This window comes from Ascaphus truei, chromosome 2 (genome assembly GCF_040206685.1).
Source record: "Ascaphus truei isolate aAscTru1 chromosome 2, aAscTru1.hap1, whole genome shotgun sequence".
NCBI classification, from domain to species: domain Eukaryota; kingdom Metazoa; phylum Chordata; class Amphibia; order Anura; family Ascaphidae; genus Ascaphus; species Ascaphus truei.
In genome coordinates, this window is record NC_134484.1 from 367,782,058 (window position 1) to 367,854,146 (window position 72,089).

A 72,089-nucleotide genomic window follows, 5' to 3' on the forward strand; every position below is an offset into this window, starting at 1 on the left:
AAGGACGTTGAATCCTTTTGAAACAGTGTTGGTTATGCTGGGTGCAGGTGAGCACAATATATCGTATATTTATTGAACATTATTGGATATCAATGCTGAATCTAAGCCAGGGTTTGTATTAGCTTGGGAAAATGAGCTGGGTAGGGGATATTCTGCACTCGAATGGACACAAATATGGAGCAATGCTGGATCTTCCTCGATGTCAACGAATATTTTAGAAAACACATATAAGAAAATGTATAGGTGGTATTATACACCACAAAAACTGAACGAATGCTACCCAGGAATTTCAAATAAGTGCTGGAGAGGATGTGAGGAGGTGGGAACAATGCTACATATTTGGTGGAAGTGGAAGAAAATAAAGTGTTTTTGGGATATGAAAGTGGAGCAGATTTTCAAGATTACCAAGATTAGAATCTCAAAAGACCCGAGTATTATATTGATAAACAGAGAAGGTGTCAAAAGAAATCCCTATTAATACAAATTCTAAATGCAGCAAGATGTGCTATCGCTGCCAATTGGGAAAAAAAACTGGATGCACCCGCTATGGGCTAATGGGAGTCGAGAATATGGGAGGTTTTGAGGATGTAACAACTATCATACATAACCACTGACACAAGGTTGAAATTTTAACTTCTCTGGCGGCCATGGTCAGAGTTCACTGGTAATAGAATATTGTGAAAAAAATCTGAAAGAGGAAACATCTGCCAAATTAGGAATAATAGGGACCATTTGGATTACTAAATATGGGTTTGACTTGTTCTTAGATTTTATTTTAATTTAAATGTTTTGTTTTGGGGGTGTATTTATTATATTGTCAGTATGCTATTGTGTATTATGTATTATAATGTATAACTCACTCTGTATGCTATATTATATTATGCAATATTGTCTACTTTTATGTTATGATTGATTATGGGAAAGCGATGCAGATTTCTATAATATTGTTCCTGATGTTGTTTTGAGATAAGGTCAATTTTAGGTATAAATATTGCTGAGTATGGAGAGCAGAGTGAAAAAAATTATAGTTTTTTTTATTTTCGAGTTGTACGGTATTGTATTGTACTGTATTGTATATGTTAATTAATATAAAAGAGTGGATTATAAATAAAGATTTGTTTTTTAAATGTATCGATCAGCTATTTTTCGGGTGAATGCAAGGACATCATAACGCAATGGAACTTTGGGGATACACGTTGCGGATAACGATATGTAAAATACCTATAACATTACTGATGTGTTTTAAGCACCGGAGATGGTTTTAAGGGGACATAAATACAGGGTTTTATTCATCACAACTTTCAAGACATAAAATATTTTTTACCAGAAAAACAGGGTTACAGGGAAACAAAAACAACTTTGCTCCAATAGGTAACTATTACCAGACAGCATAGTACCTATCTACAGGTTGGTGGGCTGAGCCTCTTACCAACAACAAATATATTAAACTTGGTAATATGCAAGACTTTAACTTCAAAGCCCAGCTTTCTGATGGGTAGGTGAGAACATGGGAAGGTGAGAGGGTGAGAGGGTGAGAGGGTGAGAGAGTAAGTGGGTGAGAGGGTAAGTGGGTGAGAACCTCCCTGGATCAGAGATTGCCTCAGACTGCTGTCAAGCAAGCATTTAAAGGCCTAGTGAGGCAGATGAGAGGATCAATTAAGGCGCCCTGCTTTACAATGAACCTCGTCAGTACTGTATTAGGTTATGCAAGAAGGTTGCCCCGTCTCACTACGTAACAGGAGATCCACCCTGCTTCAATTACACTAGAAATGTAATGCCCCTTTGTGGATCTACCCCTTAGATTGTAAGCTCTTCGGGGCAGGAACTCCTTTTCCTAGCTCTTATTCCTATTATCTTTCCTGTTTATTGTAATTTTTATTACTGCTGTGAAACGCTATGTACATCGATTGTGCTATACAAATAATAATATACATACATAGCAAGCTAGGTGTGACAATGTAATATAAGATCAATTGAAGACTATCTACAGACATAAACATTTCAATGATTCCCTGGGACTAGAACAATGTGAGGCTATCTTACTATATTTTCAGTGATCTAACCGGATATGGACAGTTACTTACTATAGCTACTGATGTAGCCAGACTTAGGCTGCGCTCATGGTGACAGCATCGCTACGTGCACGCGCTTGCATGCGCGCACACTTCCGGTACTCTTACTTGATTCCTATTGTAGTTCCTCAATTGCCCGCTACCCCTAGTGGCACTGTACTGCGTCGACGCTGCTACATTTTGGCTCAACAAGTAAATTTGTGATTTCGGGCAGCAGTCACGTGACGTCAACATCACGTGAGATGGTTCAGCCAATGAGGGTGAACCAGCTCTGTGACGCATCCGTGACGCGTTTGCCACACCACCAATTGCCTCCCTAATATCCTGCAGCCAAGTGCACACATCGCTGGGGCTGCAGGAGTGCGTGCCGTCGTGCGCCCGTTAGCACACGCCTGTGCCGCCACCATGAGCGACTCCTTACTGTCATCAGTGCCACGAATTTCCCTGTGCTGATGTGGCAGCACTGCAGCTGCAGATTTCCAGCCGCGAGGAAAGTAAGCTGCCCTGAAGGATTAACGCTGCTGGGATCTATGCTTCTGAATGGGACCCAACAGCATTAATCCTTTTGGGCCATCTGTACGGAGAAAACACAGATACCCACATTTCAGATGAGCTGTGCAGCCATGTCCGGTCCCTGTCTGCATTTGGTCATCTACAATATCCATGGGACAGTGCCCCCTTGCCCTGTCCAGACCCCTTGATGATGTAGATGATCAAATATACCCCTATAGACTCCCCTTCATGATGTAGAGACTCATATAAGGGCATCTACATCATACAGGGGGGGAGGGAAATACAGCATGCATCTCTTACCTTCAGCAAGCGGGAGAAACGGATCCAGACGTCATGCAGAGTGGCTGCAGACAGGGACAGAACACACGTCTGTGCAGCTCATCTGAAAGGTGAGTATTGTTTTTCAGTCCCTGCAGGATGGCCCATCAAGCAAAGGATTAACACTGCAGGGTCCCATTCTAAAGCATGGAACCTTGCAGCGTTGATCCTTCTGGGCCGCAAGACTTACTGTTCTTGTGGCCACAGCGGGGCAGCAGATGGGCTGCGTTCAAGCCACTGGTCTCTGCATTTTTCTGCATTACCACAAGAACATTAAGTCTGGTGACATCTGTACATGGCAACGCGACGTTGTGTCGTCAGAAGATGCCAGACACCAGGTAAAGGGGATGTGAGCAGGGGGGGAGAGCAGGCAGGAGGCACAGACTAAAAAGTTTGCGCACCCCTAATCTACTGTATATTGTGGTATTTGCTGGGTGTGCTTACTGCGAATTCTTTGAACCTGGCAGTTGACTGGGATCTGTATCCACGGTAATCCCTGGAAACAGTACAGGTAGAAGTGGGATTTACTCCTTGTGTGAGTCAGGTATTACCATGAGTGGATGGACGTATAACCTCTGTACCTTGTGTGGGTTCGCTCATAGCCTGGTTTGTGGCAGTGAGTTTAGACTAGGGTTGTTACTGTATGTGCACTATTATTAGTTAACTTTGCTGTGTGCTCTATGGAAGCTCTAGAAATTTCTAGGTTAAGTGGGGATCCCATTTCCCCCAGGGACCACCAGGATAATCGAGGTTGGACTAGAATCCTTACAGTGTGTGCACAGGGATTTTGTAGCTGGTTCTGTGAGTTCTGGGAGCCCCAGGATCAACTGTGTTTTTGGAGGTCCCCTTGTCCCCAGAACCCACCAAGATACCAAAGTCATGATTGGGTAGGCAGTATGCCAGATATAAGAATGTTGCTCTTGGGGTGGGCCCCCTAGTGGATCTGGGTGGTGATGCAACCATTTTAGCTAAATTAGGCTAGGGATAGTAGCGTGTGTTTTTGGACACTTTTTTGCCCTCACAGTCATTCTGGATAGACTCAGCATAGACTCAGACTCAGTATAACGATGGCCTGCTGTTTTGGGAACCAGCGGACTTGTGCTCCAGCATGACCAAACCTTTTCTTGATGGCCATCCGTTACAGTATGTATGTAGTCTGTTGAGCTCTGTATGCTATCAGCGTATTCTGGTCTCTGCTCCTGCCTGTGATTGGCTTCTTGGGAAATTCCTTAGATTGGTTTAGCTATTGACAAGCTCTTTCCAGTCTTCTAGTACCTGTTTCTCTTGCTGGTAAAGTTGGGTTCTCTTTTGTTTGCGCTTTAGTTTCCACATTGTTATTGCCTCTTCTTTTAAGTCACTTGGGTTCACCTTGCATCCATCTGTTATGCCTCTGCTTGCGATTCACACCAGGCAGAATTTATCACGGTTGGCAAAGTTGAAAATAGTTCTGAGATGCAGCTTGGGAGAATCAAAAAACATAAGACTACTGTACAATAGATTCCTAGGTAAAGCTGTGTGCTGGCTCAGAAACAAGCCTGGCTTTATTTCCTAAGGCTGCTGAGGCTGTAGGATGGGAAACATTTATCTTTTTGAGAGGGCTAAATGCATCACATTGTTCTTGTGTGAGATACAAAATATTGTTTTACTGTATATCATGTACTCTTTACAAAAAAATAATTAAGAGCAAGAAAGCTAGTGTTTGGTGATTGTAACTTATTTTCCAAATATGTAGATATACAGTAAATAGATTTATTAGATTTATATATTTATTTTTTATATAGCTCCAACAATGTAGGCAGCTCTTTTAAAAATAAACAACCAAATACAGTGGATAAAAATACATATAAGAGTGCAACAAACAGAATAAAACACACACTAGGAAAGGGAATCCATGCACCACAGAACTTCTAGTCTAAGTGGTGGGGGTTACTTAGCGGGGGGGGAAGCTGCAAAGTGTCAATTGGGACAAGTGTTCGAAATAATTATTGGAAGGATAAAAAGATGTTGATATAATAGTATGGAAAGATAAATATACAGTATTGGTAGGTAGTAGCTACTTTAACCTCAAAGAAAGGTCTAATGTAACAGGCATCGATTGGTATATTAAACATTATTTATAGTACTGTTATCTACTGTAGAAGAAAAACTCTCAGCATTAAGCATGTAAATAATATTAACCACTAAATAATGAAAAGACTACTGTACCATTAACTTCTACAAAAACATCTAAGGCCATTTTTACTAATCGGTTCTATCCCATATGACACCTTCCAGCAACGGAAGACACCTTATGACGATTTCACTTCAATGGCCAGAAGGTGTCCTCCTATACCAAAGACAAAAGACAAAAAGGCCTAGGGCTACATATAACGACATATTATATAGTTAAATACTTATCTGTTTATCTTCTCATAAGCAAGGGTCATTTACAGTAGTTCAATTCTTTGGCCAAAGAATTTTAATCCTACAACGACGTTACAGTATGGCCCATCTGTAGGTCCTAACACTGCTGCACCTGCAATAAGCTCCTATACCAGATGGTGTCTTATGGCATACAGCACCACTTAGTAAAGAATGGATGGGCCACTAATTGAAATTCTCAAAATCAAATATATTAATATACTTAACAAATTAGCCATGGTTAAAACAACGTTTGCTTACTGGTTGATGTAAGGGGACTGCTAGCTGTCTGTTAGCAAGATAGAAAAATGCGGCTTTAGTCAATTTCATCTCAAATAAACTCAAGGAATCTTGGCAGCAGAGCAGTGCAATTTTAACAGTGGGTGAATTTAAGCAGAAAATGATAGTATCATTAACAGAGAAATTGGTGACTGGTGTTTTAGACTGTCATACATCAGAAGTATGTAATCTACTACTCACAAAAACAAATCCCACTTGTAGAGTAGACATATGTTACATAGTAGACAGCTGTATTTCTTGAAAATATAATAGTTATACAGTATGCTTCTTAGATTCAATAGAGATCTGACTTGTAAGATAGAGGCATTACAAAAAATGCTTTAGGATAGCATAGCACACAGAGAGCAATGCTGTTCCTAAAATGAACCTACTTTTCTATAAAAGAAAATCATCAATTTTAGAATAAACTTTGAGTTTACTTACAAGTGGTGCTAGGTTGGTGTCCTCTGTGCCAATGCCGCAGGCAGTTAGGGCACTGAAGGATTAACACTGTGGGGGTCCCATTCAGAAACATGGAAACCCCCCTGCAGCTCGATCGCAGCAGACGCTGTCCCTTGCGCCGCAAACTTTTGAATGTATATCCGAGGTGCCGAGGACAGTAAGTCTTGCTACATCTTTATGTGACAATGCAATACTGTATATTTAGAAACTTCTGATAGGTCTAATAGCAGGATGTACAGATGTTCGCAATGTAAACATCCTACTACTGCAATGCAGACAAAAATATCATGAACTTTAGCGTGAAAAGTGTTCTTCTTGCACATTCAGTATCTTTACTTGTGATACATTTAGCTTACTGTAATACTGTCCTTAACAAAATAAAAAAAGTCATATTCTTCTACAGAGCTGAGTAATTTTGCACAATAAGAAAAATGTTGGCGCCAAATACATCAGTGTGCTGAATGTATGCTGTCCTCTTTGGGAATGACTGATCGGGGGAAATTATGACTGGTTCCCTACAGGTGACTAAATGATTGTTTACCTGGAAATAAGCAATTTATTAAATCCATCTGAGCTGGAATGAACATCTATGGGTAAAGTACTGTGTATGTGACTTGGGATCCACACACAGAGTATCAGTGACCTGTGGTAAAGTCATATTGCCGAAGTAGGACAATACCATTTGCATTGACTCGTTACTTTAGTAATATGGCTTTTACCACAGTCACTAATACTCTGTGTGTGGATCCCCAGTCACATGCACACTACTGTACTTCACCTGTAGATGTTTGTTCCAATGTTACATGTATAGGCATATCATTCACTCCTTACTTACAGTATTTAATTTTTCTCCTATATATTTTTTTCCTCGAGTGCTATTTAGCATTAAATAACTTCTTATTTAAAGGGTGGATACTTTTCCTTCTCATTACCCATCACAATATGAGTTTTACTAGGTTTGCTCATAGGGTCCTACTTTGCATTTCTATGATCAGTGTCTCACTTCCTTTAGCTTTCACTGTCATTGTTATAAAGACAACACCCAGCCATATCTCTCTTTCCCAATTGTGGATGCAGTTATTCCTGACACATTTTCTGTTAGGCAGCAAAAGATACAGACTTGAATGATGTCTCACCATGTTATATTCTGTTTATGAAGCAAAAGCCTCCTGCTATTGTTTTCTTGTATTAAACTCATATCTATCTGTTTCCACCATGCTTCACAATATCTATGGAATTGAGTACCATTATTGGTTTGCTCAACATAATTACTCAATATTGTCTTTTTTATCAATGTTTGAAAATGTATCTTTATTTTACTATTGTTCTTTATATATTATCTTTAAATGGTTTTCTCTTCTTTCTCAGTAGTGTCTGATACTGTTTATTTTGTGCATAACCTTGTACAATTTCAGACTGCATTATATGATTACAACAAAAGACATAGAAGCGCAAAGCTACATCCAATATGACAAAAATACACAGTGAAATACCTATATATTCTCTTGAAAAATGGTCATTTAGTTAAACCCCTTGCCCCAACCATTGTAAGCCTTCAAGCCACATCAAAGCATGACCACATTTGCAGGTCCTAACACTACCTGATTAAAATTTACCTCTATAATTAGAGGAAGAATGATCACATTGGATCTGTCCAACCCCAGCAACATGAAAAAGACCTTCTTACTTAGAAGGTGGGAGGGGTGAGCTTAAACCCTGGGGGGGGTGGGGGGCGGGAGGAGGGGACGGGCATTAAAACCCAAACAGCTGAGACCAACTATAATGCTTTTGCCAAAGGATTTAACCAAATTACCCTTTTTCAAGAGACTATATAGGTATTTCACTGTGTATTTTTTGTCATATTGGATGTAGCTTTGGGCTTCTCTGTTGTATACTGTATGTAACCCTGTTTCCCCCTCCTCCTCCCAATCTCACATAGGGTCTATCTTGGGGAAACTTGCTCTGGTTACTGCTTTGAGTGTGGTGCAAACCTGCTGGTAACAGGGGGCCCTGGGTCTCCCGCATGGTGTTATAGGGGAATGACAGGACAGCCTTCTGGGGTCTTGCCCGAATCGTACTCACAGGTGCAGCGCCTCCATCTCTTGCAGACCCCAGAGATGGGGGGAGAAGTCTCTGCAGGAGAATTTCTTTACCTTCTTCCCAATAGACTTCACTCTCAGGCCAGAAGTATAATAAAACACAGATTCTCTTTATTCAGTCTTCCTCTCTGAATCACAGCAGTGCACAGCTTTAGCTTGTAGGGATTCTACCCCCAGGATATCCCTGGACCTCACTTCCCCTGGTGGGATAAGAGGAACAGTCTCTCACGCTCCCCTAAGGGAGGGCACACAGTGTACAGAGCCCTGCACACGGCACTCGGGTAGACCAGCCTCTCTCACGGTAGAGGCAACACTCGTAAATACAGGAAGTGCAGTGGTATGCACCTTCACCCTGGCTGTGCTCAAAGCTGTGACCATGCAGCAAGCTTAAGCCTATATGGAACCATGTTAAAAATGGTTTTTGAGGCAAAAAGTGGCACTGTGTGCTCATTTGCATGTCATTTCCCAGAATCCCTTGCTGCAGTGGAAGTGCTGTATGCTGGGTGATAATGGTGAAAGGTGGGGTTGCAGACCTGCCTAAGACATGCAGATGAGCATACAGTTGAATTTGCAAATATATATATATATATATATATATATATATATATATATATATATATATATATATATATATATATATATATTTTACTATGTGGTGTGTTTTTTGGGGGGGTTGGGGTTGTTGAGCTTGCTGGGATCCTGTGTGCATTATATGATGCCTGAAATATTCACATTTTGGGTGAAAAAAATAAATATTGCACTTCTTACTGGGATTTGTAGTCCCTTACTTACTAAAAGTAAAAATACCAAATACATTACCAAATTAGCTAGAAATAAAAATTATTCAAACACATTATAGATAAATGAGATATGATAATAATATTAATGTAGTCTATAAAAGAACGTTCTAGGTGGTGAAAGTGGTACTAAGTGGGGCTATTTCATAAAACCATCCGAGGCTGGGAGGCAACTTACTGAAAATTTGTTTGAATTAGTCATGAAGTGTAAAGATGGGTCTTAATGACTTCCTCAAGGCAGTAAATAATACATTAAAAAATGGACCGAATAAATAACACCACAGAATAACTGATCAGCTGATTAACAGGTCTTGTAAATATGTTCAATAATTGCATAGATTACATGTGACAATATGATAAGGATACATCTTTCGGGTTACGCTTTTCTACAGTAAGCCCACTAAAGTATTTAATTTAGAAAAGATCTTATAATTCTATAGACACAGGCTGTATGATGCACACAATGCTACAATCCTGACCAATTATTATTTATAAGCAGTGGGCTGGAACACTCTTTTGGGGGTTTGAGGTGGGTGGTCTACTTTTTGCTGTGGAATTCACATTGTGTATATACATTTATATGTCAATATGAATTTGAATATATGGTCATTTTGAGACATGCTTTTCTTTTACTTATAGAAAGATTGTGACTGATGCTAGTCTTGATGCTAGTGACAACTCGAAGTGACTCCGCAATGTGTGAAGTTAAACACAGCAACATTAACAATCTGATCCATTATTCTCATTTCTCACATAATGTAAATAAATATATACATAAAAAGAACTCATTTAAATATAAACCAAATAATAACTATATTCGGAAATGAATAATCACACAGATTGTATTTACCTTTACCAAATGTGTCATGGTTTACAGTATTTAGCAATAAAATTAACTACTGAAGCTTTGTCAGATTTAAAAAAAATAAAAATACTATATGGCCGCTGGGTCATCAATAGAAAGCGCCTCAGCAGTATTTCCCAAAGACATCACATCTTATTTAGTAAACCACCAGAGTGAGGCAGATCACAGGGTCCATACTATTCCCATTGACAAGTATTATTGTCTGGGAGATTTACACTCATATATTTTAAGGGATAGATTTTTCTCACTCCAATAACTTAACCGTATTCCTATTAAAGATGAGAAATATGTTAATTGGATATGCTAATGCATCCTATTTGCATATTCTTTAGGTATCTCAGGTGTGCAAATTTCTTGTGCACGGGTGCCTCTCCATGTGTTGTCTAAAGGTTTTGTTTGACAGCACATGGAGACATCCCCATATTTCAGGCACAGTGTGAATGGTAGCTAGCTGCTGGCGGAATAGCATACATTTGCTTGAATTTTTTTTTTTTTAGATGCAAATATTCTTCCGTAAATTGAATATCAACCAAAACCCTGAGAATAATTTGATGGTGAATGGTGACACATTCACCCATCTTAATTCTTAATGACCATTTGTTAACAGATTAACAATATTAGAACAGAATTAATTTCCCTTACTTTTGAAAGCGTTTGAATTACTACTGGATGTTACTGCCATAGTGAATTGAACAAAATGGTCAGTTTGACTGCTGTAATTGAATTCCTTTTTTATTGTGCCTTATTCTTAAATGCTGTGCTGAATGAAGATCTGAAAGACTGCATAACCCACTCCAGTTTTGCATTCTTTGCATATAATTGCGAATTGGAGTCAAACCAGGCATATAAATACGTATGGAAAAATGCAGGTAATAACATTGGTATATTTTACTTGAAAACTGCAAGCAAAATGTTAGTAATTTCCCCTGACTATTTTGCTATTAGCACTAGTTTAACAATAATATATTACCATTACCATGTGTTAGATTAATACCTATTGTTGTGTAAATGTGGCCGTTACACTACTATCTGCTAACCTATCTTCTAGATGTTTTATTGCTAGTGCTTTTATTAGAGAGAGTGTAATAATAATGTATACAACGCGTGGCACTAAACAGTTGAAGACAGAGTTTAATTGCCATGAAAGTCTGTGCAACTATCCATCTATAATACATTACCTTGACAGAAGCTTTTTCACATGGGATAAAGCACCTTCTGAAAACATATAATATGTAACGTATCAGATAAATACACTAGGGATAAAAAAAATGTAACATCTGGGAACATGTATAGACTGTATAAAACATTCCTGACTATCAATTTCAGCTTTTTTCACTCACAAATTAGCATCTTGCTTTCTTGAGGTGTTAAGAAATAATATCTATCTATGTCTACACTTATAGCAAAGATATACTACATAATGGGAGGCAATGTATATAATCATGCCATTATATTATTGAAATAACTGTAATTTTAAAAGCACAATTAGCACAGTGACAACAAGCATTGTGTAATGATAGTGGCCTGATTTCTTCCCTCCCTCGCCCATCACATTTCACTTCTTGGCATGCTTTGCAAATTAGAGTATAAATATTAGGTTGAGAAATGAACCGATCAAAATAAGTGAATGGCTTTGCTAGAATAATTTTGCCATTGAAGAGGAACTGCTGTTGTTTATTGGTTTCACTGACAGGAGCTGTTAAACATTGCAGGTTGGAGAGGGAGAAGGATGGGCTGATGCGTGGGAAGCGTTTGTTTTAAGCATCCCTGCTGTAGGTATAAGAGTAATAGATCCCAGACGTTGCTTCATAAAATGTGAAACCAGAGCTGACATTTTTCTTTGAAGGTTCTTCTCATTTGTGAGCTGCAGGCTGACTGTGAGCTTTGTGCTCATTAAATTGTTTAAAAGCATTTTGAAGTGATCCCCGCAGATGATTCTGAAATAATTTTATCAATGTATGAACTTTGGCTGCTGTGTTTGGCTTGTTAAGGTAAGCTGTTTATAAAAGAAATGTTTAGTAAAACGACATGATTAACTTTCCACTGAGGAAAGGAGTTTCGCAACAAAGCAGATATTCATACTCAAAGGGAATAAAAAAACAGTAATGACATACAGTACAATCTGAAGGTTGGTGAATTCTCAGCTGGAGAAACCAACTGTATGTTTACACAGTATGGGCAGGCCTCTCAAGTGCCTTTTCTGACATAATAATAAAAATGATCATTTATCTGTGCTTGTTGTCCTTAAATAAGGTGCTAACATGATATCAAGTTGTGATCACCCCATGAAGGTTATCAAGAGAGTTGTAGAGCTCATGTTTAGACTGCAACTAAGATGAAGGGATATTTCTATAACATGATATACAATGAATTATTTCATTGAGGCATTCCTAGTAGAGAGAAAGAAAGTGAGAAATAATTCAAGATGAGTTTATAGCATCCATTTTCCTGTATTGGGGGTTCTTTAATAGTGCACGTAATTAAATATCAAATAATCCAAATTAGAGATGTGTGAATGTTTTCTCATTTGCTTCACAGATTTTGTGCGTTTTTCTAAGTCCATGCTGCTTGCGAATTTTTACAAATGCAACATTTTCACCTGATTCCCTCAACAAATTTGACTTCTTTTGGGCTTCTGTGTTGGAATTTGCAATGACTTTTAATGCTTGCTGATTATTTTTTGGGAAACTTAAAGTTTTTGCTAAATTAGTTGAAGAAAAAAACCCTGAGCAAATTTTATCTGGTTTGCAAACTTGTGTACAGTACAAGTGGAGCACATCTCTAATCAAAATATTAACCCTTCCTTTGGTGGAGTTGCTTCCCTGGCATATTTTATATGCGTCCTTAATGTAGTAACTTAATAGCAAACAATGCTATTTACTTGTGTACACCTATAGTATACTGTATGCATATAATTGATATGCTACAGATGTACAGTAGCAACCGGTATTACACCTAATGGCGCATGCCAGAGCGTACAATTGTTCTATATCCCCAGCCCTCGTTTGTATGCTGCAAACATTTTTAAACAGTATCTGCAATCGCTGGTTCATTGTGTGCGTGTCCCTGCAACACTCAGCAGCGGCCATAACACCTGCTATATTTGTATATACTTATTCTTGGTATGCACTTGCGCAAAAAATTAATACTTGCACCACATCACTTGTTTTTTTTTAATTTTCTTTTTGTGACAACTTGCAAATACTGATATAGTTGAGGTCGCAAATAGCGTTGACCTGCACTACTGCTGAAATTGATTGATACTGTAGTTCAGCAGTGTGCACACTGGGGGCGCTAGATTTTCTGGGGGGGACACGGCAGTTATAGAGGAGCCACGCTCTCCCCCCAGGCATTTAAATTAAATGCAGGGGGGCCGCACGAGGCCTCTATAGCACACTTCCCTTCCCTTCCAGCGATGCGTCGTCATGGTAACCCGCGGGGTCACATGGGGTTACCATGGCAATGTGATGTCACATGACCCACACATCATTTGACGCCAGGGCCTAGTAGGGTGGGGGGAGGAAGGGTGCAAAGCGCCGAGGAGAGCAGGCAGGGGTGCGCACAGGGAAAAGTTTGCGTGCCCCTGCTGTAATTGATAGAATACTATTGATTTTGTGATTCAAAGCCATTTTGGATAAAAACTGGAGCAACAAGACATTGTTGCATGTGCATCTTTGCCTCAATGTATCAAGATGCCTCTCTTCCAATAATGTTGCATGTGCATCGCATTCTGATTTTTAACGTGTCAATTGAAGTAGTTAGGGGTAGCAATTTTGTTTATGGTATATAGCAAATTCTTTGCCTTTGTGTGCCTTTTTTGATTAAGTAGGCGGAGTGGTAATTCTGTATATAAAAGATTATTTAGAAGAAGCTAATAGTTTCTTGTGATATAGAGAATCATCTAGACCTTTGAGATGAGATCCAATATAAAAATTCTGACAAAAATTAATATTTCTGTTGGAGAAAGCATTTGAAAATAAGATTTTGAATAAAAAAAAGAATTACAGAATCTGCTAATTAAATATTCCAAAGTCCCTTCTTTCTACTACCTCCTGAAAATACTTAAAAATGAACTTAACCCTCCCGGAAGACCAATTGTCTCAGGAATTAACTCTTTAACTGCTAATCTTTCGCAGTATGTAGATACGTTTCTCCAATAATATAGTATGTTTAGATTTAAAATCTCATCTTAAAAATACAAGACATGTACTAAACACCCTAGAGTATATTAAATGGGAAGATACCTATTTATGAGTTAGCTGTGATGTATATACCTATTATGGTACATGAGGATGGGATACAAGCAGTTGGTTATTTTCTTCAACAAAAAACGCTATTCCCTTTTTACAACAACAATTTATCCTTTATAGTATAAGATTCATCTTAGAACATCATTATTTTAATTTCAACAATAAATTTTATTTGCAAATTATGGGAACTGCTATGGCACTTGTTTTGCCCCTGGTTTTGCAAATCTACTAATGAGATATTGGGAACAATATAACATTTGAAATAATAACCCTTTTCTGGATAAACTCATCTATTTTAGGCGCTTTATAGATGACATACTGAGTATCTAGCTGGGGAACGAGGAAAGTCTGTAGTTTTTCAAGGATATGTGGGTATCAATAATCTAAATTTCAAATTTATTTTCAATTCAGATCGTAGATTAATACATTTCTATAATTGGAAAGTGATGATAATAGTGAAATAGTGATAATAGTGAAATTATAAATAAGACATTCTTCAAGCCAGTTACTGTTAATACATATCTGGCTACTGACAGTAATCATTTAAAAAAATGAAAATCAAATATTCTTATGGGCCATTTCCAACTATTGTCAGTATATAAACGGAAAAGATTTTTCACTGTGGGATTCAGGGAAAAAATTATTTATCCCTGAAACTTGTCAGGAATCGGCGTTCTCCTCGCTCCCACAGAGCACTCCCTCGCCGCAAGGAGCCCCTGGACACACAAAACAATCCTGCCTTACCGGCCTCCACAGCTCCTCGCCCCTGCCGCCGTCGTGGGATCACTCCCCTCGGCGATTCCTCTGCTCAGCTCCGGGCGTGCCCACGCCCTCCTGCACGCACACCTGCACCATCCACTGGCTCGGTTCACACGCGTACACGAGTTACGGAGCACGCTCAGTCTGCACACTCTTATTCCCATCCCCCGGACCTCAGGCTCCGCCCCTGCACACTGCACGGGCATACTCAGGTTACTAACAAGACTCACCTGGCCTGTTATGCCTGCACCAATCTGCAGTGTCTCCCTGTAGCACTTCCTGTCCCGCCTCCGTTCTTAATTGGACCTTCCTGCTTTATCTAGCTCCTCTCTGCTCTCAGTCTTTGCTCGACATAGTCTCTGTATGGAAGTACTTCTGGATTCTCTCAGTGTTTTCACAGGTTCTGACGCAGCTCGTACGACTACCCCCTCTGGCTCTCAATCTCGGCTTTCCTTGGACAACGCTCACTCTGGTAACCCCTTGAACACGGCTTGGACTACGACCTATCTCCACTCTCCACTCCCTGACTTCGGCAAGGCATCATTCACTCTATCTCTACAACTGGTACCGGCAAGTATTGTCTACCTTACCACACATGGCCTGGCAACGCTTCATACCACACTCCGGACACGCTCCCTTTGCTGCGGGTGCGTGTATTACCACTTCCCCCTTCAGCTCAGGGGACGGGTCTGGTCTGCGGGCAGCACCGGCGTAATATTATGTCGAGCCCACAAGACGCAGACCAGACCAAACTTCAACAGTTTCTCTCCAATCTGCTTCAGGAAAACCAGGCCATGGCGGATCAAATTGTGGCACTTACACGCCAGGTTGCAGTACTCTCAGACAGGGTACCGACCGCGACCCCGCCAGATGTAAGCCCCCACTCCGCAAGCGCAGTTAGCAGCTCAGATGTAAGGATTCCTCTCCCCAAGCCTTATGCAGGTGAACCGCAAGATTGTAGGGGTTTCCTAAACCAGTGTGAGGTGCAGTTTGAAATGGCCCCCCATCTCTACAATACTGATCGCAAGAAGGTAGCCTACATTTATAACCTCCTCACTGGCAGCGCCCTGGCTTGGGCTTCCCCGGTTTGGGAGCGACGTTCTGACCTTACCCAAGATTACCCGGCATTTAAAGCCGAGTTTCAACAAGTATTCGATTCTCCCGCTCGTCGGGAGATGGCATCTGTTTCTCTCCTCCAGATCACTCAGGGACGGCGAATGGTGACGCAGTATGCTGTGGAATTCCGGACTCTAGCAGCCGAGACTAACTGGAGACAAGAGGCTCTCAACTCTGTGTTCTGGCAAGGCCTGGCAGATCCCATCAAGGATGAACTCTCTCGCCAATCCAGGCCGGATCAATTGGAGGTCCTCATTGATTTGGCTGTCCGAGTGGATCAACGTATCCAGGTACGCCGCTCAGAACGTCAGCGCACTCGCGTCCATAACTTTCAAGTTCCGTTCTCCAGTACTCCCAGCAACACTCCTGCTCCCCCAAGTGCTACCATACCTCTTCGTCCTGCACTGGAGTTGTCAGAGCCAATGCAATTGGGGGTACAACGCATCCGCACACCGATACGGCAGTTCCGCCACGCCGGGGGATTGTGTTTCTACTGCGGATCCATGGAACATCTGGTTCGGGAGTGCCCACTGTGTCCGGGAAACAGGAACACCCAGTGAGTACAGAGGGGCTCTCTCTGGGTGTAATGTCTCCAGGTCCCCTTTCTAAAGGTGAACTCCCTAAGAAACTTACATTTCCAGTCTCCCTTTCAGGCGATAAGTTCAAGACTTCTACCGCCGCTTTCATTGACTCAGGACCTGGAGGAAACTTCGTGGATCTTGAATTTGCCAGGTTAAACCGCATACCACTCGTGAGAAAGAAGGTTCTCATCGCACTCGTCTGTATCGATGGACGTCCTCTTACCCCGGCCCACATCTCCTTAGAGACGGCTCCCTTGCTTCTGTCCTCACATCTGCACAAGGAGATCTTAGTTCTCGATGCCATTCATGCTCCTGGGATACCCATCACCCTTGGTCTTCCTTGGCTACAGCTTAACAATCCTCTCATTGACTGGACTTCCTCTGCTCCCATTTCTTGGAGGCCGAGGTCAGGCGAGACTCATCAACTGCTGGCCAATACCTCTGTTCCGAAGTTATTCTACCTTCCGTTTACCATCAATTCCGGGACGTTTTCAATAAGGTACAGTCAGACCTCTTGCCGCCACACAGGACCTACGATTGTCTGATCGATCTAGTTCCAGGTTACTCCCTACCCAAGTGCAAGACCTACCCCTTGTCGTTACCAGAATCTCACGCTATGGATGAATATATCCAGGAGAATCTCAAGAAAGGCTTTATTCGTCACTCCAATTCCCCAGCAGGGGCTGGGTTTTTCTTCGTCAAGAAAAAGGACGGGTCGTTGAGGCCTTGCATCGACTACAGGGGTTTAAACCACATCACTATTAAAAATCCTTACCCCCTTCCCCTTATTACCGAACTGTTCAATAAATTACAGGGGGCCAAGATTTTTTCCAAGTTGGATCTACGTGGTGCCTATAACCTGGGGTGCATCAGGAAGGGGGATGAATGGAAGACGGCCTCCAACACGCATAGTGGACACTACGAATATCTGGTAATGCCTTTCGGCTTATGTAATGCTCCCGCTGTCTTCCAGGATTTCATCAACGACGTCTTTCGTAAGGTACTCAATATTTTTGTTATTGTATACTTGGATGATATCCTGATTTTTTCCAAAGATCTCCAGGACCATATACGCCACACCTCCTACGTCCTTTCCCATCTCCGTGAACACCATTTGTACGCCAAACTGGAGAAGTGCACCTTTCATCAGACCTCTACTCCGTTCCTGGGGTATATCATTTCCGATGAGGGGTTTATGATGGACTCCGGTAAACTTCAAGCAGTCACTGAATGGCCAAGACCAAACTGTCTCAAGGCCATACAACGTTTTTTAGGGTTCGCTAATTACTATCGTAAGTTTATACGGAGTTTTTCCACCATTGTGGCACCCCTCACTGCGCTCACCAAAAAAGGAGCTGATCCTTCTGCTAGGTCATCCGAGGTCATCTCCGCCTTCGAGACACTCAAGGAAGCCTTTATATCTGCACCTATTCTCTGTCATCCCAACATCGAACTTCCCTTCGTCCTGGAGGTCGATGCTTCTGATTGCGGCGCTGGTGCCGTTCTTTCCCAGAGACCCACGCCCCAAGATAAGTTACATCCCTGTGCATATTTTTCCAAGAAATTCTCGTCTGCCGTGAGGAACTATGACGTGGGTAACAGGGAACTTCTGGCCGTGAAGATGGCTCTTCAAGAGTGGAGACACCTGCTAGAGGGGTCGAAAGAGCCGTTTACTATTCTCACGGACTACAAGAACCTTCTTTACATAGAGAACGCTCGACGCCTTGGTCCACGACAGGCTCGTTGGGCTCTTTTTTTTTCTCGATTCGATTTTCACCTTTCCTATATCCCCGGGACCAAGAACGTAAAGGCAGACGCACTCTCCCGAATACATTCTTCTGAAGAGAGGCCAGAGGAATCTTTGGAAAACAAAGACGAGCTAGTGAAGGGGATCAACAAGTATTGAAGGAGTGTCTAATTGTGGAAACATGCAATAATAACATAAAACATATAAATACTGTGTTACCAGTGGTTATTGAAAGAAACAGGATGGGAATCGGGATGTAGTTTTTAGAAATCATTGCCTTGTATTTCACTCAAAACAATTTGTGTTTTCACATAACTTTTTTTACTCTTTCAGATACAAGTTTCAGTAACAGCTGAAAAGTATCTAGCTCTATGGAGTTTGAACGTCTTCATCAGATTTCTTTGTTTGTTAACAAAAGGCCATTGCATTGATGCGATAATCAAACAGCATTCTCTGCCACAAATGATGACGACAACAATCTCACTACATGCCTTGTAGATTGGAAAAAAAAGTCGGATGTGGGTACAGTATTGTAGGTGAGAGTGTTGTCTTAACTGGGGGGAGTTGCAGGGGATTCAGGTACCGTGAGTGCAGCAGTGTTGCCATAACTCAGGTCAGTCTTCAGTTTGCTTAATCCCTAAATGGTGTATTAATTTATTTTTCTTTTCACGAGTTTTGCTTTGGCCACATCTTTGCTTGCAAAAATATTTTTTTTTTGTTATTTTTCATTCTGGCAACAACAATGTACATATTTTTAGTTTTGTTTTGGAAGGGAGAAAATCTGGCCCTAGCATAATTGGCATCTTTGCTCCTACTCTACATTGTTATTATGTTGTAATATTTTTATATTCATAATATTTAATCCATTTTTAGTTTTCAATATGTCTTTGCTTGCTTGATTTTACAAATGTAACCGAAACCTTAAGCCTGTCTGACTGACACTGCGAGAGTTGTTAGTGCATGTACTGCGAGGGATGTGGGTGCAGGTACTGCGAGGGCTGTAAGTGTAGGTACCGTGAGAGCTGTGAGTTCAGATACTGTAAGGGCTGTGAGTGCAGGTACTACGAGGGCTGTGGGTGCAGGTACTGTGAGGGCTGGAAGTGCAGATACCTCAAGGGCTGTGGGTACAGGTACTGTTAGGGCTGTGGGTGCAGGTACTGTTAGCGCTGTGGGTGCATATACTACAAGGGCTGTTGGTGTGAGTGCAGGTACTGCAAGGGCTGTGGGTTGTGCCTGTGCAGCAGGTAATTCTGGGGATGACTGTACATATTACCACACTGCTCCCTTTAGAAGTTTGCTGCTGGTAAAAGGATTGGCCATACATATATGGAAAACAAAATAACAATTAATGGGAATGCAGGTACTGTGAGTGCTGGGTGGTCTGTGGGATCGACAGGAACTGTGGCATCTGCTTGGGATGCAGGTATTGTGGGTGCAGGGGTGGCTGCAGGTACTGTTCTGGCTGCATATGTTGCAGGTATTGCTCCAGCCTCAGCCAGATCAGTATGATGATCATGATTTCTAGACATTTCTAGTGATATTGTTGTCACGGGAGACCAGGTATTTACAAATTGTCATTTATTCCATAGAAACAGAGAGTGGATTACAAAATACAGAAGAAAACACACTTACTGGGGGCCTGGGCTACAAAACTAGACTTTCCTAGGTGAAATAAGAAGTTAAACAAAGTCTTTAGGTTTACCGGGACTTGTCCCGAAATGTCCTGGAACTCAAATTGGCATGAAGTTCCTGATGTCACCGCTGTATCTGCTCCGGAGCTGCCAAAATTCCTTGACCGGCATATAGTACCAAATGTCCTGGTACTCTTTTCGGCTTGCAATCCCAGCCACAACCACTATGTTCTATTTTCAGAACTTGGCCCCGAAAAGTGGGACTTCTCGCCTTGAAATTGCTGTAGCCGGCTCGCTGCTATTTCTCCAAGAGCATCTTTTGGTGATTTCTAATTTGCCGCTGGTGTCTTGGCGCTTAGAAACTGAGTAAATCTCTCGTCCGGATTGGCTGAGGGTTTCTTATAGTATTTCAGAGTTCATTCATGAGATACTCCAGCCAATCCGAGCGTGGGAAGAATCCTACCAGCCTATCAGAACGTTCGTGTAAGGGAACTGTGCGTGTAACTACGCGTGCTGCTGTACCTGTTGCTCACAAGAGGCCTAAGCCTGCACCTCTGGAAGCCTGGGATGAGCTCTTTCTCCTTGCATGCAGTGCCTCCACCTATGAGGGATCCCAGCGTTGGCGGGATAACCCTTCACAGGAACCAAAATACAGTAATGAGTAATACACCACACATATGTATATAACTAAGCTTTACTGTACACACTCTAAACAAAGATAACACAATAAACAGTACCCACAATATAACACAGTGACCCAACATGTGGTGGTTCCCCCAAAGTACTGAGGGTGCCATGGCACCAAAAATCCCTGGTGTCCTGTCCCAGAAATCCAACCCAAATGTGAGGTAGTGCAACCCCCTGTAGATGTAGGTGCATGTTGGGTACCTGTCTGAGTACTCCAGTACCCAGGTGCTGCTTGGCGTGGTGAGTTGGAGCAGATCCCATGTAGCGGGGCCTCCAATACAAATCCCTTCTCCCCTAAGGGTCCTGATCCTCCTCTCAGTGTGAGCTCCAGCAGGAGGGTCTCACACAATGTCTCAGTGCGCCACATGGCCGTCCGGTCACCAGCGCAGCAGTACTACTATAGTACTAAAGGGGAAGAGTCCCTATTTTGGGCCTCCCCTGGAACACTCTGCTGGAGTTGCTCAGGGCCGAGCTGGAGCCTAGGGGGCATGATCTAGGCTTAATCCATAGGAACACTGCTCCCTGGATGGTACCTTCCAGGTTGCTGCCTCCGTTTAAACTGTGCACGCTGGCTCCTTGTCCCAAAGACTATCCTGTCTCTTTCAGGCTGCTTCAATCCCATTGGCTAGGACAGCCCACCTGATCTCCCTTCCCGCGAGGATTCTTGGACTCGTAGTCCCATTTCAGGCTATGCAGAGCCAGTCCAAGATGGCCGCTGCACTATTCCCGCAAAGTACTCTGGGAATTGTAATCTCTTATGGGCTTTTGAAGCCAGTCCAAGATGGCCACCACTCCGATTGCAACTGCGCATGCGCGGCAGTCCAAAACAACCGCCTCCATCTCTACCCACTCTCGCGGAGCTCCGGTGGACAACCCAACAGTTCCCCCTCACCGGAGGTAAGGAGGGGGACTCTGCTACACTTGCTTTGACTTGTAGTTGGTGCACCAGAAGCACTCTTTACATTGATTAAACTTTATCCAATTTATCATCACCCCCACCACCAAAACTATGTTTACCTATTCTTTCCCCTCCACATCTACTTTCAATACTTTTTTCTTCAAACCACTAAATCTGGTTCAACTATTGACTTGTTGTTATTATTTGTTCACTTGTTATATATGCTATTAGTGCTATTCTAAAGCTTGCTGCTAGCTAGGAGTGAGAGAGAGAATAAAGGTACATTACTGTATATAACAGACAGTAGGACTTAAGTCACTTGAAGTCAAACTGAATGGAGGTTGAAATGTTCTCTCTACCAAGTAAATAGGGCAGATAAAGCCTGCATTAGTAAATGTGGTCCTACTACTGCATGTCTGCTAATAACTAAGTTTTCTGAAATACAGTACAAAACCCCTGATGAAACTTATTTAGTACAAAATGTGCATACACTAAATGCAGCAGCTACAAACATTACACTAAACTAAATTAAAAGGTCTGTGATCTTTTAAAATGGAAGGGAAATAATTAATATGGGTGCATCCCTTCAACCTTTCCGTTTCATAATAGGCACTTCCTGAGAGAGAAGGTTAAAAAAATTATTAGGGTATGCACCCTGTATAGTATTTTTCTTTTAGTTGTATGTATTCAGATACTTTTCCCTGGTGTAGTGTGGTGACTGTAGCGGTAGTCTCTCTGCCTTTCTTTCAAGTTTTCTAATGACAGCTTTTCCTGGAAGTCATTGTGGAGGCAAGAGCTTTGCAAAAAAAGCCAAGATTAGGGATAGATACTACACTAGTAAAAACATTAAAAGACCATTAAAATGAATAATTGAATAAGATTTATTATCAAAGTAAACCAAGGAGATTTAACATTAAGTAAGATCAATTACCATTGTGTTTTGAGATAATTGTTTCCACAAAATACATTTTTGAATAACATAGCCAAGCCTTTCAACCTCTTGTTGTTTTAAGTGTAGATTTTATGTTTAAAAATAAATAAATAAAAGGTATTACATTTTAACCATGCTTCCTGCTTACATTTCCCCTGTATTTAGGTATCTTCTTTTTATATACTTTCAGGCAAGTTTACCGCAATTTAAAAGAAAGATTGAGGGTTCAAATATGGTAATTTATATCAATATGTGCATGTAGTGTCTGTATGTATCATTACAATACAACACACTTCTTAACATGGTGCACTTTAAAATATAATTGAAAATGTCCCTTTGTCTTAAATTTGAAACTTGTTGCATAAGTCAATTATAATATGCTATAAATATTTAAAAAAATAGTGTCCATCTAAATTTGTTTAAAACATTTATCTTATACTGTAGGTAAGAAATACGTTATGCTACCTGTGACATGGATTTTCAATATAAATTGAAGCAGAATAACTGATCCACATATGTTTGTGTATTGGAATGTACTGTATCACATACTGTACAGTATATAGTAAGAAGTATCTATTTAAATGAATAACCTGACATTTTACTAAACAAGGAAAAGACGGCTTCACGAACAAATCACCTGTGAGCACGTGACTTGTATATGTGACACAGATATATAGCTGATTCAATCTTCATCTGCGCCAGGTCCATTCAATTAATATCTCCCATCAATGAGTCACAATATATCTTTAACCATTACCACCATCAAGGAGTTATCAAAAATTTAATTTGCAGAATCTTTGGTCCCTGTTTACTAAAGAAAATATGCACTTAACACACAACAATCTGTTTTAGCCAAATGTGTTCGAAAATGTTAATTACTCTTTACAAAATATTCAAGTTTAATCAGAGCCCAAAGTATTATTTATTAAAATTTAGATTTAATATACATAAGTATTTCAGTGCTTAGTTTACAGAAACACATTATGACAAGAACATACTGCACAATACAATAAAGGCAGAGAGTTTAATTCAATAAAAAGGATAAACAAACAGAATTTCCTAACATACTGTACGCTACAAAACATTTTAGGTTCCTCTCAGGGTCTGAGTGAGAATATGAGATTTTACGTGTCTGATTGGCATAAGACCCTACCTTGGTTAAAATCGAATTTATAATTCCAGATGCAGGCTTTATATTCTAAAATCTTGTTAATTGAAACACACTGTGAACCCAAATTCTGGGTGCGTCCTTATCCATCCCTTTCATCAATCTCTCTTGATTACATTTACAATACTTCCATAATATATATATTTCACTTTTAGTCACCATCAATGATAACCCCCAGGCTAAGATCACTTTCTAGATCAACACAGAAACAGGTGTAACCCCGAGGTTATTTGTCACTCACTGACCCCCCTCCGCGAGTGCCGTGTGGTCGCGGGTGCCGCCGGAGGCAGCGACGGACCCGCCGGCACTTCGCGAGGGTGGGGGCCAGTGCAGGGAGCGCTCGGTGTCCCTGGAGCTCCGGCGGCGCACCCGGCTAGCGGGGGCCGCCATGAGAGATCGCGCGAGCGTGCGCGGGATTGCGCATGCGCGGATAGGGGTAGGAAGCGAAGGCAGCCCTTAGGAGGTCGCGCATGCGCAGGAGGGACTTGGCGGCTAGGGAGAAGTCGCACGAGGGCAGGACAGGGGAGAGAGAGATTGCGGCGGCCATTAGTAGTTCGCGCATGCGCAGGGCAAGTGCGCACGCGGCCCCAATGTACAGACAGCCTCCTGGGAACTACAACTCCCAGGAGGCATAGGGAGACAGGCACCAGGTGCCTCATAGCGGCCAATAGGGCTGGAGGATTCTCAACCCTGGAGAATAGATACTTTTCGCGGGCTTTGCGACAGGCAGTCTGGCTGAGGAAGAGGAAGGGGAAGGAAGGGTGCAGGGAGCGAGTGGCTCCTGCACCAGGTAAGGTTTCCCCAAGTCCCAGGCAGGCCCCAAATCCCTGTTAGGGCAGGGGGTAACTGAAGAGGGACGGCCCTAGATAGGGAGGTCACCCTTAGGTGTGTGAGGGTGCAGGTTTGGCAGTGCCACAGCGGGTAGTGCTGTGAGCACTGACAAATAGGCACAGGGTGTGCCGCGGATGCTGAGTGTACGTAGTGTGTTATTGCTGCGGGTTCCAGGTGCGGTGTATTGTTGTTGTGTGTTGTCGCTGCATGTACTGAGTGCAGTGTGTGCAGCGTGTGTGGATGTCTGCAGGCTGACTGTGTGAGTAGTGTGTCTGCTGCAGGCGCTGTTAGTACTAGCGAGTTAGTAGCTAGAGTTAGGACTGGGACGAGCGAGGGGAGTGGGGCAGGTTATTAACCTCGCAGGCCCTAGGAGTTTCCCCAAGCCCCACAGGTTGCGGTACTACAGGGACAGGCCCTAGGTTAGGGTTCCTGTCACGATAGTGCGTCACTTAGATAGTTAGGGAATCAGCGGCTGCTGCAGTTCCGTGACGGAGTTCGGACCCACGTTGGTGTCCACAGAGACTGTGTTCCAGAGGGGACCGCCCTAGCGGTCCGCAAGTGCAGGAGTTCGGTTGGAGGAGTCATCGCCGACTGAGCCTTTGCGAAGACTGCTGACCCGAGCATCGGAGTGCTCGGAAGGTATCAAATATATAAGTGCACCACCGGGCCCTAGCTTAACTGTGACTGCGCAGTCACCCATTGACTCTCCGTAGGAGTACGGGACATTCTAAGGGGTTCGTTGGACACTGGGTGGGGATTTACCGGGTGTTGGGAAAGCGTCCGGCGGGACGTTACGGTGGGTGTCTCCTCGTGCGAGGGACACAGGTTATAATGTTGTGTTATGTTTTATATGTGTGTTAGTAAAGGTTAGTTATTATTCCTACTGTGTATGTGTTTATTAAGTGTCCTGCGAGGAACCACTCCCCCTTCGGTGGGAGCCATCGCAGGTGGAGGCGCTGCGCTGTGTAAGTATGTAAGTGTTACCCCAGGCTCCCAGCTAGCGGAGGCTCAGATCTCCTGGAGCCGCAGGTGTTATACAGCTACCAGTAGTCCCTTAGGTAGGTGGTTCAGAAAAAGGACTACACAGGTATTTGTCATAAAACAATTCATGTGTTCTTAAGGCAACCTATAGCTAAAATAAACCTCTGATGTGCCAGATTGATTAAAATACTTAATATCTCATGGTCTTTTTTTTTATTACAGACGCCTTTAACAAATATTGTGTATGTGTGTTTGTATGTATGCATGTATGTATGTATGTATGTATATATATAAATAGCAAAAAGAAGAGAGGCGCGAGCCACATAGCAAAGTGTAACATTGAAAGTGTGGAGATAATTTTGGCGATTAATTTGGAGGTGAAGATTGGAGGAAGATGTTGACACAACAACAATGCTGCAGCTGTGAGAACTTGATTTTCTAAAAGGTCTGATTCTTTGTACTCTTCCTATCCTCCAATACCTGGCCTATCTCTCCTCCTGCATCTCACAATGCCCTCCCTATTGCTTTTTCTGTTTACTGCTTCCTCATTCCTTTGTGACCATCTCTGTTTTCTCCAACTACCCCACTCTCCACTGCATCATTATTTGTACACCTCTCTCCCAACAACTTATTTACCCCTCAATAAAAAACACCCACACTCGGCCACTCCTACCACCCATTGTGGCAAAGCACTGCCATACACAGCACTTATTCCCTCACCTCTTTAAGTCTCCCATCAAACATCTTTGTAATCTTTGTAAACTCTTCGGGGCAGGGATTTCCTTTCCTATTGTCTGATTTTGCTGCACTTACTGTATTATTATAATTCCCTGTACTGTATTCTTTGTGAAGCACTGAGTACACTTTTGGCGCTATATAAATAAAGACATACAATACAATACATAGTGTAATTCTGTGCAAAATGTATTCTCAACAATGGTTAATGTAAAATAGCACATTCACAAGTGTAGCTAGGATAAAAGCATTTAGAGTCAGTCAATCTTATAAGTGTAATGCCGCCACCCACGGCGCCCGCTTCGGCTCTTACCTCCGCTGCTGGGGCGCGCGGCGTCCGGTCCCGTGGCCTCTCCTCTCTCCCTGCATATCCTGCTGCACATGCGCGCCGCCGGGGCAGACCCTCGCGTGCATCTACAGCTCCTGCTTTCCTTCCCGGCAGAATCACTCCACCCCTTCCGTCGCGCCCGTCGCGCGCGTCGCGCGCATGTGCCACTATGTCCATCTCCACTGCCGCCAATGTACTTGTTCCTCCCACACCTGCCCTGCATCCTGCCTCAGCCTATCAGCGCTCTACCTTCATCTGACATCACCGCTGGGGGTTCTCATTGGCTCCTATCAGTATATAGTGCTACCAGCCCTGAGCTGATTGCTGAGCATAGTCAGTCTCTGGATGTGCTTGCTACAAGCTACTTCGCAGTCTGCTCTTGTCTTCCGTTACAGACCCTTGCTTGAATCTGGACTCCCGACCTCTGGCACCCTCGAACCCCGGCTCGCCCTACGGACTTCTACCTTCTCCTCTCCTCGACTTTGGCTTTGGACTCCGACTACTCTTGATCTCTCCGACCCTGAATCTGGCAAGTACCTCTACGATTCTACACTCTCCTGCCCCGAACCAGGCTATCCATACTACTCTGCTTACCGGACCCGCTCACGTGGCTGTAGGGCGGTGGTTTTCCTTTATCCCCACCTCGGCCTCGCGGTCCAGTCCGGGTTGGGGTGAGCACTCCTATAGTCCCGTGACATTATGCTCAGCCCAACAGACCTGGACTCCACCGAGGTGGGTCGACGCTTAAGCGAACACGATGGCCTGTTCAAGGAAGTAGAGACTTTTCTCTCTCAAAATAATCAGCGTATGGAACTGCTCCAAAACTCCTTGGGTACCATTTTGGAACAACTCAAATCCCTTCTGTCCTCTCCCGATACTGCTGCCACTCCTCCTGCTCCTATCTTCTCCCCGCCGCCTTCAGCATGTTGTGCCTTCCTGTGGCAGTGTTCCATCCAATTTGAGCTTCTACCCTCTCATTTTCCTTCTCCCCGTTCCAAGGTCGCGTACATTATCTCGCTGTTGACCGATGATGCCTTGGCCTGGGATACACCCATATGGGAGCAACGGCCGGATCTGACTTCCAACCTGGACCGATTCTGTGCTGAATTCCGGAGGGTGTTCGATACACCAGGTAGGAGGGTAACAGCCGCATCTTCTCTCCTCAATGTAATGCAGGGAAATCGCTCTGTGGCTCGCTGCGCCCTTGAATTTCGCACTATTGCGGCAGAAACAAGGTGGAATGATGAAGTGCTTGCCGCAGTGTTCTGGCAGGGTTTAAATGACTCCCTCAAAGATGAACTGGCCGCCCTGGAGCGTCCTACATCATTGGAGGAACTCATCGCGCTCTGTATCCGTATGGACCAGCGGCTCCAGGAGCGAAGGGCAGAGAAAGGGAAGCATCATAAGGTATCCAACCCACTTCCTTCCCACATACAGCTCCAGGGGAGTCCGTTGCCGTATCTTCCGAAGAACCCATGCAGCTGGGTGGGACTCGCCTTTCGTTTACAGAAAGACTACACTGGCGTCGGGCGGGCCTCTGCCTTTACTGCGGAAATAGTGGACACCTGGTGAGTACCTGTCCTTCCAAGTCGGGAAACGCCAGCCCCCAGTGAGTAATGGGAGAACTACACTGGGCATGGTAACCTCTCCTTTCTCTCCCAAACTACCATCCAAGATACTCCTTCCTATAACCCTATCAGGAGGCTTTGGGGACATCACCACACAGGCCTTCCTAGACTCCGGTTCTGGTGGGAACCTTGTCGATCAGGCTTTTGCGGAGAACAACCAGATTCCTCTGGTAGCCAAGGATTGGCCCGTGGGCCTTGAAGCCATTGATGGTAGGCCTTTGCAGCCCGCATTCATTTCACAGCAGACCATTCCCCTCCGTCTTAAGATGACTGGTCACCATTCCAAACATATTCAGTTGGATGCCATCCACACTCTGGCTGTAGACGTGATATTGGGTCTTCCCTGGCTCCAACACCATAACCCCCAGATCGACTGGCTCCAGTCACAACCCATCACCTGGAGAGACCGGTGTCAAGTATTTGTCTGGATTCGCCTAAGGCCCTAGTAGGTGCCACACATCCGGAATCTAAGAATCCCCTCCTTCCGGACGCCTACTGGGAGTTTAGAGACGTCTTCGACAAAATTCAGGCATAGGAATTATCACCCCATCGCGCCTACGATTGCCCGATCTTCTTCCTGGCGCGATTCCCCCCAGAGGTTGTACCTACCCGCTTTCCCCCCCGAGACCAAGGCGATGAAGCATACAGGGGAACTTCTCCGGCAGGAGCAGGATTCTTTTTTGTTAAGAAAAAGGATGACACACTTCACCCTTGCATTGATTATCGTGGCCTCAACAAGGTGACTGTCAAGAATCGGTATCCACTTCCCTTGATTGCCAAACTTTTCGACAGGTTACAAGGCGCCACTATCTTCTCCAAGCTGGATCTCCGGGGAGCCTACAATCTGGTTCGGATTCGTAAGGGAGATGAGTGGAAGACGCGCAAGATGGGCACTATGACACGTGAGATGGGCACTATGAGTACCTCGTCATGCCCTTCGGTCTCTGCAACGCGCCAGCCGTCTTCCAGGATTTCGTTAACGACGTCTTCAGAGAACTTCTGGATCAACACGTGGTGGTCTACCTAGACGACATCCTTATATTCTCCCAGAATCCCCTGGAACATACTCGGCACATCAAACAAGTGCTTCAGAGGTTGCGGGAGAACCGTCTGTTCGCCAAACTTGAAAAATGCCAGTTTCACCAGTCATCCACGTCATTTTTGGGTTACATAATCTCGGACACTGGACTCGCGATGGACCCTACCAAGGTGAAACCTGTCTTGGATTGGCCCCGACCCCTCTCTCTGAAAGCGGTACAGAGGTTCTTAGGCTTTGCCAATTATTACCGCAGGTTCATAAAGAACTTTTCCACGTTGGTCGCACCCATCACAGCCCTCACTCAGAAGAGTGCCAATCCCGCACTGTGGTCCCCCGAGGCCATCATAGCTTTTCAGGTTCTCAAGGAAGCCTTTGTCACAGCACCTATCTTGGTGCATCCTGATCCAGCACAACCCTTCACTCTCGAGGTGGATGCTTCGGACATAGGGGCAGGGGCGATCTTATCCCAAAGGAAGAACCCACAGGCCAGATTGCATCCCTGTGCATTCTTTTCTAAAAAATTATCTGCAGCAGAACGGAATTATGACGTGGGTAACCGTGAGCTCCTCGCGATCAAGATGGCCTTGGAGGAGTGGCGTCACCTGCTGGAGGGCGCAGAGTACCCCGTCACCATCCTTACGGACCATAAAACCTCTTATATATTGAGACTGCCCGCCGTCTGAGTGCCCAGCAGGCACGTTGGTCCCTCTTCTTCACCCGGTTCAACTTCCTTATTTCATACCTCCCTGGTTCTAAAAATGTTAAGGCTGACTCACTGTCTCGTCAATTCTCTGTAGAAGATAAAACCGAGGACCTTCAAGAGACTATCCTTCCTCCTAAATGTGTCCTGTCGGCCAATACCTTTGACGTACTGACGGAGATCACCAAGGTTCAAGATCAGATTCCTCAGGGTCTCAGGCTGCCAGTTGGACGACTCTTCACACCCCCTACCTTCCGCCAGAAGGTAATGCAATGGGGGCACGCCGCCAAAACGGCAGGTCACCCAGGGATCAAAAGGACTATTGACCTCTTGCAACGAACCTTTTGGTGACCAGGCATGCGCAAGGACATTCAACATTTCGTCTCAGCATGTTCCACCTGTGCACAATACAAGATACCACGGAATAAACCTCCAGGTCTCCTGCAACCCCTTACCATTCCCGATCGACCATGGGAACATCTCTCGATGGACTTTATTGTCGACCTCCCCAAATCTAAGGGTATGGACACTATACTAGTAGTGGTCGACCGCTTTTCTAAACAAGCGCACTTTATCCCACTCAAAGGCCTACCCAGCGCCCCTAAACTTGCCAAGGTATTTGTGAGGGAAGTCTTCAGGCTCCATGGGTCACCCCAAACCATGGTCTCTGATCGTGGGTTGCAATTTGTTTCGAGATTCTGGAGGGCCTTCTGTAAGAAACTTAACGTGGCGCTTCACTTCTCCTCTGGATACCACCCACAGACCAATGGTCAAACTGAATGAACCAATCAGTCCCTGGAGCAGTTCCTTCGTTGTTTCATATCTGACTCTCAGGACAATTGGCTCGACCTACTCCCCTGGGCAGAATTCGCTCATAATAATCTCAGGAATGAGTCCACACTACAGTCTCCATTATTTTCTAATTTTGGCTTTTATCCCTCTGCCCTTCCTCAGTCTGGACCTTGTACAGGAGTTCCGGCCGCAGAAGAGAGGATTTGGGATCTTCAAGCTTCCTGGTCTAGGATTCAGGATAATCTCAGGCGGGACACGGCTATGCTGAAGAGACAGGCTGATCGCCATCGTCTGAAACCACCCAATTATGCCCCGGGTCAGAAGGTATGGCTATCCACAAAGAACATAAGGTTAAAAGTCACATCCCCGAAGCTGGCACCCCGATTTATTGGCCCATTCTCTATATCTGAGAGGATAAATCCGGTTACCTACCGACTGAAACTACCTGCAACTATGAAGATTCCCTCTACCTTTCATTGTTCTCTATTAAAACCATTTATACCCAATTCTCAGATCCGACACAGCGCACCTCACCCCAGACTGGTCAACGGACAAGAAGAGTTTGAGGTACAGTCCATCCTGGATTCTCATATCTCAAGAGGAGGTCTTCAGTATTTGGTTCATTGGAGGGGTTTTGGACACGAAGAGAGGGCATGGATTCCACAAGTCCAGGTACACGCTCCCAGGCTGGTCCGGACATTTCATCTCAAATTTCCGCTTAAGCCTGGTATGGATCGTCCGGAGTCCGACCCTGAGGGGGGGTACTGTAATGCCGCCACCCACGGTGCCCGCTTTGGCTCTTACCCCCGCCGCCGGGGCACGTGGCGTCCGGTCCCGTGGCCTCTCCGCTCTCCCTGCATATCCTGCTGCACATGCGCACTGCCGGGGCAGACCCCCGCGCGTGTCTACAGCTCCTTTTCCTTCCCGGCAGACTCACTCCACCCCTTCCGCACGCGCCACTATGTCCATTTCCACTGCCGCCAATGTACTTGTTCCTCCCACACCTGCCCTGCATCCTGCCTCAGCCTATCAGCGCACTACCTTCATCTGACATCACCGCTGGGGGTTCTCCTTGGCTCCTATCAGTATATAGTGCTACCAGCCCTGAGCTGATTGCTGAGCATAGTCAGTCTCTGGTTGTGCTTGCTACAAGCTACTTCGCAGTCTGCTCTTGTCTTCCATTACAGACCCTTGCTTGAATCTGGACTCCCAACCTCTGGCACCCTCGAACCCTGGCTCACCCTACGGACTTCTACCTTCTCCTCTCCTCGACTTTGGCTTTGGACTCCGACTACTCTTGATCTCTCCGACCCCGAATCTGGCAAGTACCTCTACGATTCTACACTCTCCTGCCCCGAACCAGGCTATCCACACTACTCTGCTTACCGGACCCGCTCACGCAGCTGTAGGGTGGTGGTTTTCCTGTATCCCCACCTCGGCCTCGCGGTCCAGTCCGGTTTGTGGTGAGCACTCCTATAGTCCCGTGACGATAAGAAATTATACTCATCTGGAATAGCTCGTGCCACAGCCAGGGATCATCATGGAACTCCACAGGCAGTGTAGAAACAAAAGTCCACTATGTAAGAACCTCCAAAATACCAGGAAGGCAATGGATTGAGATTGCAACAAATGCTGTTAAAATGTATCCTGTTTGGCCACAACAACAATGAATACATGCAAGTGTCTCGATACACAAGCCACTCGTGGCAACAGGATGACATGATACGTCACAGCATACAGGTCCCTAAAATCAGCTGATTATGGGAGCCATTAAAGGCTTTACAAGGTCTACGGTCAGTCCGATACCTTATTCCCTGCCGAAGTCACGTGTTGTGACGAAACGCGTAGGGACCCGTATGTTGTGACGTATCACTTCATCCTGTTGCCACGATATACATATATATAATAAATCAGAGACTTTTTGTCAGCAATAAAAGAAAAATAAATACCAAGAAACCAACACAATGTTTAAAAGGTATATTAAATTCAATAGAACATTGCAGAGGGATCACAGTCAAAGACTGAAATGATCACAACAATACACAAATAACATGTACTACTGTATATACAAATGACAGAACAATTCTGTAAATGCAATACAAATCTGTACGTGCAATATAAAATACCTTACCACAATAGTAGAAAAATAGTAAGCTCACACCATAGGGTATTAGACTCAACATTTCAGGCTACAAACTGCCCTTTACCAACACTCTTGATAAAGGAAATTTTCAAGCCCGAAACGGGCCACGGAGTGGAGAACTCAGACATTTAAATATAATGCTGGGGTTAGAGCACGCACGGCAAAAAAACAAGGAGTGAGGTGCCCAGCGTTGAGTTGTCATGGAGGCGGTGTGCCGGTAGCGGTTTGGTCCTAGACTGTACTTGATTCACAAATTAGACACTTTACATCCATGGGGACTCTATAAGGAGTATAATCTCACTAATCTACTCTATCTGTCTCCACAGATTAAAAATACAGTACATTTGGAATTAACAACTCATTTGTAATGGTACCAAAAACAGTAGATAAGTGTGCAACCATAAATAGTGCTAAAATTAGTGCTATAGTGTGAATGTGCACTAGAACTATGTAAGTGACAACAAATATTAATAAATAAATGAATTATACGTGAACTGGTATAAGAGGGAGCATCTGCAGCTGAATGAGGGGTGGCTCAGCACCACCAAGAGCTAAAACAGGTAAAACAAAAAGAAAACAGCGCACAAAGCTCATAGTGATGTATATGAAAATTAAAATTTAGTAATTAAACCAAGGTTAGGTATTGTGCGTACATCAGGGAAATATTAAAACAGCATTTCATGGGACAAATTACCCATACGCCACACCGACACGAAGATCTGGACAGTCACGGATCATCAGCCATCTGGTTCCAAAAGTAAGGACAGTTCACAAGTCACCACAGGGACAGAGGCTAGTCCACAGGTGGGGTGTGGTGAGGGCAGAGGAAATGTTAAGTCCCAAGTTCAGAATCCCCAGAGACAAGCTCGATCAGTCTCAGTACATCTCCACCGCAGGCAGGTACTAACTCCACGTGTGTCTCCGAGACTTCGATCGGCACTCGAGTGACGGCACTATGAGGCGTCGCACCGGAATGATGGATCCGCAAGGGGGAGCGGGGTGAAGCAGCAGGAGCTCAGGGGACTAGACATACACTCAGTATGTAAGAGAAAATATGTATTCCAACGCGTTTCAAGGCTAGAAGTGCCTCTTCATCAGGGAATGAATACAATAATGGACAGGGCCGGTATATACCCCATCCAGCCCCGATTGGTCACACAATTGGGTAACTCTCCAACTGGAGCTGGTGTGGGCGGGGATACACGGGCTGCGTCCTACAACGATCAAATGCATTTGAAAACTTTAATAATACAAAAATAGTATGTGTTAAAAAAGGACTAATAAAATAAATAATATGCATAATGTATAAACAATATTATAACTGGGGAAACAAAAAAGATTATATTAGTGAAAACACTTGTAGTAATATTCAACAAATTATATATGTGAACAAATAACAGCGCACATATAAATGTTGTGTAACATAGCTTAAAAGAAAAATATATATCTAAAAATAAGATAAAAATGAAGCACAAAAAATAACAGCAGATGTTACATATGAATTACATGGGGACAATCCAAATGAACAAAGACATATCGAAAAATTAGTATAAAGACCAAATGTCAATGTCCTCGTTCAGGCCCTTAGGGGTTAAGGTGTCCAACCTATGTAACCAAAATGTCTCTTGGACGGAGAGACATTTAACCCTGTCTCCACCTCTCCTACTGCGTGGAACAGACTGGATTCCTTTAAAAGTTAAGGAGGAAGGGTCTTTGTTATGATATAGAGCATAGTGTCATGATAGACTATGTTTCAGATATCCATTTTTTCTATTTCGGACATGTTTTTGAATGCGCACTTTTAAATTGCATTTAGTGCGGCCCATATTGTTAGCCGCAAGGGCATTCAATCAAGTAAACGACATGATCCGAATTACAATAGATGAAATCTTTGATGTCAAATTTTTCATTTGTGTAGTTAGATTTAAAAGACTTCTTCACTGGGTGGAGAAACTTACAAACAGAACATTTTCCGCAACTATAGTTGCCTACAGGTTTATTTTGCAACCAGATGTATTATTTTTATTTATATTTCTATCTGTGAAATTTGTAATGTTACCAATGTCACTTGGAGCCAAAATATCTTTTAGATTCCTAGACTTCCGAGAGATAAATTTGGGATTCTGTGCAATGTGTGATCCCAAAATGGGATCACTGCGTAGAATCCCCCAGTGTTTTTTGAAAATGTTCTCTATTTTGTTAGTCATGGAATTAAAATTAGTGATAAACGCAATGTTAATCAAACTGCCATCTCCAGGAGCCTGAATCTTTTTTATTTTAGGCACCAACATCTGTTCCCTATCGAGGTTCCTAACCCTAACGAGTTCTTTTTCTAGTTTATCATGCGCGTAACCCCTGTCTTTAAACTTTTGAAGAACAACTTGAGCTTGCCTCTCAAAGTTTCTGTCTTGCTACAGTTCTTTTTTAATCTAATCAGCTGTCCACCCGGGATATTGTTTAACCAGGTCTTTTTGTGGTTACTCGATGCCAACAAAAAATTGTTGGCATCAACCTTCTTGAAGTATGTTTGGGTGGTAACTTTCCCTTCCTCGGTGGAACTCAGCTTTAGATCTTGAAAGTTGATTTCTAAGGGATTTTCAACAAAAGTAAAAGTCAGGTTTTTAGTATTTGTATTGAGATACCCTACAAAAGAATTGACAGAATCCACATCACCTTCCCACACACACAAAATGTAGTCTATATAACGACAATAAAGAATGATGTTCTTACTTAAGGGATTGTTATTCCAAATATGTTGGAATTGCCATTCTCCCATATACAGGTTTGCGAAACTGGGGGCAAAACGTGTGCCCATCGCAGATCCGCAAACCTGCAAGAAGAATTCAGTTAAGAACAAAAAATAGTTTAATAGTGTTTTAAGATGAAGTGGATAGACTGTAGAATAAAATCCTTATTTAATTGATGTCATTTAGGATCTTTTGATAGAAAGAAATTGATGGCTTCTAATCCCTCTGTGTGTGGAATTCTCATACAGGCATACCCCGCATTAACGTACGCAATGGGACCGGAGCATGTATGTAAAGCGAAAATGTACTTAAAGTGAAGCACTACCTTTTCCCACTTATCGATGCATGTACTGTACTGCAATCATTACATACGTGCATAACTGATGTAAATAACGCATTTGTAACAAGCTCTATAGTCTCCCTGCTTGCGCACAGCTTTGGTACAGGTAGGGAGCCGGTATTGCTGTTCAGGATGTGATGACAGTCGCATGCGTGAGCTGCCGTTTGCCTATTGGGCGATATGTACTTACTCGCGAGTGTACTTAAAGTGAGTGTACTTAAAGCGGGGTATGCCTGTATAGAGGGACTGGACATCAAATGTCACCCATCTATACAAGCTTTTCCACTCAAAGTCCTGAAATAAATTTAGGACTGATGTTGAGTCTCTTAGATAAGAGGTAGAACTCCTACATAAGTCTGTAGGAAGAAGTCAATGTACTGTGACAGGTTCGCCGTGAGGGACTCGATACCCGACACAATCGGTTTTCCAGGTGGGTTAACTGCAGACATGTGTTTTTGGAAAGTGATAAAAGATGGGTATTTTAGGACATTCAGAGTATAAAATTTTGAATTCTTCATTTGTAATCACCAGTTCTACCAAAGCCTGATCTAACAGACATTTCAATTTGTTCAAAAAAAGTTTTGTTGGGTCTTTACTCAATTTGGTGTAAAAAAGGGGATCGTCAAGGAGTCAGGTGTGCCTCCGCCTCATAATCTTTGCGGTCCTGAAGGACCACACCTTCTCCTTTATCGGCCTGTCTTATTATCAAGTTGTTATTTTCCTTTAGATATTTCAATGCCAAATGCTCTTGTTTATTAAGATTATGTTTTATATCTTTAGATTTAAAGTTTTTCGTTAGAGTACCAAATTCATTGTTTACCATATTGAAAAAAGTCTGTATATGGTGTCCCTTAGACTGAGCAGGGTAACATTTTGATTGACCTTTAAAGCTAGTATGTCTACAAGAGACAATGTTATTATCAATAGGTGCAGCATTATCAAGAATAATTGGTTCATTATTATTAGAAACCTTATTTCCTGGATCTAATTCCAGCTTCTTGAAGTAACACTTTAATGTGACATTGCGCATGAATTTTTGTAAATCTTTGAATAATTGGAAAGAATTGGGGCCACATGAACGAGAAAAAGTGAGGCCTCTATCTAATACTCTCTTCTGATCATTTGTCAGGATTACAGAAGACAAATGGAATATTCGTTTAAATAAAGGGTTTGGTGTTAATCCTGAGAGTAGTCTTTGCGTTTTCGTTCTGGTTCCTCCTCTCCTACCTCTTCTGATGGGGGTCTTTTCTTTATATCTTTGTGAATACTTTGTGATCTTATCACTACATCTCCCTTCTCTTTGTGTGGATCTAGGTGTCTGGTCCTGACTGAGTCTAAAAAAGAAGGTGAGGGATGTGTTGGTGTTTGGTATTTAGAAATAGGTTTCCTCCACGGAGGATAGTCTCTCTACCTCGATCAGAGGGGTTTCTATGGGAAAATGAATAGTTTTCAATGTAATTTTTACCTTTATAATTAGGATTACAGTATTGCCCTCCTTGTCCATTAGAGGGACGTCTATTCCCATAAAAATCCCTTCCTTCGATATAATCATGTCTTTTATGTTTATTTTTATTCTTAGGCTCTATATGGAATCTGAATTCTTTGTTGCGATCTTGGGATCTAGCATTTGAATGACTTGAGGGGTCTCTTCCTTGATCTGAGATATGGGTCCACCCCAGTGGCCTCCCCCTTGTATCATCTCTTGCCCAATCTCTCTGTCTACCATTAGCATAGTCTATTTTATCGCGATAACATTTCTTGTGCTTGGATTTTAAAATTTCCTCCTCGGCATGCTCTAGATTTATCCGGAAATCATGCTCTAATTCGGAACAATCTGAGACTGATCGAGCTTGTCTCAGGGGACTCTGAACTTGGGACTTAACAAATTCCGCTGCCTTCACCGCACCCCACCTGTAAACTAGCCTCTGTCACTGCGGGGACTTGCGAACTGTACTTACTTGTGGAACCAGGTGGCTGGTGATCCGTAACTGTCCAGATCTTCGTGTTGGTGTGGCGTATGGGTAATTTGTCCCATGAAATGCTGTTTTAATATTTCCCTGATGTACGCACAATACCTATCCTTGGTTTAATTAAAACATTTTCATTTTGATATACATCACTATGAGCGTTGTGCGCTGTTTTCTTTTTGTTTTTCATTGGTAATGGACATCTCGACTTTACACGCTAGTGAGTAGCGAGCATCGAAGGCCACTTACTGCTCACAATTGATTGTGTGTATGTTGATGCCTCGCTATACGTTTTAGTGATTTATGTGACTTTATTGGTCCCTTTTCAGTATGTTCCCCCTCTTCTACAATGGTTGGAGCTTGGCATTTTGAAGTTTACAGGTTGTTCCTGGATATTCCATGGAAAGTGCAGACATATCATTTATATATGCGTTGTCAAGAAATGTTATGTCCTGTTGGAGGGGTCATGGATCTGCAACTGATGTGGGACTTGTGTTCCTCTTTGTGGGTAGGTTTAACATACATCTACAGATATCAGTAATTCTCTCTTAAGGACTTTCTAGGACTAGTGATGAACAATTTTTTGGGGGGTGGATTTGGATCTGTAGCGAATCGGCTGGTTCCTTCAGTCCACAGTTTTCTGAGGATCAATCTCAAAAATGGCAATTCGCGTTTTGCAGATTTTTTATTATTATTGCCAATATGATCCATGGATTCCGCAATCCGTTGGCAGATTTGTAGAATCGAATCCACAAATTCAGAAATCGGTTGGCGGATTTTTAAGATTACGACAACGGATTGCTAAATCCTTGGATTGGATTCTATAAATCCCTCAATGGATTGCGGAATCCGTGGATTATATTGGCAATAATTATGTATCTAATTGTGGTTTTTGATGAATACGCAGAGATTAAAAACGACCAAATCCGTTTGCGCATATTTTCACCGCAAATTGGATTGGGGGGGGGGGGGGTGAAATCTGTGAAATGGATTTGGGCTTATTCACCCATCTCTATCTAGGAATACATATTCTTTATCTCGGGATCTGACGGTCTACCCTTGTGGCAAGAGTCAATATTAATTAAGAGGTGCCCTTTATCAAGACTCAGGAGGAAACGGGTGGTTCAGGTGAAACGTTTAGAGTGGTATTCGACCTATTGACATAGTGCAAGGATCCGCGCCGTGGGTACACCCACTTCCAGCGCCTCCTTACCTTGTCTCCTTGCCGCCCAGACTCCCCGGTGGCATGCCTCACTCCTCGCGGGCCCCCCACAGCTGCACAATCTTAATCACATTCACTATTTAGATTTGCTCCTGTATATTGACAATAATATGCACATTCAGACTGACATCTACCGAAAAGAGAACTCCAGGAATACACTCCTTAGTGCACAAAGTTGTCATCCACGGTTATTGATTAGGAGTATTCCTGGAGCTCAATTCATGAGGTTAAAGAGACTGTGCTCTGACAATGAGGTGTTTCTGACTCGATCAAAGGAAATGTCTAATAGATTCCTAGCTAGGGGTTATTCTGCCAAAGATGTATCAGCAGTGTTTTATAAAGCAAATGTTATGGATAGAAATGCCCTTATTTGTAAATTAGGAAAATCCTTGTCCAACAGAGGGAAAGCCAATGTTTCATACTCCAACGAAATGAAGAGTCCATACTTTATTACGACTTATAATCAACAATCACAACAAATTTGTAATATTATTTCTAAACACTGGCATACCCTCTTGCTGGACAATGATATCTGTTCAATTGTTCAAGGTGGACCTAGATTCACCTACCGCAAAGCCAAAACCTTGGCTTTGCATCTGTCACCAAGCATGTTTAATACTAGGTCTAGCTTTCCCAATGTTAGAGGTATCCCTAAAGGATTTTTCAAATGTGGCAAATGCTCAACGTGCAAATATGCGTCTCCTGCCAAATTTATTGTGTATCACAACAACTCAAGAAAATACTACATTAAGAATTTTCTTAACTGCAATATTAGCTTTGTTATATACGTTCTTTTTTGTAACTGTGGATTAAGATATGTAGGTCGCACTACGAGACCCCTCAAGGTCAGAATAGCAGAACATGTAGATCTCATCAGAAATGGCGACTTATTTCATCCAGTGGCCAGACACTTTTCTCAATGTCCTAATGGAGGCATTGACAATTTTTCATTCTCTGCTATTGAACATATATCTAGTCACCCAAGGGGGGGGCGACAGAGAGAACACACTTAACAAACAAGAGATGTATTGGATATACACTCTCAACACTCTCCACCCACATGGTATCAACATGGATTGGGAGTTGAAACACTTCCACTAAACCGGTGGGATTTGGGGGAGTGTGTGAGAGTGTGTTCCAATACACCGTGTCTCTCTCATATTTTCATTATATACTTTTTGTGCTATATTTTTGGGTATATATATTTTTTATGGTTTTTTAGTTAGGCTTCAGTTATATATTTGTTATAATGATCTTTCCATATGAATTATATTTATCATTATTATTTTTCAATCTACAATATGCATATCCTCAGCTTGATTTCAGATCCTTATGTGTTTATCCTATTAATATATATCCTTGTTTCATGCTTCATGTCATGTCCTTTCTTTGTTTTTAATATGTTTGTATTTACATGTGTTTTCTATTATTAATACCATGTAATTCCGTTTCACACAGACCCTCCTTATGGGACTCTTTCAGTGGCTATCAGCTCATTAGCTTGATTGCCAAAGCAGGTTTCTGTTTTAGAATTGTCCAATTAGATTGAGGCACCACCTATTAAAGGGAGTCTGTGTGATAAGGATCTTTACTCTTTGATAAAGTTCCATCCAGGGATGAAACGCGTCAGAGTGTCCTTTCTGTGATGTGCAGCATGTAATTATTAAAGCTGATTTTATTTTTATTACTTTTGGCTGAACTCCAATTGCTATGACCACCACTACTCTATTTTTGGACTTTCTACCCTGCAGACTTTTATATCCCCTGGACACGGCTTACAGACACTCTACTACGCTGCTCTCTCCACTCCATGACCCAGGCTTACGGACACTACGCTGCTCTCTCCATCCCATGACCATTGGCTTACGGACTTTACCTTTCTACGCTGGAGTTGTCAAGTACGGTACCTTTTCTATTTTTGTTACCTGGACCACCTACACTACTTCCACACTCGGCCGTGTCCCCGTTTACTGCTAGGTGTGTGGTATTACTCCTTTCCACCTCAGTCCCGGGGTCTCGTCTGGCTTATGGGCAGGCCGAGCGCTACATTATGCAGAGCCCATCAGACCCAGACCCCCCTGAGGTGGAAGATACCCTAACTACCATCTCCAAACACTTTACCTTCTTGGACAACCAGGTCACCACTCTTTACCAACAGGTTGCTACCTTAACCGTCCAGATTCCCCAGGTTAATGTCTCCAGTTCCGTTATCTCTCGCACTGTCTCCCGTGAAGGAACAGGGTCTTCGGAGTTGCGTATCCCTACGCCCAGTAAATACGCGGGGGACCCGCTTGCATGCCGTGGGTTTTTAAATCAGTGTGAGATACAATTCGAACTGTCACCCTCTCGCTTCCCAACGGATAGTACCAAGGTTGCTTATGTTTATTCCCTTGTCACAGGGGACGCCCTGGCCTGGGCTTCACCAATCTGGGAGCTGAAACCTGAACTCACTTATAACTTCCCTAACTTTAAAAGAGAATTTCGTTTAGTCTTTGACACCCCTGGACGTAGTGATATGGCTGCTTCCTCCTTGTTCCACATTTCGCAGGGTCGGAGATTAGTGGCACGTTACGCTCTGGAGTTCCGGACTATCGCGGCTGAGACTGATTGATTGTAACGATGGGGCACTTTCCGCGGCTTTCTGGAAGGGACTTTCAGAATCCTTAAAGGACGAGCTGGCGGCTCGTGAGAGGCCATCCTCCCTGGAGGCCCTAATCGCTTTGTGCATCAGGGTGGATCAAAGACTTCTGGAGAGGTGGGCTGAACGTCAACGTCCTCGTACTTCTGTTTCCATGTCTTCTAATTCCAGGTCTCCTGCTGTTGTTCTACCAGCATTGGACGCTCCGGAACCCATGCAACTGGGCAGTCATCAACTTCCTTCTATGGAGCGACTACGTCGGAGAAACGAGGGCCTGTGCTTCTATTGTGGATCTCCTGGGCACATCCTGCCGCGTTGTCCCTTGAGGCCGGGAAACGCCAACGCCCAGGTATGCGGGTATGAGGTATGCGGGAATCTCACTGGGTACCATCTCTTCTTTTCCCTCTCCCGCACAGGGTCTTCCCAAACGCATCTTACTGCCTGTCCTCCTTAAGTATGCCAGCATTCAAACCCCCGCTCTTGCCTTCCTCGATTCTGGATCCAGAGGGAATTTCATAAATCAGACTTTTGCTATTCAGCACAACATTCCACTCCGGGAGAAGGCCTTTCCGGTCAGTTTGGAGGCTATCGATGGTCGACCCCTGCAGCCAGCTTTCATTTCCTTTGAGACACTTCCCATTGAACTTTCTATGAATGATGGACATTTAGAACTCATTTCTTTTGATGTCATCCATTCCCCTTCGGTCCAAATCATCCTGGGCTTACCATGGCTGCAACTTCACAATCCCATCATCGATTGGACTGCCAAGTTCCCCGTTCAATGGAGATCCTCCCAGGTGGAATCATCTTCTCCATCCGCTGCGATATTGGCCGTCTTGGAAACCTTTCCCCCGCAAGACGCCACCCTACCGGATGTCTATTCAGAGTTCCTGGATGTCTTCAGTAAGACCAAATCCGAAGAGCTTCCTCCTCACCGCCATTTCGACTGCCCGATTGACTTTATTCCGGGTGCTCCTTTTCCCAAAGCCAGGTCATATCCATTATCTTTGCCTGAGATGGAGGCCATGTCCGAGTATTTCACAGAAAACCTTCAAAAAGGCTTCATCCGGAAATCCACTTCTCCCGCCGGAGCAGGATTCTTTTTGTCAAAAAGAAAGATGGGACGCTTCGCCCATGCATCGATTTCCGTGGCCTAAACAAGATTACCTTCAAGAATCGCTACCCTTTGCCTCTTATCCCGGAGCTCTTCGATAGGCTGAAAGGCGCGACGATTTTCTCTAAACTTTATCTACGGGGGGCATATAACCTGATTCGCATCCACAGTGGAGACGAGTGGAAGACCGCGTTCAACATGCGCAGTGGTACTATGAGTACCTGGTGATGCCGTTTGGATTGTGCAATGCCCCTGCAGTCTTCCAAGACTTTATGAATGAGGTTTTTCGTGATCTATTGAATTCTTTTGTGATTATCTACTTGGATGATATCCTCATTTTTTCCAAAACCGTCGAGGAACACATTCTCCATACCAAGATGGTTCTTTCTCGTTTACGGGCCAACAAGCTCTACGCCAAGATGGAGAAGTGTGTCTTTCACCGATCCTCAACTACCTTCCTGGGATACATTGTCTCGGATCAAGGGTTCACCATAGATCCGGAGAAGCTCAATTCTGTACTCGAATGGCCACAACCTAACTCTTTAAAGGCGATTTAGCGTTTTCTCGGTTTCGCAAATTATTATAGGAAATTTATTGCTGGTTTTTCTACCTTGGTAGCACCCATTACGGCCCTTACCAAAAAAGGGGCCGATCCTTCCTCTTGGCCATTGGAGGCCAGCCGGGCCTTTGAGTCTCTGAAAATAGCCTTTGTCTCGGCTCCCATTCTGCGACATTCCGTCCTCACCCTCCCCTTTACCTTGAAAGTTGATGCCTTCGACGTGGGAGCCGGTACGGTTCTCTCTCAAAGAACCACCCCCGAAGATAAACTACACCCCTGTGGGTTTTTTTCTAAAAAAAATTCTTCAGCAGAAAGAAATTACGACGTGAGGAATAGGGAGTTGTTGGCCATCAAGATGGCATTACAAGAGTGGACCCATCTTCTAGAAGGAACCAAGGAACCCATTCTGATCCTGACAGACCACAAAAATCTTTCTTACATTGAAGGTGCTCGTCGTCTGGGGCCCCGTCAAGCTCGTTGGGCGTTGTTCTTTTCAAGGTTTAACTTCATCATCTCTTATATTCCTGGGACAAAGAATATCAAAGCGGATGCATTGTCCCATCAGTTTATCACTGAGGAGATGTAACAGGAAGTTCAGGAGAGTATTCTGTCCCCCCAATTGTTTATCTCTGCCACCTCCTTTGACATACTGGATAAGATTTTGGAGTCTCAAGCACAGGTCCCCGAAGGGCTAGAAGTCCCTGATGGTCGTCTTTACACAGCCCCACGTTTTCATCTCAAAATTCATGAATGGGGTCACTCCTCCACATCTGCCGGCCATCCCGGGTTTAAGAAGACTACTGATCTGATTCGGCGAACCTTCTGGTGGCCCAATATGTTAAAGGACATTAGAGCTTTCACCTCCTCTTACCCAGTCTGCGCACAAAATAAATCTGTCCGTCAAAAGCCTTCCGGTCTTCTACAACCCCTCCCGGTCCCGGACTGTCCTTGGAGTCACATTGCTATGGACTTCATCGTGGATCTTCCCCCGTCTAATGGTATGACTACTATTCTTGTAATTGACAGATTCTCCAAGCAAGCTCATTTTGTTCCCCTCAAGGGTCTACCCAATTCCAGTACTTTGGCGGATATCTTTGTAAAATAAATTTTCCGTATTCATGGTGTCCCGTGGTCCATTGTCTCGGATCGTGGTACTCAATTTATTTCTAAATTCTGGCGTGCATTTTCCCAGAGGTTGGGCATTACCCTTCTTTTTACCTCAGGCTACCACCCCCAAACGAATGGGCAGACTGAACGCATGAACCAGTCCCTCAAACAGTATTTGCATTGTTTTTCTTCCGATTCTCAGGATAATTGGGCTGAATTACTTCCTTGGGCAGAATTTGCGATTAACTCTCTCAAGAATGAGACCACTCAAGAATCACCATTTTTTGTAAACTACGGATTTCATCCTACCCGTCTTCCCATGCATTCTTCCAGGTCCGGAGTTCCTGAAGCAGATGATAGGGTATCCACCTTACAGGGGTCATGCAGGAGGATGCAAACAGTTTTACAGGAGTCCGTGCTAAGACGAAGAGACAAGCAGATAGGCTTCGTCGGGAGGCCCATAAGTTCGCACCTGGAGAGAAGGTCTGGCTTTCTTCTAAAAATATCAACCTGAAGGCCCCAACCCCTAAACTGTCTCCCAGGTTTCTGGGTCCTTTCTCTATTCTGAGACAAATTAATCCTGTGGCCTATCAAGCTTTGCTTGCCTCCCTCTATCCTCTATGAAAATTTCACCCGTCTTCCATGTTTCACTCTTGAAACCATTTATCCAAGGCAAACAATTCGCTCATCCTTCTCTTCGGCCTCCCCCCCCCCATTGTACCAGGACAACAGGAGCTCGAAATCCAGTCCATCATTGACTCTCACATATTCAGGGGCAAGCTCCAATTTTTGGTCCACTGGAAGGGATACGGACCTCAGGATTGTTCTTGGGTCTCGCATGCGGATCTTCACGCCCCGTCTCTACTTAAATGATTCCACCAAAAATGTCCCCTCAGACCTTGGATGGTTCGTCCGGAGTCCGACCCTCGAGGGGTGTACTGTAAGGATCTGCACTGCGGGTACACCTGCTACCAGCACCTCCTTACCTTGTCTCCGTGCCACCCAGGCTCCCAGGCGGCGTACCTCACTCCTCGCGCCCCCCCCACACGGCTGCTCCCGCATTTCCGGGCCGTGCGCGTCACCCTTACGGGCGTGCACGGACCCAGGCTTCCATTTACTCGCGCCGTGCGCCTGACTCCACCTCCTTAGGTGCTGCACGTGCATCACACACTTCCCTGCCCCTGCTCCATCAGGCTCACCTCCCAGGCCCTTCTCCCCTATCAGATCCTCCCCCGGGCCGCTCCTCCTCTCCTCCCCTTGCTCTGATAGGCTCCAGCTTCCCAGGCACACCTCCCCTATCAGATCCTTCCCTGGGCCGCTCCTCCGCTCCTCCTCTTGCTCTGATAGGCTCCAGCTTCCCAGGCACTTCTCCCATATCAGGTCCTACCTTGGGTCGCTCCTCCATTCCTCCCCTTCCTCTGATAGGTACCATCCCCCTATTTAGTCTCCCCTCACCATTACCACCTTGTTGTGCATAGCTTCTGTACCATGGTTCTGTCTGCTGTTGCCTGGCCCCTTTTGTCTTTCAGTTCCTGTTCCTGTCCCTGGATATTCTGTTGACCTCCCTGGATCTTGACCTTTGGCTTTGGACTTCATTACGCAAATCCTTTGGTACCCCTTGGATTTTCTTTGGACTTTCTACCCTGCAGACTTCAATATCCCCTGGACACGGCTTACGGACACTCTACTACGCTGCTCTCTCCACACCACGACCCAGTCTTACGGACACTCTACTACGCTGCTCTCTCCATCCCATGGCCATTGGCTTACAGACTTTACCTTTCTACGCTGGAGTTGTCAAGTACGGTACCTTTTCTATTTTTGTTACCTGGACCACCTATGCTACTTCCACACTGTGGCCGTGCCCCCGTTTACTGCTAGGTGTGTGGTATTACTCCTTTCCACCTCAGTCCCGGGGTCTCGTCTGGCTTGTGGGCAGGCCGAGCGTTACAGGGTGTTACAATTTCATTGAGCAAAAAAGTACATTTTAGATCACATTCATAATTCCTGTGTATATAGCTACAGTAAGTTGTTGTCAAGGGGAGTACCCCAATCTTTTTGTGATTTATAAAAAATATATATTTTGTAGGTATCCTGTCTTAAAGAATCGGCTATTATCTCTTTGTGTGTTTTTAATAAAGGGTTCAAATATACTAAAGTATTTCCATGGTTTCTTCTTGTTTAAATCTGTAAGTTTTTTCCATAGCCACCAATTACCAAACTCTATTATACCATGAGTTGATGGGTGAAATCCCATGAAATTTCCAATAAAAGGATACATTTCGTTTTGATGCACTCAGCAGAAGGGTAACAAGAGTCTTCCTATTACTAGACCATTCGCTGGGTAAGTCGATTAAAATAAATATTTTGGGATTAAATGACATTGAGTCTCTCATCACATCCTATATAGAATGTCTAATTACCATCCAGGATGATATTATAATGGGGCATTCCCACCAAATATGAAAAAAGAACCCTTCAATTCCACAGTTTCTTCAACAGGGATTGTACATTTTTGGGTAAATCAACCGAAGCCTAGCTGGGGTATAATACAATCTGAGAAAACCTTATATATAAACCTCCCTAGTGTTAGCCGATCTAGATAAAGTAGCGTCCTTGTTCCAAATCTTGCCCAACGATTCCTCATCATTTTCACAACCCATGTCCTGTTCCCAGGCATGTTCCATGAAATAACACCCTTTGTTCTTTATTTTTTGGTCAGAAAAACTTCAAACTGGTCTACAAATGTTACATCTAGCCGCAGTTTGATTTGAAGGTATAGAAAAAGATCCCGTGGTGACAATGCGTACCACTGTTTCAATGTTTGGAACGTGATTATCTCCCCATTTTTAACTATTCCTTGGTATATATGTCTTATATTATTAATTTTGTTCCAATTTTGAAATCGATCATGCATTTGTGCTGGAAGAAAATTTGGATCAAAACAGATATGTCGTAGTGGGGATGGAAAAGTGGTTAAGTCAAATGTTCGTACCAAAGTATCCCAAATTTGTAATGTATTTTTTTTAGTAGGTAGGAGGGTATTGTTTTTTGGTTTACCTTTTACTTTAACTCCTTTCAATTGTGCCAAATAAATGTGTTTACAGTTTGCCTGCTCTACATTAATCCACCTCTTTCCATCTGTGTTGGTAAACCAGTCCCAAACTCTTTTAAATGTAGACAAGTGTGACTATACCATCACTGCTCAGTGCTTCAGAGTGTTCTCGGTCTTGTATCAGGCAAATCCTCAGAGAATTATATGCCCACCAGAAGAGGTAATAATAGTAACAAAGTCGTTGATTTCAAGTATCTGTATGCATGTCCCTTAAATTGAGTGGTAGTGAGTAATATGATAGCCTGAATTTCTTTGTTGGCAATGAATGCTTAAACACTTGTGCAAGTGCATTTGAATATCTCCAGCGTACCGCCTACTGAGGGTATAAGGAAACAACCTCCTCAAGCCAGAGTCGAGTTCTTGGCATCCCTATGTGTAGGTGAAGCCTTCTTCAGATAATAAGAATATAAGGCATCAGCATTTCAGTAGGCAATAAATTATATGAGGGTCCTTTGATAGTGAAAAGTTACTCACGAGATTTCATCCACAAGGGGCTCCTCTGGCATGCCCCCGATATGATGCAAGATAGAATGAATAGTGGTGAAAAAAATGGTGCACAGCAAATGCAAATCACGGCCAGACTGTGCAGAGTATGAAAACTGGTTTATTCGGCCAATTCCATAGAATAAAAGTCACAGCAATCCTCAGATGCATTTCGCACCAAGTGATGAAATGTCGTCATTAATACAGACAGATACTTACCGTAAAGGGAATTTACGTAATACTTTCCTTACGGAGAACAGTGGCTGGGTGGTGCGAGACTTTTTGAGGAGCGGCTCACTTACCTGGCTTCAGTCGGCTTCAGTCCCCACTTCCATACATGTGTCTCCATGGCAAAGGGCGTCAAATGATGCAGCAGAGTCATGTGACGTCACATGACCCACAGCATCATTTGACACCTGTTGCTATGGAGATGCGGCATCAAATGACACAGCGGGTCACGTGACGTCAGATGACCCCACATCGTCATTTGATGCCACATTAGAGATAAGGGAGGGTGCCACACAGGGAGAAAGCAGGCAGGGGGTGCAGTGCAGGAACTTTGCACACCCCTTCCCTGATCCATTGATCAAATGCATTCTAAAAGGCCAATTCCTCAGGCTGAAGAGAGATTTGTTCCAGTCATGAGACATTTCCTACTCAATCGAAGGATCATAAAATTAGATTTATCCAGAGAGGATACAAACCCTCAGATATTGAAGAAGCATTTAATTGATTCCAAAAAAACAATCATGACCATTTTCTGCCCAAAAAATATGCAGAGTAGTGATACAGTATACCTTTATTTATAACTCAATATAGCCAACAGGCATACTGAACCAGATGAAATCAATTATTAAAAATCACTGAGAGACATTAAGACTTGATAGGACTTAAAAACCTTTTATAGATCTAGGCCTTAGGAGTGTTTTCAAGAAAGCTATGACACTGGCCTCTTATCTCTCTCCTAGTCTCTTTGACTCAAATAATAAAGAGACTAATATGTTCAGGATTCCTATAGGCTTTTACAAATGTGAATATGGCAGTGTGTGTATTTATGCAGATCCCATCAAGAAAGTCAAAACCAGTAGGATGAGATCCCCTCTCAATATACAGAATTACATGAACTGTAATTCAAGCTACAGTACATTGTTTACATTCTTAGATGTGGTTGCGGAAAAAATTATATTGGAGGACTCAGATCTCTTAGGACCCATATTATGGAACACCTATGGTCTTTTAAAAATGCTGATAGTAGATATCTTGTTTCAAGGCACTTCATGACCTGCCCACAGGGAAGGATTGAAAATGTCAAGCTCTCAGGTATTTAGGTTATACCAACCTCCGTTAGAGGAGGAGATAGACTTCAACTATTGAATCAACGAGAAATGTTTTGGATTTGTAGTCTTAAATCACTGTATCCATCAGGCCTAAATGTCGATTGGGAACTTTGCAGTAGCATATGAATAATATATTGTGTCTATCATAGGGTACATGCCAGATGCATATACACATACTGAGAGCCACCTTATCATACATTACTTCTTCCTGGAGATTTCAGATGGATCACACACACAGATGTGTTTTCCTTAGGCTGCATCCAAGCAAGCGTTGACCACGCTCATGCTTGAGAGTTGGTGACGTCACCAACTCTCAAAGCATGAGCGTGTGGTGTACTGCCTTATTTTGCAAGCGGGAGCGGGGAGCATGGACCGGGGCTATTTGTGTGTGTAATGTGTGTGTTTGTGAGTGTGTGGCTGTGTGTGTGTGTGTGTGTGTGTGTGTGTGTGTGTGTGTGTGTGTGTGTGTGTGTGTGTGTGTGTGTGTGTGTGTGTGTGTGTGTGTGTGTATGGCTGTGTGTGTGGCTGTGTGTGTGGCTGTGTTCTGTGTGCACTTATCTCTGCTGAGCGCGCATCAATCTCAAATATTTTTTTCTCCCCAAGTGCCAAGCTTGGGAGAGCGTACGTGCACGAGCGCTTGCGCGCCGCATGAGCTGGGACGACCGAATTCACATTAGAACAAGAAACCTCGGTAAGCACTGCGCGCTCAGCACCAGTGGAGACGCAGCCTTAGGCCTCGGCCATGTTACTTGCTTGCTGGCGGAAGCGCGCTGAGGCGCGCTCCCGCTCAGCACTGAGCCCCTACAGCCGCAATTAGAGCGGCTTTAGTAGGGGCTCACCTGCGCTTCCGCGCGCTTGCGGAAGCGCAGGTCTTAGGGGAATTTAAAATTCCCCCGCTTGCCGGCGAGACAGGCCGGTCACGTGAGCGGTTCGCCCAATGAGGGCGAACCAGCTCCGTGACGTCACTGGCCCGCCCACCGACACGCCCCCGGCCAGTGACGCGCCCGCCCCCTGCAGGCCCGCTGACGGCGCGTGCGGTAAGCAATCGCAAGGCCAGGGAAAGCACCCGCTTTCCCTGAGCCTCAGCGCGCCTCAGCGAGCAAGCAGGGAGCATGGACTCAGCCTTAGTCTGTGTGTATGTATTCTATACATTTTCCTTATCCTTCTGATCTATGGTGAAAGATATCGGGGACGCTCCCTTTTGTATATGAAAAAAAGCTACTCAAAGCTCCAAATAGAAAGTAGAAAGAAAAAATAATAATCAATATAGTGCAGGACAACAGTGGCAAAATGTGAGGGCTAATTCAAGCACTGGGTCCGTGCAGATGGTGGAGGTAACCACAGGCAGGGTAAGCAGTGACCTGATTCCAATGGATAAGAGCTGGTATGGATATAGGCATAACAGAGGAAATATATAATTGTACCTCTGTTGTCCTGTTTTCGACTCTCCGTCAACTGTATCCCTTTGCTGTGTGGGGCACTGTAAGAAGTGTGCCGTCCTCCACTTCCAACGATACTGTGGAGCTCCCGAGTGCCGGTGATGTGCGTCACAACTTCCGGTCCGTCCAGGAACGCTCTGCCAAGTCTTTAGGTTCCACGTCTCGGAATCAAATGTCCTCCGTGGTTCGGGAACCCATCTAGCGTGCCCTCACTGCGACTTTGCGTCCATCCAATCGTCAAGGCAGCATGAACAGGAGAAGGATTGGTACGAGACAGCAAAATCCAAAAAAGAAGCACCATCAGCTCACCAGGTAAGTAGAAAAGTTAAAATCGTTTATTAAACTACATAAAAAACAAAAAAACAAACGTAACAGGACAGGAAAAACCTCCCAGGAGGTTTTTTGTTTTGCAATAGATAGATGGATAAATAAATAACTCATGGCCGTGTGAGTAATTTATTTATTTATCCATCCATGTATTGCACATTATAGCATTACCTGCCATTTACCCAACGGTGCTGTCTTATCCTTATTATCAAACTGTATTCAGATTGTATTGCTGTATAGATGTTATTTCACTGTATGCCTGTCATTAGTATCTGACAAATTCATTTTGTTATATTTCTGAATCTTCTACGATTTGCGCTCCCCGCACCCTACTCCTTCTGATCTATGCCTAGGACTATTCTTGCATCTTGATAGACATTTAGTATCAGATTATGGTGCAAATTACACATTAGGTACCGGTATAGGCATTTATATGCATGTATTACTACTGTTTTTCATTCCTTTACATATGGTATATATCCAATTGTTCTATTTGTTCTAAGCATGCATTTAATATATCAATATATGTCATTGATGTTTATTAACAACGTAGTTGCATGTTTTAGGTAATTTAATGTGTTATACAGTACATGGTTATATGATATGTTATTTTCATTACTATGTCAACCTATGATACTTGAATAGGGATTTCTGTTTGATTTTAATGCATTCACATGTCTACTGTACTTCTCAGCTCTCTTACTGGAGTGATAGGTTCATGCTTTAGGGATTAACTGTCTACAAGTCAGTTGTATATAAGTTCTCAATTAGAGATCTTCAGTTATAATTGATAAGTAGTATTGCTAATCGGAGTGAATAAACCTGTCACATTGTTAGAATGGAGTGGGACTTCCGGTATGAGAACACTATAACTAACTGTTATTTGTGGTCATTTTATTATTTGACAGAACGCTTATGTTTGGTGCAAAACACGTCAAAGGATTTTCAACCTTTTTACTCTATGGCATTGACCCCCCAAAAAAACAGTTTCTATACTCTGCACAGTTTGGTTGTGATTTGCTTTTGCTGTGCACCGTTTTTCTCACCACTGTTCATTCCAAACTGTTTTGAGGTGTGTAACATAATATTATTTAAATACATTTGGTACCCCCATTCTTCCTTTATCTTTGGAACTAGATATAATCTTCTTATTGATTCTGACTTACTTTTCTTTTTACTTTTACTTTTCTTTACTTTTACATAGTTCTAGAGATCTGTATTGGTAAAGCCTGGACTACATATAGAAATTGAGGTAAAATAGTAATCTTTACGGGCGGCCATTTTCCCAAACAAGGAGATTCAATCTCTGTCCCATGAGTCTAGTGCTTTTCTACCGACGTAGTCCTTGGGTCGGTCGCACTACCCTCACTAAATCCACTACGTATATTTTTTTATGTGTGCTCGTGAGTCTCAGTAAGGAGACTTCATGGCCCATCGGGGGAGTTCCCTGCATTTGAATGGGACTCGCGCTGTGTGAATCCTACCGGACTGCACCTGTCTGTAAGAGACGCGCACTAAGAGAGAGACTGAATCAGTCACTCTCCCTTGCCGCCTCTAACAGGCGAGAAAACAGCTTTTATTTTATTTAAATAGCACAGTAGTGAATCTGGGGGTATCCGGAGCTTACCTGCATTAATTTCAGAACCGGGGGCACCCTGCTTCTTGAGTTACAGACCCCATAATGGAGTGCCAGTATCCCCCTGCATTGTTTAAATTCTCCCACGTTATGGCCCACATGATTAAGAGATATAAACAATGCAGGAGATACTGACACCCCATACCAGGGCCTGTAACTCTGGCAGCAGGGGGTCCACAAGGTTGAAATTAAATGTGACACAGCTCCTGAGACCCCCTGCTTCAATATTGTGTTATCAAAATAAAATAAAAGCAGCTTCATTACCTTAGCGGCTAGCCACTAAGGCAATGGAGGGGTTATGCCAGAGTACCTTGTTTATTGGGGGCAGAGGGAGTGGGTGAAGGTGGTGGTTAGGCCTACCGGGAAGGTTATGAGAGGGGTTAACCTCTTCATTACCTTAGCGGTGCTTGCAGTTTTTTAGGTTGCCCATTGACTAACATAGTGCCAAACCATGCCCTAATTATGGGCATGGCTCACCACTGTGCCAATCAATTGGTTTATTGGCAAATGTTTTTTATTGAAATGTAATGAATTTTTTTCAGTGCTTGTTTTTTTATTTGTAGCTTGCCCATTCATTGTCCTTGTGGCAAACCATGCCTATATTATGGGCATGGTTAACCACTGTAACAATGAATGGGTAGAGGGGGTGGAGGTATTTGCCCCGGGGAGGGTGGTTAGGCCTCCCAGGTGGGTAGCAGGAGGGAGTTTAACCCCTTAATTACCATAGCGGTTAATTACCGCTATGGTGATTAAGGGATTAGTGGCCAGTAGTTAGTTTTTTTTTATTTTACTGTCGGTGCCACTGAAAAAGAGGAGGACACAGAGCAAGACAAGGAGGATGAGTATGGCCTTTATCCTGGCAAGGGTAAGTACAACTTTATAAAACCAGAGACGAACATGAAACACAGACAGAGCTCAATGCACATCCAGCGAAACTTTATACACGGTACAGTGCCTAAATATACATGTATAGATATCTATTAAATAAAATGGCCTTTTAGTTTAACATTTTGGCCAAATTGTTGTAAGCCTCTGAGCCACTGCATGGCAGACCACATCTCAAGGGTCCCTACACAAATATATAAATTCTTAATAACCTGTGCATTGCCAGGAAGAATGATTTATAATAAATCTGTCAAAATTAGTTGCAAAGTTCTAAGTCTGATTGAAGCTTTTATTAACCTGTACATTACCAGGAAAAGCACTCTGTATTATATTTGTCACAATCACACTGCAAGCAAGCAAGTTCCCCTGAGAGTGGGAGATACTATGGAGTGAGCTTTTAACCATTTAAAAGTGGGAGGGGGTGAGATTAAATTAGGTAGGAGGTTGCCACCCTCCAATCAGCTAAGACCAGCTGAACAAGAATTGTAAAACATATAGAGCACCCACAAGCTCATATTGAACACCCAAAATAACCACAACATTTATATATATAAAAGCGTATAAGTGTCACAGAGGAGTGCTACTGAGCATGGCAATATACATTTAAAACCAGAGACGAACATGAAACACAGACAGAGCTCAATGCACATCCAGCGAAACTTTATACACGGTACAGTGCCTAAATATACATTGTGACAGAAACCAGGGGATGGTAATAAATTCCATATATAGGGCTCCCAGGATACTGAACAGTTTCTGTCCTGTTTAGGCTGAACAGTGCAGCCTCATAATACATGCACTCCATCCCACAGTTTGGCAAGTGCTGAAACTGAGAGATGAGCGATCCAGACCATAGTTTGTCTGCTCCCTGATTTCTGTCACCTGTCATGCTAATTAGAAATCAGGTACTAAAGACCTATTTCCTGTTTCCTCTCCCCTCTCCCCAAGAGCCTGGAGGCAGGAAGGCTGCTGAAAGCAGAGAGGGGAAAAGCCTCTCCCCAAACAGGTTTAAACCTTCTGTACTTTTTGTCAAAAACTGCAAAGTTACTTATTTTGTTGGTGGAAGTGGAAAAGCCACTTCAACCCTGATTTAGGGAATATTTAAGTTAAGTTATCGCTCTGGTGAGCAGCTTTTTGTTTTGCTGTGTTTCTGTTATATGCACTGTGGCAGTCTCAGTGCCTGGGACTGAATAAACCAGGCATAGCCTGTTTAAAGGAACAGCACGTGACGCCTCGTCATTTAACCTACCCTAAAAGACCATGTTCTGACAGTCCCGGACTGACGGCGGAGCCCCGGAGTAAGCCGTTTGTCACATATGGTGGAGAATGCGGGCAGGACACTAAAATGTCTGCGGGTTAAAGAACTTTAAAAAAAAAAAAAAGGAGTTTTTTTTTCTTTTCTCCTCTCCAAACAAGATGGAAGACGTGGTGAGTACGCTGGTACGCAATGTCGCTGTCCAGAAAGACGCGAATGAAACTCAGCAACAGCTGTTAATAGCCCAGCAAAAGACTAATGCAAACCAGCAAGAGACTAATGCAAACCAGCAACAGACGAATGCAGCCCTGCAAGAGGCGAATGCAAACCAGCAACAGATGAATGCAGCCCTGCAAGAGGCGAATTCAACCCAGCACCAGCTGTTAATAGCCCAGCAAGAGGCGACTGCAGCTCTGCAAATCGCGAATGCAAACCAGCAAGAGACAAACCGCTTGCTGAGAGAGGAGCAACAACGGTTCGCCCAGGGCTTACAGCAGGAACTCGAGATCCTGAGGGAGACTATCAGTAACCTTCCACTGGCAGAGGCAGCTCCAGTCCCGAAAATGACCAGGGCAAGCCACTACCTCCAGAAGATGGGGCCCTCGGATGATGTGGAAACCTAGGGGGTGAGCTTAAATTAGGTAGGAGGTTGCCACCCTCCAATCAGCTAAGACCAGCTGAACAAGAATTGTAAAACATATAGAGCACCCACAAGCTCATATTGAATACCCAAAATAACCACCACATATATATATATAAAAGCGTATAAGTGTCACAGAGGAGTGCTAATGAGCATGGAAATATACATTTAAAACCAGAGACGAACATGAAACACAGACAGAGCTCAATGCACATCCAGCGAAACTTTATACACGGTACAGTGCCTAAATATACATGTATAGATATCTATTAAATAAAATGGTCCTTTAGTTTAACATTTTGGCCAAATTGTTGTAAGCCCCTGAGCTACTGCACGGCAGACCACATCTCAAGGGTCCCTACACTAATATATAAATTCGTAATAACCTGTGCTTTGCCAGGAAGAATGATTTATAATAAATCTGTCAAAATCAGTTACAAAGTTCTAAGTCTGATAGAAGCTTTTATTAACCTGTACATTACCATGAAAAGCACTCTGTATTAGATTTGTCACAATCACACTGCAAGCAAGCAAGTTCCCCTGAGAGTGGGAGATGCTATGGAGTGAGCTTTTAACCATTTAAAAGGCCATTTTATTTAATAGATATTTATACATGTTGTGACAAACGGCTTACTCGGGGGCTCCGCCGTCAGTCCGGGACTGTCAGCACACGGTCTTTTAGGGTAGGTTAAATGACGAGGCGTCACGTGCTGTTCCTTTAAACTGGCTATGCCTGGTTTATTCAGTCCCAGGCACTGAGACTGCCACAGTGCATATAACAAAAACACAGCAAAAAAAAAGCTGCTCACCTGAGCGATAACTTAACTTAAATATTCCTTAACTCAGGGTTGAAGTGGCTTTTCCACTTCCACCAACAAACTTGGGGAGAGGGGAGAGGAAACAGGAAATAGGTCTTTGTACCTGATTTCTAATTAGCATGACAGGTGACAGAAATCAGGCAGTAGACAAACTCTGGTCTGGATCGCTCATCTCTCAGTTCCAGCACTTGCCAAACTGTGGGATGGAGTGCATGTATTATGAGGCTGCACTGTTCAGCCTAAACAGGACAGAAACTGTTCAGTATCCTGGGAGCCCTATATATGGAATTTATTACCATCCCCTGGTTTCTGTCACATATCCTCCCCCCCAACTCAGACCCCGAGGGATGAGCGACCATGGATATTAGGGAGTGCATCCTTGACAACCCGTCGGCATTGCTATGTTTGTGCCCTGACCTGTGTTCCACAGAAAATTTAAAGAGTTGTAGGCTTAGGAACCATCTGGTCACTCTAGCATTCTTATCTCTGTTTTGACACATCCAGGTAAGGGGTGCATTATCTGTGACCAACCGGAATTTTCTCCCCAACAGATAGTATTTGAGCGTCTCTACAGCCCACTTTATTGTGAGACACTCTTTCTCGACTATGAAGTAATTTTTCTCCTGGGGATTTAGTTTCCTACTTAAAAAAAAGGATGGGGTGCTCCTCACCTTGAGACTCCTGGGAGAGTGCCGCCCCCAGCCCTACCTCAGATGCGTCGGTTTGGACTACGAACTCTTTGGAGAAGTCAGGTGTGACCAACACAGGTTGGGCACAGAGAGCTTCTTTCAGGCTTCTAAAGGCCTGTTCTGTTTTGGGGGACCACTTTAACATTAGCGGTCCTCTTGCTTTTGTGAGGTCGGTTAGTGGGGTTGCTTTAGTTGCAAAATTGGGAATAAACCTTCTATAGTAGCCAATTAATCCCAAAAAGGTCCTTACTTTTTTTTTTGTAACTGGCCTTGGCCAATTTTGTATCGTCTCTACTTTGAGTGTTTGGGGTTTGAGTAAACCTCTGCCAATAGAATACCCCAGATACTTGGCCTCCTCCAGACCAATAGTGCATTTAGCGGGGTTAGCTGTTAGTCCAGCAGACCGAACTGCGTCGAGCACAGCTTGGACCTTTGGAAGGTGGGATTGCCAATCTTCACTATGGATTACCACATCATCCAGGTAGGCGGCAGCATACCGAGCATGTGGTTTTAAAATTTTATCCATCATTCTTTGGAATGTGGCGGGAGCTCCATGTAAGCCAAAAGGCAGAACCCTATACTGAAAGAGGCCGTCTGGGGTTGAGAAGGCTGTCTTTTCTTTTGCCCTTTCTGTGAGGGGAACCTGCCAGTACCCTTTTGTTAGGTCTACGGTTGTGAGATATCGGGCTTTGCCCAGTCTCTCTACAAGTTCATCCACCCTGGGCATAGGATAAGTATCAAATTTTGACACCGCGTTTAGTTTCCGGTAGTCATTACAAAACCTCGTTGTACCGTCTGGCTTTGGGAGTAAAACTATAGGGCTGTTCCACCCACTTTGGGATTCCTCAATTACGCCTAGTTTTAGCATTTTTTTAACCTCTAAACCTAAAGCCTCTCTTTTGGCCTCTGGGATTCGGTACGGTTTAAGGTTAACTCGGACCCCCGGTTCAGAGACTAGGTCATGTTAAATTACGCTAGTTCTACCTGGCTGTGTAGAGAAGACTTCTTTGTTTCTTCTCACTAAATTCTGGACCTCTCGTTTCTGATGAACAGACAGGGTTTCAGCTATGCTAACCTCTGGGTCAGTTTCTTGATTCTCTGACGGACCTGGGGGTACTAGGGTTAACAAGACCTCTCTATCTTTCCAGGGCTTAAGTAGGTTTATATGGTAAATTTTCTCAGGTTTCCTCCTACCTGGCTGTCTTACCTTATAATTTACTTCTCCCACTCTTTCCAAGACCTCATATGGCCCATGCCACTAAGCAAGGAATTTACTCTCTACGGTGGGAACCAGAACTAGTACCCTATCACCTGGAAAAAAAATTCTGACCCTAGCACCCTTATTATACGCATTCCTCTGTGCTTCTTGAGCTTTTTCCATGTGTTCCCTCACTATAGGTAGGACTGCAGCTATGAGGTCCTGCATCTGGGCAACATGCTCTATTACACTTCTGTAAGGGGTAACCTCGTGTTCCCAAGTCTCTTTGACTATATCCAGTAAGCCCCTTGGGTGTCGGCCATACAATTGTTCAAACGGGGAGAAGCCTGTGGATGATTGGGGAACTTCCCTAATGGCAAATAGCAGGTATGGTAACAAACAATCCCAGTTTTTCCCATCCTTATCGACCGCCCGGCGTAACATGCTCTTTAAAGTTTTATTGAACCGTTCCACTAAACCATCTATTTGTGGATGATAGACTGAGGTTCTGAGATGCTTGATTTTTAGGAGTTTACAGTACATAACTCTTTTGTTACTTGGGACATAAATGTTGTTCCCTGGTCAGATAAGATCTCTTTAGGAATTCCGACCCGGGAAAACAGAACTACTAACTCTTTTGCTATGTTTTTAGCAGAGGTGCTACGTAGGGGAACTGCCTCCGGATATCGGGTGGCATAATCTAATATTACCAATATATGCTGATGTCCCCTAGCAGACTTTATTAGGGGTCCTACTAGATCCATAGCAATCCGGTCAAATGGCACATCTATTATGGGAAGGGGTACCAATGGGCTGCGGTACGCTTTGAACGGGGCGGTGATCTGACATTCTGGGCATGAGGAGCAATAATTTGTAATTTCTGCCAGAACCCCAGGCCAATAGAAGCTTCGGAGAACCTTTTCTTTTGTCTTTTCCACCCCTAGGTCCCCCCCCAATGGGTGACTATGTGCGAGGTGTAATACTACATTACGGAATGTCCGTGGTACCAACAATTGTTTAGTTGTAATTGATTTCCTTTTATCAACCCGATATACTAGGTCATTCTCTACCTCGAAGTAGGGGTAGGCAAGTGACCTGTCCAGTTGGCCAGGAGTACTATTCTGGTCCCGTATATTCCCCCTTGCTACCGCTAATGTGGGGTCTTCCCACTGCGCCTTCTTAAAACTCCCAGGACAGACCTCTAGGTCAGCGAGGGTCTTATCCTGTTCTGGGGTGGTAAGTGTCTGTTCAACATCTTGATTTGGGGTATTCCCTACCAAGGTAGCCATGGGGAAGGGAATTTTACAGCACTCCTCCTTTTTCCCCTTCTTATTTGGGCACTCGTCAACCTCTATTTCTGAAAAAGGGAAAGGATTTGTTTCTTCTGTTACTTCGTTATGGTCCGCTATCAAACTCTGGGCGCTATTCTGAGAGGAGGACCACATTTTTAGAAAATGGGGAAAGTCGGTCCCTATTAACACATCATGTGCCAGTTTGGGTACTATACCCACTTTGAAATCTAAAGAACCAAACTCTGTTTAAAAAAAAACATCAACAGTGGAATATTCGTGATTATCCCCATGTATACAACAAATTTCCACTCTTTGTGAACTGTTTGCCTGTTTCTTCTTAATGGGCAACAGGTATTCGGACACTAGTGTGACCATGCTCCCAGAGTCAAGAAGTGCCTGAACCCTCTTACCATTAACCTTTACAAATGCCCACAGATGGTTATTCAAGGGGTCCTCTGGGCTAGGGCCCATACATTGGGACCACAGCGAATAAGGTTCAACGCAGTTGCATTGCATGGGTTCAGCATTTAGTGGGCAGACTTTCGCGTGTGGCCCCTCTCATAACAATATACACATTTAGGTACATAGTCTGTGTCCCACTTAGAGCCTTTTTTCGGCTCGCCATGTTGGCTGTTGCCCTTAGTGTGCGAGCCATTGTTACTGGTGCTGTGTGAAGGCGGTCGTCGCTCTTCAGCCCCCCTTAACCCTGGTACCCTTTTACCGTCTCTGGAAGAGTCCTGGAACCTTGGGTAGTGGGGTTGCTCCACGACTATGGGTTGCGGGTGCTCTTCTGCTGCATTGTACCTTTCTACGAGGGCCACCAGCTCGTCTGCATTGTGGGGGTCACTCTGACTGACCCAACGGCATAGGGCAGAGGGAAGTTTCCTCAAGAACTGGTCCATGACCAACCGTTCCACGATGTGGCTTGCTGAGTTGATCTCGGGTTGTAGCCACTTCCGAGCGAGGTGGATGAGGTCATACATCTGGCTTCGGGTGGCTTTATCCGACGTGAAGGACCATGAGTGGAATATTTGGGCATGAACAGCCGTGGTTACGCCGAGGCTGGCTCTAGATCAAAGTAAGCCTTCTGGGATTCGCTGCTTAGGAAGGGTGCGATTAGACTGGCCCACTCAGCTTCTGGCCATCCCTCTCTCTGTGCCGTGCGTTCAAACGTGAGAAGATAGGTTTCCACATCATCCGAGGGCCCCATCTTCTGGAGGTAGTGGCTTGCCCTGGTCATTTTCGGGACTGGAGCTGCCTCTGCCAGTGGAAGGTTACTGATAGTCTCCCTCAGGATCTCGAGTTCCTGCTGTAAGCCCTGGGTGAACCGTTGTTGCTCCTCTCTCAGCAAGCGGTTTGTCTCTTGGTGGTTTGCATTCGCGATTTGCAGAGCTGCAGTCGCCTCTTGCTGGGCTATTAACAGCTGGTGCTGGGTTGCATTCGCCTCTTGCAGGGCTGCATTCATCTGTTGCTGGTTTGCATACGCCTCTTGCAGGGCTGCATTCGTCTGTTGCTGGTTTGCATTAGTCTCTTGCTGGTTTGCATTAGTCTTTTGCTGGGCTATTAACAGCTGTTGCTGGGTTTCATTCGCGTCTTTCTGGACAGCGACATTGCATACCAGCGCACTCACCACGTCTTCCATCTTGTTTGGAGAGGAGAAAAGAAAAAAAAAACTCCTTTTTTTTTCTTTTAAAGTTCTTTAACCCGCAGACCTTTTAGTGTCCTGCTCGCATTCTCCACCATATGTGACAAACGGCTTACTCCGGGGCTCCGCCGTCAGTCCGGGACTGTCAGAACACGGTCTTTTAGGGTAGGTTAAATGACGAGGCGTCACGTTCTGTTCCTTTAAACAGGCTATGCCTGGTTTATTCAGTCCCAGGCACTGAGACTGCCACAGTGCATATAACAGAAAGACAGCAAAACAAAAAGCTGCTCACCAGAGCGATAACCTAACTTAAATATTCCCTAAATCAGGGTTGAAGTGGCTTTTCCACTTCCACCAACAAAATAAGTAACTTTGCAGTTTTTGACAAAAAGAACAGAAGGTTTAAACCTGTTTGGTGAGAGGCTTTTCCCCTCTCTGCTTTCAGCAGCCTTCCTGCCTCCAGGCTCTTGGGGAGAGGGGAGAGGAAACAGGAAATATGTCTTTAGTACCTGATTTCTAATTAGCATGATAGGTGACAGAAATCAGGCAGTAGACAAACTATGGTCTGGATCGCTCATCTCTCAGTTCCAGCACTTGGCAAACTGTGGGATGGAGTGCATGTATTATGAGGCTGCACTGTTCAGCCTAAACAGGACAGAAACTGTTCAGTATCCTGGGAGCCCTATATATGGAATTTATTACCATCCCCTGGTTTCTGTCACAATGTATATTTAGGCACTGTACCGTGTATAAAATTTCCTTGGATGTGCATTGAGCTCTGTCTGTGTTTCATGTTCGTCTGGTTTTAAATGTATATTGCCATGCTCAGTAGCACTCCTCTGTGACACTTATACGCTTTTATATATATAAACGTTATGGTTATTTTGGGTGTTCAATATGAGCTTGTGGTTGCTCTATATGTTTTACAATTCTTGTTCAGCTGGTCTTAGCTGATTGGAGGGTGGCAACCTCCTACCTAATTTAATCTCACCCCCTCGCACTTTTAAATGGTTAAAAGCTCACTCCATAGTATCTCCCACTCTCAGGGGAACTTGCTTGCTTGCAGTGTGATTGTGACAAATCTAATACAGAGTGTTTTTCCTGGTAATGTACAGGTTAATAAAAGCTTCAATCAGACTTAGAACTTTGCAACTAATTTTGACAGATTAATTATAAATCATTCTTCCTGGCAATGCACAGGTTATTAAGAATTTATATATTTGTGTAGGGACCCTTGAGATGTGGTCTGCCATGCAGTGGCTCAGGGGCTTACAACAATTTGGCCAAAATGTTAAACTAAAAGACCATTTTATTTAATAGATATCTATACATGTATATTTAGGCACTGTACCGTGTATAAAGTTTCGCTGGATGTGCATTGAGCTCTGTCTGTGTTTCATGTTCTTCTCTGGTTTTAAATGTATATTGCCATGCTCAGTAGCACTCCTCTGTGACACTTATACGCTTATATATATGTTGTGGTTATTTTGGGTGTTCAATATGAGCTTGTGGGTGCTCTATATGTAAGTACAACTTTAATTTACTATATATATGGGATACCGGCACCATATAACGGTTCCTGTAACTCAGGCTGCACTGGATCCCCAGACCAGAAATGAGTGCAATTCAGCTCCGGATATCCCCTGCTTCAATACTGTATTATTAAAATAAAATAAAAGCTGTGTGATCACCAGTTAGAGGCGTGCAGGGAGAGTGACTGATTCAATCTCACTCTTAGGGCCTCATGCAGTAAGCGTTCATAAGCCACTTATCGACCACTTATTGCCCAAACTGCCTACTCCAATTCAGTAAGTGTTGATAAGTGGGCGATAAATGCCTGAATCGCCAAAAAAACTTTTGAACAAAATCAAATCACTGACTGAGCGGCGATTAGCCACTTATCAACCCTTTTCGTAATGTTCATAAACACACGCGATTCTAATAGCCGCAAATAGGTTATCACCACCTATCGCTGCCTATCACGGCCCTAGAATTGCGATTTTCTCCCCAAATCCAAACGCCAGAAAAAGTTGGCAAGTTGGTGGGGAGAAGCGTCGATAAGGCAGCGATATGGCACTTAGAAAAACGTTGGCCTTTTTCCTGCCTCGGATTGATGCCGGGGGTCTCCAAAGCTGATACCCATTAATAACCGCACCGGAGACCCCCGGCATGAATCCGATGCAGGAAAAATGCCTTTACAGCCACTTCACCATTTTTAACATACAGGCTTAATACCCCAGGCCTACGGTAGTCCCCGGTGGGCCAGATGGGTGTCTGCAGGCCCCACAGTGCACCAGAGGGGGTGCTCGCAGGTGCCTGGGGGTCTCCGGGTGGTCCCCGCTAGGCGCCATGGGCCTCCAGGTGGTTCCCACGTGGGTCTAGGGGCCCCCGGTTCTTCCCCGCATGTGTCTCTCGTGAGTCCGCAGGTGGTACCCGTGGGTATATGGGGGTCCTCAGGTGGTCTCCATAGGTCCCCGCAGACCTAAGGTACCAACCCTGTATGTCAACAAATAAAACATGGCCTACATTTCAATCAATCCCCCCCCGACCAAACACATACAGTACAGTGATGGGCAAAATAACTAGATATGGATAATAGATTATTTGCCCATTATTAAACACAACATTAACCAGCATAAATAAAGTAAATAAATACAGTTCTACTTACCACAGCAATATGATGGGCGTCCTCGTCACGACATACTGCAGATTCCTGTCCTCCGTTGCCAGAAAGCATACATACATAATAAATACAATCTAATGGCCCCTAACCCCTTAATCACCTTATTGGTTAATAGCCATTATAGTAATTATGGTTTAACCCACCCTGCCCTGCTACCCACCCGGGAGGCCTAACCACCCACCCCGGAGCCACTATATCCACCCTGTACCCATTGAGTAGTATAGTGGTACATCATACCAATATAATAATATGGGCATGATAAGCCCCTATAGCACTCAATGGGGCACCCTAATCAAAAAAACATTGATGCTCTAAACACACAATAATAAAACATTACAAAATTCCCCAAAAAATACATTTACAAACATGCAATATTTTACTTACCATTAGAAGTGCTGGCCCTCCAACTCCCGGGGAAACAGGAAGCTCACGTACCTCGAAGGCCTCAAACTGCATCCGATGCCATCCGCCATGAAGATCCGGATCAGGTACCCAAATCTTCTTTCTTGTATCATTAATCAGCTTCTTCTATCTTCATCTGTCATTATTTCTTGATCTTCTTAATCTTCTATCTCCTTCTTGTAATCCAAAAAGCCCCATGGTAGATCCCAACTGATGTTGTCTCGTCGTCTTCTTGGGCTCAAATGAGGCGTCACGGCCTTAAATAGGGTTTGTGAAGTGACATTTGGGCGGGAACTGGGTTAACAGCCATCTGATTGGCTGTTAAAACCATGTGCCGACTTTATTTTTTTTTAATGACGTCATTTAAAGGGAATGATGCCAGCCAATCGGGATGGCTGTGCTTAATTTCCCTTTAAGATGACGTCACTAAATCCAAGAGGCCGGCGTCCCATGGTATTTCAGCCAATCAGATCGCGGAAACCAATTCCCCAATCTGATTGGTTGTTGTACACCATGTGACTGAGTCATTTTAGGTCAAGTATCTGACGTCATCCAAAGGGAGTCACATGGTGTACAACAAATCAGATTGGGGAATTGTTTCCCATGATCTGATTGGCTGAAATACCATGTAACGCAGGCTTAGTGACGTCATGTTAAAGGGAAATGAAGCACAGCCAACCTAATATCACTGGAATGGTGTCAGACCCAACAGGACTAGAACGCACAACCACTGCTTTTCTAGGCCGCAGATCTAGAAGGGTGTGCTAAACCAGATGATTGAAAGGAGTGCACACTGTCTACTAACAGTATTTCTCTGAGGGATATTTGTTGAAAGAACTTCAAGCACAAAGTAATAATATGCAGTGGATGGCTATGTGTTACTGAGACCAGGTGAGATTAAATAAAGCACATGTTTTCTGACAAACACAAGTACAAACAAGGTGAAGCACAGCAAATAAAGCAGGTGCAGAGAGAGACTAATATAAAACAAGTGAGCTTTTAACTTGAGTTAGTACTTCTAATCTTATAAAGTATAAAGTGGGAAATATTTACTAAGCAGTATTCTGCCATAAGGTACCTTCAGTGCTGGAATATTTTACAGACTATTAAAATAAATGAACATTAAGGTGTTTTCCGATGCCAAAAGCTGTCTCATGGCAGAATACTGCTTATTAGATATGCTTTTCTATCCCAGAAGAGGGTAAAGTGCTTTGTACAGTATGAGCACTCAATGAGAAGTAGAGATCAAAACTAACACAAAACCAAACACAGCATATCAGCACAAACAGTCATACCAACTGTCAAGCACGGTGGTGGTGGGGTGATGATTTGAGCTTGTTTTGCAGCCACAGGACCTGGGAACCTTGCAGTCATTGAGTCAACCATGAACTCCTCTGTATACCAAAGTATTCTAGAGTCAAATTTGAGGCCATCCGTCTGACAGCTAAAGCTTGGCCGAAATTGGGTCATGCAACAGGACAATGATCCCAAGCACACCAGCAAATCTACAACAGAATGGCTGAAAAAGAAAAAAATCAAGGTTTTGCAATGGCCCAGTCACAGTCTAGACCTCAACCCGATTGAAATGCTGTGGCTGGACCTTAAGAGAGCTGTGCATAAACAAATACCCACAAACCTCAATGAACTAAAGCAATGTTGTAAAGAAGAGTGGGCCAAAATTCCTCCACAGCGATGTGAGACTGATAAAGTCATACAGAAAACGATTACTTCAAGTTATTGCTGCTAAAGGTGGCTCTACAAGCTATTGAATCATAAGGTGTACTTTGTTTTTCACACATGGCTTCTCCATTTTGGCTTTATTTTTTTAAAATAAATCATGACATGGTGTAATATGTGATGTGTTGTTGTTCATCTGAGATTGTATTGACCTAATTTTAAGACATGCTAAGGAACAGATGATTGTTATAATGTCCTGATATGTAAAACCATGGAATTCAAAGAGGGTGTACTTTTTTTTCCACACCACTGTGAATATATATATATATATATATATATATATATATATATATATATATATATATATATATATATATATATATATATATATATATATATATATATATATATATATATATTCACAGTGGTGTGGAAAAAAAAGTACACCCTCTTTGAATATATATATATACCATAATACTGAGTTAAGTTATGGTGAGTAAAAAAAGTGACAAAAACCCTCCACAGGAAAGCAAATATGCAAATATAACTGTATGCTCATCTGCATGTCTTAGGCAGGTCTGCAACCCCGCCTTTCCCCATTATCACCCAGCATACAGAACTTCCACTGCAGCAAGGGATTCTGGGAAATGACATGCAAATGAGAACACAGTGTCACTTTTTGCCTCAATAACCATTCTTAACATGGTTCCCTATAGGCTTAAGCTTGCTGCATGGTCACAGCTTTGAGCACAGCCAGGGTTAAGGTGCATACCCAGAAAACCACCCACAGACAGCTGTTTCGACCTTCATGGGTCTCATCAGTGTGGGGATGATTTTACTGGGAATGCATATATATATATATATATATATATATATATATATATATATATATATATATATATATATATATATATATATATATATATATATATATATATATATATATCAAGAGCGGCGTCTGAGTCTGCCTCCCCAAGACTATCTGATTGTAACTGCGAAGTATAAATCAGACAATGTGCAACACATGCGTTGGTGGTTCACCTTTCATTATAACACAGGTGGAAGAGAGAACGGGCTATACCCATGGCCTAACCAGGTTTAAGGTCACCGGCCTCTAACCATAATACAGTTAACACATCTAAACACAGTTTGTACAACATCCACTTCCCTCCCCCCAGCTTGCACAAGTGTCCTGATAGTGTCGCTGTGATATCACTGGGACCTCAGTTACTGTGTAGCACCAATTCATGATGAGCATACATTGCAGGCTGTGTTGTGGCTAAGGGTGCCAGCTGTTGGTATTCAGGAATCACCATGGGCAATTATACTTGAGCAGGTCGCTCCCTTGCCTCAGGTTACTCCCGCCTCTCCTAAGGGCTCTGCGTAGTCCGGGTCCGTGAGGAACGTCAAAGAAACAGTACCGTACAGCTGGGGAATCTGTCCCTCTGTACAGGGGTGGCAGGTAATCCTGCCTGTGTGGTGGTCCTGGTAAAAATCCTGGTGCTGCGGTTATGATCAGTTATTGCCTCGTTCTTGGGTGAAAGTGTTGTCTCTCCTCCTGTCGCATTCTCGCACCTTGTTCTCCATTGGTTCTCCTTCCTGGTCCCGAGACCTTTTCCCTTCCTGTCCCTCAATCATTGGTCAGGGCATGTCCATTAGTGTGCCGAGGGATGTGATTGGTCAAGCAACATGTATACCACTAGATGCTACACTAGATTAGCTACATGTGTGTGCAGTGAGCAGTGAGCAGTTCAAAAGTATGATGTGATAGTAATGCTACCCATCAGCTGGTTTAGAGCTGCGGCCTAGAAAAGCAGTGGTTGTGGGTTGGGTCTGACACTATTTCAGTAATTAGGTTGGTGCCTTAGGCTCATCAACTTTATATAGTTGGTATGGAAATCCTTTTAGGAAGTGTGGGATGGGACTCATTTAAATATACTTTGCATAAGCATATCTCCCAGGTCTAAACAAAAACAATACAAACCGGCGCCTACAAATGTGTCCAAAATCAGTCTGATTAGAGTCCAAGTGAAATGACTGTTGCAATGATGCACTTGAACTTCTGTGATTCCAAACTTGAATGAGTCCACTGCCACTTGACTCGTAATATGTGGAATAAAGAAAACAAATAATAGTGTAATACTGTAGACCAAACAAACATGTACCACAAATACAGGACAAACACCACTAACAACAATAGACAATAGAAAGCAAGGCTGAAAAAAGAAGAGCTGATTTAATCCAAAATAAAATACATATGACAAATAAAAAGCAATGAACAGGCAACTGGTCCGGTTGATGTAAAAACTGGAATCCTACTCACAAGAGACTGTGAGGAAAATCACAGTGAATGTCAGTCTTTAGAAGCAGCTTGTCCTCCACTGGTGTCTGGCTCCGTAAGACGCCGTTTTCAGACACTCCCACGCTCTCCCGGATCTTAAAGTCCTTAGTTGGAGGTGTGCTGGGGTCTTGCTTCTCCTGCTGCCGAACACTGCACCTTGCTGCGTCGCCTGTGACTGCTTACAATGACGCACTCATACACAGCAGTGCTTCCAAATGAATACAGGGTCTTTTCCTCCTCTCCTCTCCTCCAGGCTGTACCCCTGCAGGGTGGGCTGACTGGGGCTTCAATACTGTCACAGAGAGATTATGGCAGGCTGTTTAGTCACACATAAATATATATATCAGTTGATATATATTTATCACTGGGTCTGAACTGGGACGAGACATAGATATGATAAAATATAATTTATTCCTTGATAAAGGTGAACACACAATAATGTTCAAATAACAAGCAAAATATAGACACTTACTTAAAATGGAAATGATGAAGCAGTCATATCTGGACTGGCAGTTCATATAGCACTCTTCATAGTCATCAAGACACTAAAGACATGAAAAGACCTCTGGCAGGAAGACAGTGCATAGCGTTTCTCTCTGCAATCAAGATGGTATAGAACAGACTGAACACTGGATAAAGGGTTGACCACAGATTATATACCTTTTGTGGTCCTATGTTTAACCTTAAGTACAGGTGATTGGTTTTCAATTACCTCCAGCCACTTGTGGTGAAAAAATAACTAAAATATATATTAAGCGCTCAACCTATTAACCTAACTTATACACTAATTAGAAATGAATAAGTGCTCTAAAATATAAGAGAGAATCCCCTTTACCGGGAAACCCAAATGGTGATAACCCACAAACTAACTTGGTAGACTGGGGGATGGCTGCCTCAGGAATGAAAAAACAAACCTATCCACAAGGTATGTACAACAAAGCATGAAAATACAGATGACAAAAAAACAGATATAACAAAACAGTAATTCCTTGGCGCACTGTCAGATATTAAACCTGGCAAAATGGATGCAGTCCCATAGCCTTGATGATGGAGATATTTAGTCCACAGTCCACAGCACTAGATTCCTTTGGATTAAAGCTTGATCTGGGAATATAAAGACAGAACAACCATTGCGCAGTACCCTATGGTCAATTCTGCTCTCCCCCACCGTTGCCAGCTACTTACTTAAAAGTAGATAAAATGGGCCTCAAAAGGTATCTTTTCCTCCTTCACGGCTGGCTCCGACTGGACGTTATGGCAGGCGATGAAAGCTTCACTCCAAACCCACGTCCGCAACACCACAAACCGTAAGTGAAGGAAAGATAAGGCACCAATAGTGTGATACCAAACATTTATTGTTAAAAACAACAGGGTAAAACAACAGTGCACTCACATGCCGTAATGCCCTACATGCAGCATACAACGTGCCATCCGCTCTCATGGGAGGATGCCGGGGTGATGCAGGAGGAGGCTGGAGTTGGCGTGAATCCCCGCTTCGTGGCCGCGACTCGGAGCGCCTCTTCCTTCCTCTGATGACGTCACCGCTACTCGACCCCTTCTCCTCTCCAAACGTATGCACGTTGTATCACGTACTGAAAGCTCCACCCTACGCGCGTTTCGTGACTGCTGACGTCACTTCTTACCCCTGAAGAAGTCGCGGCCACGAAGCCCCCCTGCTTGTTGAGACATGCGCAGTAGAGCTCTGGGGTCTCATTTCTATAACCCCTCCTCTATATCAGGAATGCCAGCTAGTCTACCAAATGGAGTACCTGGCAGGAAATCCTTTGTTGTGAGGTGTGAACTGGAACACTGCTCTGGTTTGAGTAGTCTCCACCCTCATGCAAACAGTAGAGGTGACAAAATCCTTTGAAACATACTTAAGTCCTAGACATTGGGTCGCCTTTCAGGCCATATGCTACCCTGGTATGCAAAGGAATTTCCTCTGGGTTTTACCCATACCTTGAAACACAGTATGTTGGATAAAACATGAACATATTAAAATATCCGGTTCCTTTGGGTCCAGCAGGTCCAAACTTCCCAGTTCTCAATGCCGGAACTGGGACACCCTGTGGTCCAATTTGCGACTTGCTATGACCTGGGGAACCGGAGATACACAAATACACTTAAAACCGTTTTACATTTTTAATACATAAAACTCCGCTGTAAATTAAATCACGGTTTTTCACTAAATCCCCATTGAAAACAACGGGCTTCGCCGCCATAGACTTTCAATGGCAAACCGCCGCCGTTGGCGGCTATGGGAATCCCCGCCACAGACTTTCAACGGGGCGATGCCGCCATTGAACTCAATGGGAGTTTTCCGCCGTAGCCGGTCAATGGGTTTTGGCCGCCATTGGAGTCTATGGGAAAAGACCCAAACCTTCAAGGGGGTCCATACTCCGTCGGGTTGGTCCAAGCGGGTCAAGGATGGTTCTGCAGCGATGCCGGAGCAGTGGCTACAGACACCCCAAACCCCAATCCGCTGGGCCCTCCGGAACCGGAGCTATGGAATACCAAAATTCAGCATTTGACACTTAGCCGTTTTCCTGAGTTGTTTCTGCCGCCGCCATTGGAACCTATGGCGCGGCCCGCTCTTCTCGGTTCGACCCTTATCGGGGGTCCAGGATACGGGGACCCGGTTGTGGTCGAGTGGGGGGAGGTCTAGGAACTAGGGACAGAAAGAATTTCATTCCTAGGGGCCCTAGAACTGTTTATTCCCACGCCACTTGTCGTTGAACTTGACTTGTAAGTGATCAAAGCTCTCCTATTGAAAATGTATCCGCTTTGCGGTTAAGCGGTTTGGACGGCTGCCAACTTGTTCCTGGAAAGCTTTCTCGAGGATTTCTCCATTGAAGTCAATGAGCCCATTCACTTTCAATGGGAAACCGCCGCCCTCCCTCTCAGACGCCATCTGCTGGTCTTCTCAGGAACAGGACTCACAGCAAGATTCACCATTAGAAAGCATTGAGTCCTAATGGCGGCCTATGGGGACCTGCAAAATGGTGCCTGAAAAGGCGGGAAAGTTACACAAAGGGCTATAATCACTATACCACTATTAACCCTTGTGCTCCCGGATGGATCCCAGTGTGTGTGTGATGCAGACACTGATTAACAATAAATCATGGGGGAACAGGGAATATACATTTTCAGGTGATGACAAGGGTTAAATCACACGTCTGGGCCTCAGCCCAGTTAACCCCTTGTCTCCCTGGTGAGGTTAGAGGGTGGCCAATTGGGGTGTAACCCCTTTAATCCCGGGCCAAATCCTCCCCATCATCACACCTCCCCTTCTCAATGGGTGCCTGGTGCCCCAGTCGCCTCCCCCAGGCACTGGGGTACTACTGGAGCCCTTGATGCACTCAATAAGTTCTGAGGGGTTGGCCTGGCAAAATTGTCCTCCGGCATTGTCCAGTACATTGTCCTGGCCACAGTGGATTGTAATGTCAAGATCCTGTGGAGCAGGGCTCCACCTTGGCTGCCGGGCATTCTCCGTTGCCTCCCTCTGCCCCCCACCCAGTCCCTTGGGAACCAAGTCCATGGTGAAGGGCCCCGTTGCAGACCAGGCTGCACACTGCCCAGAGACTGGCATGTTTATGCACCTGCAGGAGACCAGCTATCCAGTACAGACCGTCGCTTTCCTGTCAACCAAGTCTGGGAAAGAGCTAGGTCACTATCCTGTAGGGACCCTACCTGCTCTGGCCCTGTGCCCACTTGTAGCTGCTCTGCTATACTCCTGACTCTCCTCCCTGGCTGCCTATCTACCCACAGCCCCTCCTTTGGGAA